Source organism: Metopolophium dirhodum, chromosome 6 (assembly GCF_019925205.1).
Source record: "Metopolophium dirhodum isolate CAU chromosome 6, ASM1992520v1, whole genome shotgun sequence".
Classification (NCBI taxonomy): Eukaryota; Metazoa; Arthropoda; class Insecta; order Hemiptera; family Aphididae; genus Metopolophium; species Metopolophium dirhodum.
Genome location: NC_083565.1, coordinates 25,462,939 through 25,535,027, shown reverse-complemented (window position 1 = coordinate 25,535,027; position 72,089 = coordinate 25,462,939). Strand labels below are relative to the sequence as shown.

General features: G+C 29.9%; 2 protein-coding genes, 2 long non-coding RNA genes and 1 pseudogene across 5 annotated transcripts in view; 3 read left to right on the top strand and 2 right to left on the bottom strand.

Annotated features, from left to right (window-relative positions):
* Positions 1 to 106, bottom strand: part of LOC132946350 (trimethylguanosine synthase-like) — a 504-nt gene extending 398 nt beyond the window's left edge. The window contains exon 1 of the mRNA XM_061016320.1: positions 1 to 106. This exon is cut by the window's left edge and continues 188 nt beyond it. Within this exon, the coding sequence (XP_060872303.1) occupies positions 1 to 64 (64 nt within the window). The 5' untranslated portion in view covers positions 65 to 106.
* A 23,108-nt stretch (positions 107 to 23,214) lies between these two features.
* Positions 23,215 to 23,754, top strand: LOC132947571 (uncharacterized). The gene is made up of 2 exons (XM_061017868.1): positions 23,215 to 23,499; positions 23,569 to 23,754. Exons 1-2 carry the CDS (start codon positions 23,215 to 23,217, stop codon positions 23,752 to 23,754), a joined length of 471 nt encoding a protein of 156 aa, XP_060873851.1.
* Positions 23,755 to 24,647: 893 nt separating this feature from the next.
* On the top strand, positions 24,648 to 27,733 carry LOC132947570 (histone acetyltransferase KAT7-like; annotated as a pseudogene).
* A 13,244-nt stretch (positions 27,734 to 40,977) lies between these two features.
* Positions 40,978 to 44,722, bottom strand: LOC132947465 (uncharacterized). 2 transcript variants are annotated; one of them, XR_009664926.1, is made up of 7 exons: positions 44,378 to 44,722; positions 43,240 to 43,406; positions 42,971 to 43,163; positions 42,851 to 42,912; positions 42,567 to 42,711; positions 42,351 to 42,506; positions 40,978 to 41,272 (listed from the first exon to the last, which is right to left on the bottom strand). It is a non-coding gene; the product is annotated as an uncharacterized LOC132947465 (long non-coding RNA). The 2 variants fall into 2 exon arrangements; XR_009664925.1 differs by having other exon boundaries at positions 42,971 to 43,406.
* Positions 44,723 to 45,072: 350 nt separating this feature from the next.
* Positions 45,073 to 48,302, top strand: LOC132947123 (uncharacterized). The gene is made up of 9 exons (XR_009664833.1): positions 45,073 to 45,657; positions 45,725 to 45,917; positions 45,978 to 46,116; positions 46,219 to 46,339; positions 46,407 to 46,576; positions 46,640 to 46,801; positions 47,426 to 47,602; positions 47,786 to 48,091; positions 48,164 to 48,302. It is a non-coding gene; the product is annotated as an uncharacterized LOC132947123 (long non-coding RNA).
* Positions 48,303 to 72,089: the final 23,787 nt, after the last annotated feature.

Genomic DNA, 72,089 nt, shown 5'->3' with positions numbered 1-72,089 from the left:
AGTCTCCCACAACGAATTCGATCTTATCCAGTACGCCATAAATAGCGGCATTTTCCTTGGCCATAACTATTTTGTCGGCGTCAATATCTACTGCAATGACTATTACAAACAGAAAATATTACAATTATTAGAATCCGCAGATAATAGGTACCTACTTAATATATTATTATAATATATAAGTAGGTACATTATAGACAATTATTACATTTCGGTGATTACCAATTAAGTAGAAATAATATGTTCACATTTTATTTCCACGAAAACGGTTTTATTTATTTTTAATGCAAAAAATATTACAGTACCTTTGTCGAACAGTCGTGCAAGCTGAATTATGTTTCCGCCGGCGCCACAAAACGGGTCCACAGCCACTTTCACCCGGCCACACTTTTCCGCCATGTACAAGCTAAGAGTCTCGGGACAGACCGAGTAAAAGCTCTCTATAAAACCAAACATACGATTATAATATATATCATTTTTATTTTTAACATGGTATGATACGTATATAATATATAAAGGTTTTTTTTTACATACCCTCGTCCAACAGAATGCCTTGGTCAAATTTAGAAAACAAGGCATATCTTTTCTTCCAATATTTATAAGTAATTGGTCTGCGGGCAATATAAAAATACATTATTTAATTTCTGATTATACCTATAAGTAAATGCACGTACGTGGTATCGACCCGCGCTGATGACGCCTTTTTCACGGTGCCAACGTGAGTACCATATTCCGTGGTGACGGAACTGCCCGGTACCGTAGCGACGTCCGCAACCGTGGTGTTTATGGCGCGGATCGGACCTCCAGCGGCAGACTTAAGCGGCGTCTGCTCTTCAGGTCGGCTGGAGGGTCCGATCCACTCCACTACCACAAACATAACGGTGCCGATAGACTCAGCGATGAGCCAAATGACAAAGGCCAGCGTCGCAGTCGCTAGTCTTGCGCTATCCATCGCGATGGACACGCGACGCGACGCTGTTTCCCCGTCTGCCAAAACGGCGGCCCATGGCACACGTCTTCTCCATGCCCGTTGCACTGCAGGACTCATAACGATTTTGGCGATGAACGCAGTCATCGCGAGTCCAGCGTACAACAGGCAGAGCAGCAACGCCAAGATACTCAAAGACAAAGTGCCAACCACGGTGACGACCAGCATTGACAACAGTCTTATTACACCTGCTGTGAGATTTTCGTCCTGCAATAAAATAAAAATTAAAGTCAATAATTATTCATAGTTAATTCAAGACACACGCACGAGAGGCTTGCAACAGCGTTTTTCTATATAATATCAAATCATACTTACGTTTTCTTCGATGCACCAAGCGGCTAACATTGTCTGTGCCCGCATGTACCGTACCTTAAAGTTTTCTAGTCCATATGGCATGACTATTGAAAACTTTAAGCAAATAAACAAACAAGAAAAAACAGAAAAAAACTAAGTTATATGAACTAAATAAAAAAAAAAACAAATCTAATTTACCTTAAATTACAAAAAATTACAAGAAATTAGAAAAAAAAAAAAACAGAATACTTTTGCACAAGAGAGAGAAAGCGCGTTGGGAGTTTTCAAAGAGCAAGCTCGGCGTTATAATATGAGATGTATAAGCGGCTTGGCGTCTAAGAAATAAATGTCATATTTTATCGTGTGTTTACGCCTTTTATAGGAAAAATTTTAGCCGCACACACCATTGGTAACAAACGTGACTGTTTATATACAGCCAGCATGGGAATTTTTTACGAGAAAAAAATCATTATTTTATATTAGCCAACAAATTTACTATAACCTGCCCATAAAAATACGCGAGTACATTATATGAAACCTATACCCTACTGTGCAGGTCCAGGACCGTATTTACAATTTTGGCACCCACGTTTTTGCTCATGATTAATTTGTCCCGTTTCAATATTTATTATCCAAAAAAAATCAGAAACAACTGTCTTATTATTACTAAATATAATTAAAAACTATATAATATGCCAAACAACTATGGACGACTATATTATCATACCATATTATTATTCTCATAATAAATTGTTGTGACAATGCTCTTTTGCAGAGTTGAATAATATTTAGATAGGTACCTGTTTTGTTATAAAATAATAAAGATAGAATTTCTATAGCATACCATAATCTAACATTTGTTATTAGGTATACATACAAGATTTATTGAATGCTTCAATGAAATTCAGATAACGATGGAATAGTAAAAGTGGTTTTAAATATTTTAAAAGCTGTGGGGTTGTAAATAATATAATATTATTGTCGTCGTTAATTCAAACAGATAAATTTTTGGAAATGTGTACTCCTATATTATAATAAGCCACGTCTCATTTTAGATAGACAGTAGAAGAATAATAATTAATAACAGCTCGCGCTTAAAACCACGTCATGCTGATTTAGGCAAGTGTATGTTTCTATAATTATGTGCTTCTGCGAATTTGGGGTTTTTTTATATTTTAATTAAAATACCAATATATGTATACTTATCATTACGTCTTGTTAAAAATAATAATAATAATAAAATCGTATCCACACAACGTTTGAAAACGCGTTACTATGTTTCAATGTTTGGAAAATAACAAACAAATCGTATTCAAATTATTGCGAATTATTTTTCGATCGTATTTTAAAAATACAGAATTAATCCTTATCAATGTAGCCTGTTGCACTTTTGCGATTCATGTGATACTACATAATAATATTACCGCGTTCCGTAGGCCGTGCTTATCAACTTATTGTGAGACCCACCCGGGCAGACTTACGTAATAGTTAAGCACGGTCCGGACGTTAAAGTTCTAATACTCGCGTATAAATGACATTGCGACCGACGGCTATAGGCTGTCACTCACTCATCTGTGCCGTAGTATGACCCACCCGGGCAGACTTACGCGACATAGGTTTTGAGACATCCCACACGAACTCGAGCGAACGGTTATAAGCCGGTCAATGGTACAATCGTTGGAGAATTCCGGCATTGTATCGATCGGCTTTTGCGTCGCATTCCATGGGGCAATAGTTGGAGTATTCTGGCATTACACCGTTTGCCAACCTTCGCTTGAGTATTCTCACTCCTGCCCGTCGACAATGCGTCGGTCGCTGTGGCCGTTCGATGTTTTCGTGGTTAAAAATTAACTTCTATACCTCATCCATCTCCCTGTAAAAATCGACTCGGAACTCCCAAATACTACATGCAGCCACTTGGGGACGTACGCACCACGCGTATTGTTTGTATGGCCGAGAGACTCGTGGAGAAGCAAATTGCACCCTTAAGAGGTTCGTTGAACTTGAAATATTCCGATACGTCTCATTGTGCCGTGTCATTTACCCTTATCGCAATAGCGACTGAAAATTATAAAATACCAAACACCTTTTCTTGTTTGCATTTACAGGAGATATTATGATAAAGTACCTACTCTGCGCATATGCGTGGCACGGACTGAACTTTGAAAATGACTAGATAAAGCTTCTGGTCCGACGGAACGTGTAGCTGCTGTGACAATGCCCTTCACGCTCGGACACCCACCGAATTCGACAATAATTCATCGTTGGATTTACACCCACATGCAACCGGCGGCTATAAATGTCCACAGTTATTCGCGTACCCTCAACACCGGCACCGCGGATGTTACCAACGCTCCACCAACTATCGAAAGCAGGCCCGAACCTAGGTCAGCTTCCTTCGATAACCACTACCTTCTATAATCTACGATACTCCGATTTTTGTAACCGTGTCGAAAAAGACGCCTTCCAAGGATTTTCGTGAGGTGGCTGTTGATAAAATAGACTACCGTATACCCATTACCGAGGAGAAAAAACCTGTTTATCGATGAATTGATGCAGCGTTAATTACACGTGAGAACAAAGCGTTTATAATTAAGTAAGCAGATTTTCAATAAAAGACAAGTGAGTTTGCAGCTCGTAAATTTCTACAAACCGATTAATAATCTAAAAATTCACTAATCAAAATGTGGTAAAAAAAAAATAGTGTTACACACATACATTTTGAAAACACGACATCAGCAATATCAATCTGTACATATTATAGGTACTTAATTTTGTATTTGAGTATAATATTTCAGTGTCATAGCGGTCTATTTAGGTATTAATTTATTTCAGAAGGCGGGCATAATGCACCGCTCCTCGACTGCGGGTGGGAGGTCATGTTATCGGTGTGAGTAAACAGTTGCAGGGTGTTATCCTGGACCAGAGGCTTACGGCGTTTGCCAAACACATGTAGAGACAGTCGCCAAAAAAGTCTCCAGTTCAGTTGTCTCACTGGCTAGGCGCATGCCCAACATGGTTAGGTTACCTGTTCATACCTGTGGAAGCCGTCGAGATCTAACTGTTGTAGCAAGAGCGGCCGGCTCGCAATAATGATACAATTCAGAACGGGAGGTCAAGGACGGCGGGCTAAGGCCGGTTCACGAAGCGGTGTTTCGCATACGAGTCTAAGGGCTGGACCTAGGTTCTGGATACCTCGACGTTTTCTCGAAAGGATTTGGACAGTTCATCGTTATTGTTTGGTAATGATTTTAATTTGTAATATTATATAGGCTAAATAACCATTGTATTGTGTTGTAAGCTCCGCTTGACCATCGACCTTTCACATATTATATATTATACTGGGCATTCGTCCGAAGAAAGTACGTTGTGTGGTCAAGTTGTACTCTTTTCTGTACATTATTACTATCGTTAATATAGCTGTATATTATTATTGTTCTATAACAAACGACAGGGACCGGGGTCGAAGCAATGCGAAAGTAGTTCCGTCCCCGGTTCCGGTCCAAACAGGGGGGAAAAAGTATGTACCTATTAAATATTAATCCGTATTATCCGTATTTTGTATTATCCGTACAATATTAATTGTAATAAAAATATGTAAGCAGATTCTGGTTGTGACCGTTTTTGGAACTTTGATCCGGCTGAAACTACAACGCGTGGTTCAGAACAAATTGTTTAATCGATATCCAACAGAAATTCCGAATTCGTGATTATTATAATAATTGGATTCGCAAGCCATCCGATGATGCGCCTCGCACAGTATTTACAATTAAATTGCCATTATAAAAAATCAAATTGCGATAATTCACAACATCTATGCTTACTCTCTGCTTATTGACCATCTGCAATCTGCACGGCTGTCATTACGACGTATTTTGTGACAATGTGATTTATATTATGTAGGTATCTTATTTATTTGCAGGTTGTATTTATTGTCAATTATTTTCGAATCGTATGCAACATTTGTGTGTTTTGTAAGTCGTTTATTCGTTTATAATTTATTAATATATTGTTTAAATGTTCATATATATAAATGTATAATTTATCGATTATTATACGACCATATTCTGTTTCAAAGTTGGCGTAGATCATGGCAAAAAACACCTTAGTCAGTAAGTATATACCTATTGTATAAAATACTTCAAACTGAAAAAATGACCAATTTATAGTTTACATGACACGTTATCAACAAAATCATTTAAAATAATGTTTTTTCAGCACTATATTATATTACGATCAGACATCATGGTCCAAACAACTTACTCAAACTTCCTGGTTGTCAAAAATCTTTGAAATTAAGTGAAAATCAGTCCAGTAAGTAATTGTTGAGTATATAACAACAAACGTAAATCAATTAAATTATGTCGAACAAGTATTTTCGTTGTTCACTCATTGCCCTATTTATTTAGCTAAAATGCCAAACTGTAAAAATTCAAAAATGTAATTTAGACAGTATAATATCCTTGGACCTTGATAAAATAATTGTAATGAGTACATAATTGTTGGTAGTAATCCGTGGTATATAAACTATAAATGTATAATAATTATTGATGAAAGTACGAAACCAAATAATTATAATTTTATTAATTTAACTAAAAAAATAAAAATGTGTAACAAAAATTTGTAAATTAATATTAATTACTTAATTATTGATTAATTACTAAATTAACTTGATTAGTGAAAACTGAAATTTTCAAGTTCACAAATCAAAACTGACAACATAAAAGAGTAGATCCCACCGATCTATCCGCAACTGTGACACCAACCTATAAACAAAAATTGTCCCGATAAATTGCCGATTATAAATTAATTGATTTGCCAATTCAAATTCAAATATTATTATTAATAGGTAATTAATATGATTTAGTTATCTGAACTTCAAACAATACAAGTATAATACATTTGGATTTGTTTAACTACAATAAGTATCCTACGATTTTCATAGTTTCCAAAAGTAATTTTGAGTGACTTTGGTGCAGAAAATAGGTTACAAAAACTTTAAAATATACTTCTTGTCACGCCTGCACCGAAAGTATGGTTTTCGATGACAGTCGGAGTGTTGGAAAATGACCTTTTTCCGTCAAGCGGGTGATAAAGTGGAAATCCTAAAAAGTGCTGGGCCATAAAGTGGAAATCCCCAAAAGTGCCGGGCGCGCATATCACGCGTATCTCCTGCACAACCAGACACTAAAAGCTATACCACGGTCCTTGCAAGACATGAACTTTTGGTTACATACACGATTAAAGATAGTACTATCTTACTACTTACTTTATATTCATATTATAACTTGTTTGCATGACGCGTAAACATTTTTATTTCGTTGAATATTCTGGTTGTTTCATAGTTCCCTGTAGTGGAGCCCAAGATATATTTATCAGGTGTAGAAAGAAATAATTTTACCCTATTATTATTATTTTTTATTCGTTTCTATGATGATAAATAAAGCGATAGAAATTATAATCCCATTTTTAGCGGTTTTTCGTAATTTGTCGGTGGTTTTGCCTGTGGCATTTAATAACTATTGAGTAAATCGAAAAATGACCCTTCTAAAGTACCATCTTGATCCAATTTGCTAAAAGGATAAGATACTATATGTTGAAATCAAAGCCTCCTTCTTGTAGATATTTTGTATACAGGATATAAAAAAAAAAAAAAAAATAAAAAAAATAAACATTATTGTAAAACCACTAGCTTCTTCGCTCCGCTCAGAATCTAAAATGTGCCTCGATCAATCCCTCGTACATGTTGTGAAAAAAAAGAATATTTTGTCAGAATGCAAATCGAGGTAATCGTTAATAATAGGGAAATATTTTTTATATAAAAATGCGTGTCATTTAATAATTAATATGTAAGATGATGGACGTATTTTTTTTTGCCTTTTTGAAACGAAGTTTTTTTTGGCACGATGCGGGGCTAGCCGAGAAAAAACGTTCCTTACAAAATACTATAATTTATAATATATTAAACAGTTATCTTAGCCAAAACATCCAATTTTTATTCCATCATACTAATCGATCTAGTAATACGATAAAACTTTTTAAAAGAAATTTAAATTCGTTATTATGTCTTCTTGATATTGGTCAGTCCAGTTTTCCCAATTTCACTACCCCAACCTCTCAAAATTTAGCTTGAGTATTTTGAAATTTCAGAATTTTTAAATGTTGATAATCAACGGTTGATTATTCGGGATTTTTTCGGAATTTAAAGCAGAAATCTTAAAATTTGGACTGACCGATCTCAAATAGACATTTTTAACGAACTCAGATCAGTTTTCTGAAATATTATCGCATTAGATCGATTGGTAGGATGGAACAAAAAAAAAAAACGGGAGTGGTAAGTTGTATTCAGTGTTGGGAAAAAAATCATCTGGATATGATAACAGATAATTCATTCAAAATTTATCTAGATAAGATAAAATATAACATCATTTTTTTTTATCTAGATAAAGATAAAAATACATATACATTTATCTAGATAAAATAATAGATAATTTTTTTTAATATTATATTATAAATAATGTAATTTATTAGTTAATACTAATTAGATAATATTTATTAATTAATAAATCCTCAATGTCATTTAACAACTAAAATAATATAGGTACAATTTAAATTTTTAATACAACTTGAATAAAAATAAAATAACAAAGTAAAACTGACAATATTTCAGTTAACATTTCTTTTTTTAACTATAATAATATTGGAATTTGGAATCACTACTAGGTTCTCGTAAATTATTGGCTTTTTCAGTATTTAAAAATATTCTTATTATTAAATTATTTATCTAGATAAATTACCACAGATAACCATTACATTTATCTAGATGAGATAATTAGATGATTTAATTATTTTTATCTAGATAAGATAATTAAAGAAATAATTGTATCATTAAAAACACTGGTTATTGTAGTTACGGGTAGACACCGGTCCGCGATATATTGATTATAATTTATAATTTATAAATATCTTGCCTATATTGATAATATATCACTACACTACGTATATTATGCATTTATAATTATTATAATTAATAAAATATATAAGTATTGAATTGTACATAATATATTTTTGTCACGCCTACACCGAAAATTTGGTTTTCGACCGCGGTTGAAGCGTCAGTAAGCTAACCTAACCAGACACTGAAATCTATACCACGGTCCTTACAAAACATACATTTTTGGTTACATCTTATATAGGTACATATTATAACCTCCTTGCATGACGCGTAAACATTTTTATTTCATGAAACAATACGTACATTTGATAGAAATCAAAACTGTTTTAAGGTCATTCGCACTACAACGAAACTAATACGACGAACGAAGTTGCGACGAGCTATAATGTAACGATTATGGATATTATTGAACACTGCAGTGATGCACCTATTTTGCCTATACAATACGCCAGCTAACACTTTATGTTTGAGCAAAATGCAGGTAGATACCTATAATACTTGTTTAGTATTTACAACGATTTTCAGTGAAGAATATACATCGAGGTTACCTAAAGTTAGTTATTCAATATTTTACAATAATTATAATATATTTTATTTTTGATTATAATATAAAAATAAACTTCGATTAAATAAGCCGAAAATATGTATTTACGTTTATTTCTAAATTAATTATGTACGTCATTGTAATACTATAAATCGATCAAAAAGTACCTACTTACAATAATTGTCAATTAAATAATTATTTACAACTTTGAACTTCTATACGAGCGAATAAGAGTGCAATTCGAATAACAAATTAGGTGCTTTAATTCTTGAACCCGAGGCAATTTATTCAAACATTTTCGTTTAGGTAAGGAGTAAGGACTAAGGATTGAAATTCGACATTGCCGATGCGCCTAGGCAATGAGTACCTTTTATGTTTATCTTTCTATTTAGCTAGCTATGTTATTTTGTTTATGAATTCATAATCCCACTTGCCTAGATTAATGATAGTTATGTAATTTATTATTGGTGTGACTACAACTGTGTTTTTAATTTCATTAATATTATTATTTTATATCATTATATCAATACTGTAATCGATATTGTATCGTACTACATTTAAACAAATATCTTATAATTATTGGGAGTTGAGATCCGGATGCCCTAAAAAATCAAAAAATTGCATTTATGATTTATAACATAAAATACACAAAAAATGCACTAAAAATCTTGTTAATGACCTAAATACTCAATAGACGCCCATAAAACTACCTATTACATTTAAATATTTAATACAATTGTTTATTGATTCAAATTTAAAAATTTAAATTTATTAACATACATAAATTTGAATTTAAAAAAAAATGTTGTTCTAAGTATTATTCATAATACGTAGGTAAAATTAAATTATTTGATTGGTTTAAAATACAAAAATATAATGATGACTATAATAAATTATTATAATTTATAAATTACAAATTAAATCATAATTTGTGTTGACCACTCGCAAGATATATTAATTTTACGATTAACGTCTAATTAATTAACTAACTGGCACATCAACTTTTTGACCGGGGTTTTAACTGATGGTTTAAATCAACTTAAGGTCAACTAACTGCCAGTTACTATAACAATTTAAAAACCGCCCCCAATACACGCAAAATTGAACTCCGCAGATTACCCGAGTAAGTACCTATATATTTATTTATTTATATTTTAACCGATCGTGACCGTCCATTTTGTTATTGTAATAATTATTGAATAATTATCATCATTGATATACTTATCGATACTACAAACTGCAATAAGAAAAGTGAAAATACTATAGGTATTTCGTAGTTGTCATAAAGTTTAAAATTTTAAATGCATATCAATAATTATTCATTCGTCCAAACCTTGGATTTGTGCTAGTCCTGATGGTTTGATTTTGAGAAATGGAGAAATTATCTCAGTATTAGAAATTAAATGTCCTAGTTCCTGTAAAAAAAAAACCAAAATTTGATCCAAGTACTGGATTACACAATCTGTCTTATTTACAAATTTCAAATGAAGAAATTGTTTTGAAAACTAGCCATGTATATTATACACAAATTCAAATTTCAATGTACTGTACAGGTTTAAGTGATTGTCACTTTTATATTTTCAATTTTATAGAACCTTTATTGTTGGTTATAAAAAGAGACCCAATTTTTTTGTCTAACTTAATTCCTAAGATAGATATATTTTATTTTTCATACTATTTACCAAACTTATGTAAAATTCAATAAATAATCATGTTGCAACAGGTTTATTTGATAAATATATATTATATGAGTTATATAAGTCTCATATGATACTTACATCTATTTAACATTTTACATTGTTAATAAAAAAAATATAAAAAATTGTTTTTTACATAAATTTGTATTATTGTTTTATTATTGGATTGCTTGAATTTAATAACACACAACAGATAAATAAAATGTTATCTATCTATACCAATAGATCAGATGTTATTTTATTAAGTACATTAAACGTTTTTAACCTATAGGTAGGCATTATTCTAATTTTCTCATTTACTTACTCGACTCTGTTAACTGCTTTAATCCAACTTTCTTTAGTTTTTTTCTTATGTGGCCGATTTGGAAAATTATAAAATTTGATATTTGTACTATTTTTGTACGTATTATTGCAATTCACCACGCAACAATTGTTATTAGATTTTTTATTCATATTTGTTTACTATAAGGAAAATCAAAATACCTATGTGCAAAATAGTTTAGTTTAGTTAGCCTTTAGGTACAATACGTCGTACGTAAAGTATTAATTAATTCGATTTTCGATTTATCAGATACCAACATATATTATAATTTAATGAATTATATAGGTATCTATCAAAATATTTATAAATCACAATGGAAACATGTAAAATGTAATATTATTGTAGTATAACAAATAATACGATACATTAAACATTAAACGTATTTACGTACATCACAATACGTTATGCGCAATGCGCTTGATTTTTTTCCCGGTAAAAGTAAGCTCATTGACTACGGGGAGCGCTAGGTGTACGACTGCACGGTCCCTGATCGGTCCCGGTGGATAGATAAAGACCATCGACGTATCGAAATCATAAATTGTGGGTACGATTAACAAATAATAAATGGCCTGAAACAAAATTATGAAGAAACAAAATTTCTTGATCTAATATTTTGAACTAGGTACCAATTAAATTTAATCTAAAAATCTATATAGGTAATGTATAAAAATATGCAATAAAAATGAACAAAATGGCCAAAATTATAAAACAATTTTAACTTTATGTATTATTTTTAAATCAACTGAGAAAAACTATGTTACTTCAGCCGTCGATTGAACCAATTAAGTTCAAATAAGTTGATTAGAAAATTAACTAATTAGTTGAGTTAAAAAAAAATTACCTTTTTACTAGTTAATTAATTTATCCCCCACCTTTGCAGCAGTATAATAATATACAAATCAAAATCTGAGTCCTCAATAATAATATACCTATTGATATTATATCTAACAGGAAGTCCAGACAAATAAAATAAATTTTGCTCTGGTCAATATTTTTAAACTTTTATTTATATAATTTACAGATGCTTGCTTGATCGTTTTTAAGGAATTTCTCTTAGCTGATAAGAAGAAACACTTTTGCTACACGTCTACACATAACATCTATATGCATTAGATAAAAGGTAGTTGTGTACTAATATTTTATGCAAGACAAATATGATAATATTATATTTTATATCAATGTACTATACGTACATTAACGTACGTAAAAAAATTGTATAACTGTATATAATATTATTTGTGCTATTAACAACTTTTACTGTGTAATAAATAGTACCCAATATAATTATAATGTCCTCAAGACCACCCAGAATCATCGTATTGATGAATCACCTACTATCACCCATCTATCACCTATCATTTATCATATATCATATATCATCTATCATCTATCATCTATCATCTATCATCTAGCATCTATCATCTATCATATATCATTGCAATATTATAATTATTCACCTAAATGCTTGTATACCTTGATAATATTACATACTTAATATAATTTACAATTTATTGTTACCCATCTAACACTATATTAATAAAAGTATTTGTTGTTAAAATAAAATTGAGTTCTACATTATTTGTACTTAATAATTATTTGGGTACAACGGAAATATATTTTAACCGTACAAAATTAGATAAACTGAAAGACAAAAATAATACGTAAATACGTCGTGTTAAAAATAGTTTTTAATTAATAGGTAGGTACTTCAACAAAATAAAATGAAATACATAATATTTCATAGTTAGGTCACAGACCGTTTTTACTGTTATAGACCAGCCCATCCTTTGCCAAATAAGTACATTAATATTGCTGATGGTGGTGCTGCGCGCTTTTATTATAAATATTATATATTATAATATACTAGCTGATCCCGTGAACTTCGTTGCCCGTTTAATGTATCAACTCAATATGAATCAAACTTGTTCAATTCGTTATTTAATATTCGGTGTATAGTGTCCGTAGTCTGTTATTATCGTTTATGAAGTTAACCCCACCGACTCGTCCGATTGACTCAAAACCAGTGTTAATATTTTGCAAATTAATTGCAAATAATTGCGATTTGGATTTAGATAAAATTTACATTGTTCTAACTTAATTTAATGTAATTAAAACAATAATTTAATGTAGTTAAAATAAAGAAATTATTCAATAAACGTACGGAAATTATTTACTTCATATTATGCACGTATACAATCAGTTTATTAATTGAATTTCCTTTTAAGTTTATGTATAACATAATTGAAACAGATAATTGTTTACTGCTGTATAACGGAACTCAATGTACCATTAAATTGTCCGTTATATAGACAAGTGTTGAGAGTCCGGTTTATAGTGTTTTAGAATTTAGAGTAATACAATTACATAATACCTACATTACAATGAAAATGTATTAGGTAAATTGTATTATAAAAATATTTAATTATTCAAAAAAATAGAATAGATATAAGGTGGGTACTAAATAATGAGGCACACATGATTTACATCCATATTTTTTCAAATTTTAACAATCTACAGGTACACCAAAAATATCAATACCATATTAGTTAATATTTTAAACTACGGTTAATTCTTAACGAAGTTATTAAATATTAATTTATTATTGTAATTATTATATTAATGTTGTTTCAGATTATTCAAAGACATATCACACTGGACAGAAATATAAAGGGAACGGATCAAATTTGTTCATTAGACCCTTTGCAGTTCATCAAACTTGCTAGAGACATTCGTTCCATCGAAAGAAATTTAACTATTCAATAACTATATCCATAATTGTATCACCTCAAATTGTTCATTTACAATTTTTATTGGTACCTAAATAATATGGTATTTTAGTTTAATTGCTTTATTTTTTAGAAAATTAGTCAAGGTATGTAAATTTATACTGCAGGTACAGTATAGGTACCAGCTATTAAGTAGGTAAATATAGAAAAAAAATTCATTTTTCAAACAACATACTAAATAATAATAATATAAAAGTATATGTATACTATAATTATTCTTGGATCCAGACATTCATATTCAGTAGCTTACCAAATATTTCTGTGCATAAAATAACAAATAAAAGGGTCTCGCTACGGCTATTATATTTTATGGGATAACATTTAGGTAATTTCTAATCTCATCTGTGTTAGTTTTGAATGATATTATTAGTGTGAGTGAAATAAAACAAAATATACCATTTTAGGTGAAGTACCCTAACCAGATATTAGATATAAAATCCTAAAAAAAAAGTAATCGCTCAATTTTAGCACCTATTTCTCAACACATGTGTTATTTGTATTATGGGTATACAGTATATAAATAATATATATAGGTAATACGTAAAACTGTAGTGATGGTTCATTCAATATGGTGGAAAAACATTATGACTGTGTAAATGTTAAAAAATACATAACGTCGAATCATAAAATATATATGAACAATTTAAATACGGAAAATAAATAATAATAAAAAAAAAGAACGTTTTCAAAAAAATAAAAATAAAATACAATTACATTTATTAAACACTATTATAAGGACACTAGGAAAATGCAATAACTATAAAATATAATATTATACACAACACTTTTTCAGTATCCACTAGGTACCCACCACTATATTTTAGCCATGGCAAGGCGTGAGACAATTTTAAATGTTAAATATATTGCAGGTACTTTACGTAGGTACTTCAATGCTGTGTGGCATACAATATTATTGTATCATTGATTATATTATTATGACACATTCTTACATTCTTACAACAAACAATTTTAAATTGAAATAGATTGGCAATTGGCAGATTTTCATCACACTTTTCAAAATTCAGACTTTTTATAAGAAAAATTATTCGATGTATTTATGTTGAATACCTACAATACAATAGGTGGTAAAAGTAAACGAAAAATCAGTTTTATAAAACAACGTCATTTTTATTAACTATAAATAAATTATATTTGTACTGTACCTAACCGATAGGTATCTTTTCTTAACAAGGAAATGAAAAATCAATAACAAAATGAGACGTAGTTCTTCACGTTTCCTGTAAAGTAGTGATTTTTGGCTTATTCCCTTTTACCCCCATGCCAAGGTTTAAATTAATATTGATTATTATAAATTTAATCCATAATTCTATGTAAACAAGTAAATACATAAATTACTTTATTCACAATTATATCATCAAATATATTAGTTATATCATAGACTGACTGACCGTTTTCGCTCAGAATCGTTTTTCTTATACAATGATATTATATCATTAAATTCAAATTTAACACCATCCATTATAGTGACCCACTTGTAACCTACTGTACAGCAGAGCGACATTCACTTACGCACCTTTTATTTATTTTGAATGCAAAAAATATTACAATACCTTTGTCAAACCGTCTTGCGAGCTGAATTAATTAAGTTGCCGCCGGCGCCGCAAAAAGGGTCTATGGCGACTTTTACGTTGCCCCATTTCTTTGCCATATATTTACTAAACAGCTCCGGACAGACCTAGTAAAAAAATTGTATAAAACAAAACCAAACATACGATTATAATATATCTTTCTTATTTTTAACATGATATGATACATATATTTATATGAATGTTTTTTTTGTCCATTAGAACATCTTCATAAAATTTTGAAAATAAGGTATATCTCCTTTTCCAAAGTTTGAATGTGCTTGGTCTATCGGCATTATAAAAAAAACATTATTTAATTTTTCCTTTTTAATCATTATACCTATAGGTAAATGAATGGACTTTCAACACGGTCCGGCATCGGAGCGACATCCGACCTGGCGCCGGATATCGCCGCGGGCGTCTTCTCTACATGGTCAGGCAGTGGAGCTACGGACCTTCGGCGACAGACTTCTGCGGTGTCTACTTTTTCAGTCGGCTAGAGGTTCCTAGTAACTCTATTTATTATTTAAAAACGTCTTACAAGTTATTAATTTTTAGATTCAAAAATATTGGTTAAAATATATTGTTTACATAGTGTATTCATTCCTTTGTAAAAAAAATCCATTCATGATGAAAATGGTAGAAAAGGTTTTACTAAATGAAGTGCGAGATTCACAAAATGAATTTGTTATTGTGACACTAACTTCTGTGGATATTGAATGTATACAAATTAGGTAGGTATTTACTTAATAATAATATTTGTAATGTATTAAGTCAAAAATAACTAATAAGTATTGTTTTAAATTCTAGATAGATATTGATTTTAACAGAATATACAATAAAAATGACTATTTAAATTGAAGAAGTGTCTCTAAAACGCATTAAAATATTGGATGAACGAATAAATAATAATGTCAACATTCCAGATTTAACCAATAGTAAGTACTCCATAAATTACAGTTAAAAATATATTATTTTGTTTATTTTACTGGTAGACAAAATTTAAATATTCAGACACTCCTTATAACAAAAATTATAATATATAATGATGAAGGTATTGAAGCGTTTGTTCAATTATTATGATTTGTTTAATTTTTGGTACCTACACAAATTCACAATATTATAAATATGTTTAAAGCCATAGAAATAGAGCCACTATAATAGATAGTAGGTACTTTATCTTTTAGTAACTAATAGATACTATCTAATCAAGGATAACATTTTAAAATAAATACCTACCTATTGGCAAAGCTGGGCAAAAGTTATTCAATTTTTTTCAACTAGTTAAAGTTAAGTTACTTTAATATAAAAAGTAACTAAGTTAGAATATAAGTTAGTTTCTGAAATTTACCAATTTCAACTGTCAACTGATAGTTTGATTAAATATTTCAAATTGATAGGTTATAACCTTAATTTCCTTGAATGTCAGTCATTTGAATATAGAAAGTTTAACAAAATAAGAAATTGAAAAATTCAATAAATGAAAAAAAACTATTCAGTATAATATATTTTTTTATAATATATATATATACAAAAATTGAATTCAACTAGTTAAGTTTTACAAAGTTAATATGAATTAAAACTAACTATTTAGTACCCACCTTTGCCTATTGAGCAGGACACTATATAGACATATTATAGTACCAGTATTATTCACCTTAATCAAAATTTTATAAATAAGATTAAATACCATTCACATAATTTCTAACCATTTTTTAAATTACTGTATTTTCAGATTCAAATTATCTGATAATTTTCTACTTAGAAAATGAACACAAGACGAGAATAATACTATGCAAAATATGGAATCAATGATTCCTAAAATTCAATCATAAAAACAAATGAATCACTATTGGATATGGAAGCACTTTTAAAATAAATGGCATAGAAAGAGGATCCCAGCTATAGATAATATTTTAAGAATAGATTGGCTGCCAGAACTTAAAACCCCTCGCTGGAGTGAGAGCACTGTATAAAAGCAGTCTTTCTCTCATCCATATTCCAGACTGCGACACCCTATTTTGTTAAAATAGGAATGGCCTGTCCATTCTTATATTATCTATAGTCCTATCCAGCCATATATATTGATTGTTGGTAGTTGGTACATTATTTTATCCGAAACAAATTTTGATATATTTTAATGCAGTCAAATATTGTATGACTTACAATTTAAAAAATATTTCATGGATAATTCGAAATGTTCCATGTTTTTAATGTTTAATATCTGCTCGAATCCGAGAGTACGTGGGGATTATTTTACAAACATTTTTTTTAATATTCATACAAAGTAGGACAAGTCATATACCTTCATTAAACAAATTTATTCAAAACTTAGGGGCTAGGGCATCGTCAATTTGTTTTTATTTAACTATTTGATTTCATTATACTTACTTTCTATAAGAGTCTAATATTTATATTTTTCAAGAACTATTCATGTTTATATATTATTTACATATTTTATTTTACTTTGTTTTATAATGTAGTTATAAATATTTTATAATTATTAATAATTTTTAGTTAGTAACCAACCTAATTGTTTTTTTAACATATTATTTAACATGTATAATAGCAATAGGTCGTTTAATTTGAATATAATTAATTTTGTTATTAAAAATGCCCCTCCACCCACAGATATATATCTATAACACAGCTATGTATCTAATATTATATTATATTATATAACAATTATTATTTACCTACAAATTTTTATTTTTTTAATGTATGTATATTTAACTTAACTCTATTAATATATTTTAAAAAAATTGTATACTTATTATGGTAATAATATTTTTATAGTTAAATCTGATTATGTAAATTATCAATAAACGAAATCATTAAAACATGATGTACTTAGTTATTATTTTGTTTTTTTTTTTTTTTTTTTTTATTAATGATAAGGCTTCAACAACTAAGGTTATTAGTTTTTTTTTGGATTGCGGAATATTTGTGTGTGTATAAATATAATTTGTACATACTTGGCGAGTAAATAGAATATCTACATATAAATTATATTTTTACACACATTAAATTTTAATTAGTGGTTTTAAAATGGTGTTTGTTATTTTTTTTTTATCCTGTATACAAAATTTTTACCGGAAGGAGTGCTTCAATTTCAACATATAGTATCTTATCATTTAGACAATTGGATCAAGATGGTAGGTACTTTAAAGAGGTCATTTTCGACTTTCTCAATAGTTATTAAGCGAGAAAAACCATCGACAAATTTCAAAAAATCACTATAAATGGTATTTTAATTTCTTAGGTTTAAATATTAATACAATTTACAGGCCATAATGAATAATTAAAATATATAAAATATCCAAAATGACAAACCGTCACCGCTCAGAATCGTTTTTGTATACAAAGATATTATATCATTGAATTCAAATTTAATACGATCCATCATACAGTGACACACTATTGTAACCTACTGTACAGCACAGCGACATCCACTTACCCGCTTTTTTTATATTTTCATATACACAATATGGCGTCCATAAGAAATAAAATATTCACATAACCAAATGTTTTTTTTTTTTAAATTTCGTTGGCTGAAAATGAAATATAACGTTTAAACATGTAACCATGGAGATAACGCCATCCGTTTGGTTTCGATGGAAAAAAACACAAAATATATAATTATTAATTTAGTTAAAATTTGTTTGACATTCCAAATCGATTCTTGTAATTTTACGTCAATTAAATACAATTATTGTACATTTTGCAATATCACGCCTACGCCACCTTACGGAATGGTCTGCAAGCATAAACGCAAAATCGATTATGGTAACGATGATTAGAAAAATCGTGAAAGCTGTCAATCTCAAAGGTAAGTGAGTATTGTAATTGTCAACGTAACTAATTTTACAACTCATTAGTGCCGATTTGAACATTTTGCGCCCCGTGTCAACATATATTGCAACCCCACCACCTTAAAAAAAAATTATTTCTTTAAAATATGTACCTAAGGTGTAACTACTTCTTTGTGGTATAAATGCAGTTTAGCTGTCAAGCGATGTTTAAAAAAATATTTGGGGAATCTATATGTACCTATTTCAATGAGTAGTTAAGCTTATAAGAAAAATGGTGCAATCGAAATTTTCGGTCGGACTTATTAGTTTAAAATTTATAGCTTTTTGAAATCCGTGAGTTTCCGTATTCCCATGGTTATTTTTCAAATTAAATTCTTTTAAATTAAATTAAATTACCCAACAATAAAATAAAAAGCTAGTATGATATTATGTAATTTTCAAATCTACCAATACCTATGTTGAGGATGTAAAAACTTAAATTTTGAAAAAATAATCGCTTAGAAACTAAACTGCATTTGTCCAATATTTCATAATTTTGTCCATTTAGTTAACTCTTAGGTAAATCGTTAGGAAAGCCAATGTTGAATAAACAAATTAAAGTTTTTTTAAAAAAAAATAGATAGGTAGGTATAAGTAAAATAAAAGTTAACACGAAGATTTCTTTATGGGTAATAATAATAGTTTAATATTATTTTTACTTACAGTAAAATGTGTTTACTGTACATAATTATATTTAATTCTTGAAATAATTTAGTAGTTATGATAATACAATATACTATACCTAGGTTACCTATAAACAATAAAAAGAAAAAAGAAAATGAAAATAATATATTTTTATTTAATTATTTATTATTATGCATTTTGTCTGATGACTAATAAAAACAGTCTAGATACATTTATAAGTCTATAAATATAACCTTCTCCTAGATTGGAGATTTGAAAATAAAGTGATAATTTCTTCAAAATATGCCTTACGTAAGTATTCGTTATTTCTGATTAAATTGTCATTATTGTTAACGCAAAACACCTCTCTATTGGCGCATAGTTGAAGATGTTGAAATTAAATATTTTTTGTAATTATTAATATTAGTTTCTGACTGATGAAAACACTATACATTTTTGAGCTGTAATAATAGCTTTTAACAGAAGGTTATAATAATATTTTAAATATTTAATATACATTTTTGTATTTTTTAATAAAATTAATAGGTAGGTACACAATATATAAAAAATAATATGTCAATTCTCAATATATTCAAGTCCGGATTTAGTTAAATTCCGAGTTTAATTCCTATTAAATAGACCAGAGTATAACTTATCTGCAAGTCGTCCAGATAATCAACCGATATAATCCCAAAAAATTAATATACCTACCTATAATTTATACTAGGTCCGATACTCGATATTAGTGCTAAGCTTTCAGTTTTTTAAATACAACAAAACAATTCGTAGGTAATCATTAGGGAAAGAAGTCGGATGAGCTAAAATTTACAAATATTGAAACATGCAATCAAATCCATAAATCGTTTCACCTTTTAAGTTACAATGCCTACCGTAGAAGGTATAACACATACCTACCTAATAACAAAAAATTATTAATACTATCAAAAATTCATAATTCCAACAAATAAAATCACTATCTAATACATATAGCAAAAAAATAATAATGATAGGATTTTTAAACCTCAATATTAATAATATGTATTATTAATATTAATGTTTATTTTTTAAATACCTACTATTAATTACAATTTCGATATACATATTATACTATGATGTGAAGATTACATAGGAGTGTTGTCAATGGGTGGCATATTCACTCAAATCACCGAGGTACAAAAAAAAAACTTAAACATAATTTATGCTTAATGTATCCTAAATTATTGTACAACACAAATGATAAAACATTATAATATTGTACCTATATTAACGTAATAACATACTATAGTATAATATAACGCAAATGCATAAAAATTCAGTCAAAGTAAATCGCGAATAATTGCTTGAAGTTAAAATATTACGATATTTCTTATAGGTAAGCGTGAATCTGCGTAAAAAAAATATAATAATAAAAATACTAAAAGGTACGTAACTGATTGTTGCTGGCTGAAAATAAATAAACATTCGAACAAGATAACCACGGATACTACCTAGCCGGTCGGTAGGTAGGTATATTGACGCTGAATAATAAACAAATTTAATTATTTAGTTCAGCTAAAAAAACCAGTGTGCACCATATTTAAAAATTTTTCTTTTTGGAACTTCGCGTCGATTTATATAATAAACTACAACCGAAAGCGATCACGTTATGATGGAGATGATGACCTAAAATCAAAAAACTGTCGAATATCCATGAAGTCGTAGGTAAGAATAATAACGAAATTATTAAATCCGGCAATATTACAATATGTACAAATAATAGACCTATAACTCTCTATCTCTTTCCATATCCAAAATATTTGAAAAAGGTTTAAAACAACGTTTGATTGATTTTTTGAATATATATAACTGTTTTCTACAAACCAATTTGGAAAAATAAACCAACAAAATATGCACGGTTAATAGCTTAGAATTTTATTCATTCTAGTAGATATTGACATTGACAATAATGAGTAGGTAATTTGATTTGTATTCATTAAAAAATATTAAAATATTAATGAGGTACCTATTATTAATATTGCTCTAGATGTGTTTATTTAATATTATTTTTCTAATAGATTGTAAGTAGTTAAAATTTAAGAAATGTAAACTTGTGAAACTCAAGGGACAGTCGTCTAAATATTTCTTATTTACATAAAATATTGTCTTATTAATCCTAATATTTCAGGAGATATTATTTGTTTTGTTGACGGTACATTATTCTAGTTTCAATTGAACATAAAAGAAATTGATTAGTATTGTATTACTTAGTGAATCAATGTACCTATTAATAATATAAATGCTTGGTTACAGAAAAATTTTCTAGAACTGAATATTAAAAAATCTAAATATATGTTTTTTAGTATAAATTAGTAAAAAATTTGATTAAAAAATATCACCGTACATAATTTTAGATGCTTGAATAATTTATAAATTTATAACTGTTTATAATTTGAAAAAGTTATTAAATTAAAATATTTGTGTATTATTTTTGAACAAAACCTTAAATGGAAAGATCATATAATAGAAAAAAAAAAATTAGAAAACTATTTTATAAATCTAAAGTATAATCCGAGTACAAATGTAAAATAATAATTTACAGTTTATCAATAAAAGACATACATTTATTCAACAGGGTCCAATTAATATTATGGTGCTAAATTATGTGAATATTTTTAAGTAAATTTAAGAAAATTTAAATCGTTTGAACATTTTTAATTTTATATAAATTCTTTTTTACTTTATGATTATTCTGTGTACCTAGTTAAGTTAGAATATTCAACAATTAGTTTAATATTTTTTATTTTAATATGATGTTCTATATTTATAGAATTTAATAATTGAATCGAAAAATGAATGATTTTAATGATTTTATATGTATATTTGTATTTTTATATTTACGAATATTTAATATTTATAATTCATTAATATATTGTTTTTATTGTTTTCGATACCTATACGGCAATATTAGTGCTGAATATAATATTATTATTTTTAATTCATCACAACCGGGTATTGTAACAACCAGGATTTGTATTTCGTGGAGCAGAGGGAGGGGGGGGGGGGGGGGGGGGTACCATAAATAATAGTTAATTATATAACTATTAATATTTAAATCAACGGAAACTTATTACATTTTTAACTTAACTTTAACTTGTATACTCATTAATGCTCCGCATTAGTATAGTTATTGACTATAGCTACTTACATTTTAACAATAAAAAAGATAGATTTGAATTGAGTACCTACAGCTATCATAATGAATAATAACTAATGGATTATAGTAACAATTTGGACTGCCACCGGTGTTTTAAACTTGGCTAACTTTCTTACTAACTTTCGTTCTTAAAAACATAGAAGTCCCTCGTCCGTTATCTCCCTCGTCCGGACCCACTTTGATGTTGTGAGGGAGTTTCCCCCCCCCCCCCCCCCCCCGACGGAACCCACCTTGCCGTGGTGGGGGGGCTCACGGGCCAATCACTGGTCCGTGCCAAGAGGTTCCACCCTAGAGCCAGTCATGACCTTGATTGGTTGGGGCTGGCAGGTCCGGTCCACCTGCATACACTTGCAAACGGATCCCTGCCAGCAGGTAAAATGGACGGAAGGAAAACCGCAAACCACAATATGAATAGCAAATGTAAAAATATCGTTACAGCTCCAGGGGGGTCGGACCTCCAGGAGTCGTTGGTAGCAGGTGGATCTGGTGTAAATATCAGGTCCAACGGAGCGGGCTTGCTACTTTCGTTACCAGTCAACCGCGACAAATCGGATAAAGGGGTGTCCAGCATGGCCCCGGATTCTGACAAACATGCTACTGCTGAGACAGACGTGCCTCCGGGTACGCAACCAAGGGATATGTTATATTTTATACATCATAGAGTATGAGAAAAATTATGCCTGAAAGTCGAGGACACTATATTAATAAAAATCAATCTGGACTTATTTAAGGCCCATGATACCGGCGAGAACGTAGCTGTGGCTACCAATCTGACCTTAACTGACCACAAGCGAAAGCGATCATCTTATGAAGATGATGACTATAATAGAAAATTGTCTGGAACCTCAAGAGCCACCCTCGATATCCACCATGTCATTGGTAAGTACCCAATACACGTCAACGACCCGATAACATAGATAAATATATTTTGTAATATAAGAAAAAATATTATACTTTTATTCTTTTGATTAATATCAAAATAAATTAATAGATATACTTGTAGATATAATCGGTTTGCCCAAAGATGATCTTATATCAATAATCGGTGAAATAAAAAACGTATACCAAGATAAGAAAATATAGATTACGACCATTGACCATCGACATTAATTTAAAAAAAAATTAAGAAATGTATTTATGTTGTTTTAATTAATTAAACGTTCAAAAAATAAAATATTTTGCTAATTTTTTTATGCATACTTTTTATCATTATTGCACATTTCAACATTTCAGTGCATATAATTATACATATTTAAGATTTTTTAGCGCTTATTTGGTTGGTTTTTAATGTTTTATAAATCCGCACTCTAGTTAAAACTTTTTTGTTTTAATTAAAAATATTATTCGCGAGTACTTGAAACTTTTTAAGTATACCTATTATTAAATTGTAGACACACAATAACATTTTAAAATGTAAATATTCACTAAAAATTAATTTTAATTACTGTATCACTATAATGTCTAATAATTAAATAAATTACATTCAGCACAATAAAATCATAAAATATACTTAGTAATTGATATATCATACATAGGCCATCAATTTTGTTAATTCTACTAAAATCAAAACAGCCCTTCTTCCCCTGTGTAATAACTGCATTGTCAATATCATATCTAGACATCATGCCGAACGATAATGTGTCAAATAGTAATGACAAGACAACTATTGCTCAAACTGAAGCACATTTAGTATCTAGTGTAATACGTCACCGTCGTCCCAATAGCACATCATCGATTGAAACACCGATCTTAAAACATGCTCCCGGAAGGAAAGCACGATTGCCTAAAGTAGACTCAAATAAAATTAAAACAACCTCCCTCTCACTCTCTAGAACCGGTGTAAAAAGAAAGAGTCTATCGTCTGAGGAGAGCGACAAAAAGTTTAAAAAAGTAACAAAGGACAATTATTATTTCATTCGGTGTTTATTAATATATTATTATTTTTACAGGGAAAGTTTGGAAAACCATGTATCAAAGGATCGATGTACGCACGGGATGTCACGGAAGACAGTAATGTCACCTCGGCTCTTTACGTAAAAAAGGTAATAAATGTCAATTATTATAATTTCAGTATTTATTAATATATCGTAATTTTTACAGGGAAAGTATGGAAAACCACCCATTAAAGGAACGATGTATATAATACCTGATTTCAAGGAAGACAGTATGGTGCCCTGTTCACTACCTAGAGCTGCAGGAATAAAAAAGAAAAGGGTACAGACTGATGCTAGCGACAGAAAATTTAAAAAAGTAATAAAGATAAATTATTATTTCTTTCAGTAGGTATTTATTAATATATTGTAATTTTAATAGGCAAAGCATGAAAAACTTTCCATTGTGGGTTCAACGTATCAACGTGATGTCTCGAAAGACGGTAATGTCTCTCTTACTTCTCGCCCCCCCCTCCCCAACACATCGTTCAATTAGAGGTAGTGTACGGTGGGCCGGTGGGACACTGCTATCTGCAAGGAGAAACAAAATTATTTAAGCAAAGTGCTGCACTTATAATGCACTAAGTGTGAACAGGATATGATCTGGTGTGTTTAATTTTGATCCATTGCATGTTGTATGTTTATATTTATGTTCTTTTGAGTATATTAATCAAACGTAGTACCTATGTATAGATACCAAGTACCCATAGTTCTCAGAGAGCAGATTACGAATGGAAAATTAAAATAATAAATAAATACCAATTTCGAAGCTATTCTGACTAGAGAATGATATTTACGTCACACTTTTATGATTTAAATAATTTAAAAGCCATATATTTAGCGATGACATAGGTATATCATAAAGGTGTCTTAGGTATATATAGGTGTCTATCTATGCTGTACTTAACTTTTTTGGCTTACTAACCAGTCTTAGTAATAAATATTAAATACAATTTTCAGTTCTGGAAAATATGATCCGCCCTGTGGCATCTGGAGTTGTAAACGATGATATCAATATATGTAAGCGGAAAAGAACACTGGAAAAGAATGTAAAATTTAAATTATTTATTTTATTTTAATATAACATGACGTCTTATATTTCTATAATTATCATTGTAGAGTACAATTCAAACTCCAGTACGATGTCCGAGTGTAATACAATTGGGAAAATTTGAAGTGGAGACTTGTTATTCATGTCCATTTCCACAGGAAGAGAATTCTCCGAGATTAATATTTTGTGAATTTTGTTTAAAATACACTAAATGTCAATCGATTTTGGAAAGACATATGCGACACTGTAATTGGAGAACACCACCAGGCACAGAAATTTACCTAAGTGGAGATTTAAGCGTTTTTGAAGTAAATTAATTTTATTAAACAATTCATGAGAGGTAAACTATACAATTGTTTTTTTTCAAACAGGTTGACGGAAAAGTAGATAAAACGTATTGCGAAACACTATGTCGATTGGGAAAATTATTTTTGGACCTAAAAACTCTGGACTTTGGCGTTGAACCGTTCTTATTTTACATTGTGACGAAAAACGACGGTTTTGTAAGTATACCTATATAAATACGTTTTAATAAGTCCATCCAGCTTTAAATTTGTATACAAGCCAATAATCTAAATTTATTAGTAGAAGTTTCCACTTCTGTCTATACCGTTGCAAGACGGTAATTTAATTTTTAGTTTTTTTATAGTTGTCTACCATAATTATATTGTAATAATGTTCAATTAAACATGTTAAGGGCTGTCATTTGGTTGGTTATTTTTCAAAACTCAAACAAAATGAAGAAAATTTTAATGTAGCTTGTATCGTAATCATGCCACAGTACCGAAGACAAGGGTATGGACGAATTCTCATCGAATTCAGTAAGTGAAAACTATATGGATCTAGGCGTTTTAGCATATATCACGTCTAGTATATCCTTTCAGGTTATCTTCTATCTAGAATTGAAAATCAACCAGGTACGCCAGAAAAACCGCTTTCCGGTTTGGGTAAAATTTCATACGATGCGTATTGGAAAGGTGTCATTCTACAATATTTACATCAACACAGAGGAATTGACAACATCTGCATCAATGATATTAGCAGTGAAACTGGTAATTTAAAAACATTTAATTTGAAAATTTTTAATAAGAATTTTGTGAGACAATCATAACATTAATAACAATTTTGCTTTAGGTTTAATGAGACAAGATATTATAGCCACTTTCCAATCTCTGCACATGGTTGTGGAAATCTATAAACAAATGACAATTTGTATTGACTGGAATGTTGTAGATTCTTACATAAAGAAGAAAATTGATTTAAAACAAGTTCACATTGCTCCAGATAGGTTGAGGTGGACACCATCAAATTTACCCGATAGCCAAGTTAGTTTTTCCTGATAAAAAAAAAAAAAAACAGTTTTAAATTATTATAATATTTTTTTTTAGATTAACCGACATTTTGAAGAACCTGTTTTCATCAAGTGCATTCCAGGTGGCTAACACTAGTGTACGTGTGCGCGGCTGGCATGTACCTGGTTTACACGTCAGCCACTGATGATCGTGTCGTGCGCTTCGTGCCTTGTGTTCGACATGGCCGTATTCGAGTACTTTTACGTGGACAAGTGCACCGCCGAATTTACTATGTTCACCAGCTGATGGCCAAGTTAGTTTTTCCTGATAATAAAAAAATAACGATTTTAAATAATTATAAAATTTTTTTTTAGTATGTTGACATTTCGAAGAACCCCTTACGTGTATTCCACGGACAGTGGGTTAGGTTAGCCCTAACTCTAGTGCACGTGTGCGCGGCTGGCATGTACCTAGATACACCCGGCTTACGCGGTCAACACTATATCACGCTCACCGTCACGATGTTCCTGGCCTTCAAGATTTACACTGTGCTGGCCGACGACGGTGGCATGTACCGCAACTATCTGATATCGTCGCTGTTCTGCCTCACGTCCATAGTCATCTGCTCCCTGTCGCTTCCCGAGATCAAGGGCAAGACGTTTGCTGCCATACAGGACCAGCTCAAGAAGGCGGACAATTTGGTCTGAACAAAGGTATGCGTTCGAGTTTAACTGCTGCTGGTGGAGGCAGATTTAGGTGCATGACGATGACCAGTCGGTTTGTACGAGTACGAGTCGAGCACCCGCATGATAATTTTTCGACTTTGGACTTGCGTCGAGTGTGCAGAAGCGCTGTGATTATCGATTTTGGTACAAACAAATAGTATTCCAGTTTTCAAAAAAATCAACATAGATTGTATACAATTATTTTTCTTTAATACTATATTATAATTGTTTATATTGCTGATATTATACACGTAAATATAAAAGCTATATGGACACGTTAATAATAATTGTAAATAATATGATGCATACCAATCAATTTTTCTTTATTTTAAATATTGAATGTACATTCCATTTAATATACATCCAAGTAAATAGCCTGTTTGTTCTATTATAATTTAAAGTAAAAACTTTTTACATATTATGTCATTTTTTCTTTACTAACTCATATAATTGTAATATTTTAAGTAATCTATTGTCTTTTTATTTATTTATTACAATTTGCTATCTATATATTTTTTCCTCGAATAAGAGTATACTGTAATATTATGTTTTACTCAAATAAAAAAAATACTATTCTGATAAAAGTAAGATTATTATATTTAAAAAAAAAAAAGGTACTCTGATGTCTGTTGATTAGTATGAATACTGAGAAAAAAAGGTTGATGACCAAATCATTAATTATTACTTATTATTAAGGTTAAATAAACGGTTACATATATTACTGTCTTATACTCTTATATACTGGTGACTTTTGAATTTATATTTCTTATTTTCACAGTTAACTATCCTAAATACCTGATAATTACAATTATTTTTCGAGTATTAGCTTAACTTGTATTATTTTAGTATATTACATTATATTTTCTAAATATATCTAGGTATCGGCTACATTTATTTAACGACATATAGTTATTTATTATATTCCGACTTTTAAATACACAAACTATAAACAAATAATAAATGGTAAACGGTAATTTTGTACAGTACTACAGTCTATTGTTTGAAATCTATAACGCGGACACTTTGTACGGTCAGGTAAAAAATACATTACAGAACGCTTTGTAACTTGTACTATTTTATGCATTTTTTTTATTTTTCTATTATTTATACACAATATATACCAGCGCATGGACCAGCAGGCACAATAAGAGTATGAGCTATATAAAAATAAAACATGAACAATTTTAATGAAGACCCATCAATTGATGACACTTTCGTATTTTATTTTCTATTATATACCTACATAAAGTATATATTAAAGTATAAATTATACCTAAGTAGTAAACATATATAATGCTTAACTTAAAGAAATTACGAACCCCCCCCCCCCCCTCTTAAAAGTCATATAACGCCGGCCCCTCTTAAAAATTCTTCGATTTACAACTTTGAGGATGGTTTCTGCGGTAGAAAATTCGATCTTACATCTGTCATTGTAATTTTTTTACATTTTATTAAATTTTTTCGATACAAATCTTTATTTTGTATTGTTTTTAAATTAAGTATGCCCAGAAGTAGGTAGTAAACTTGTCTAAAAATAATTGTGTATAAATGTTGAAAAATAAGTATTATTTTTGTTTTTACATTTCAGAAATAAAATTATTATAACACGGAGTCCTGGGTAGGCTATTTAGCTACACCACTGTCGTGGGTCATTTTTCGGATCCCTCTTGTAGTAATAAAAATACCTATATATTGTAATTATAACATTAAACTATAATAATATTATAGTAAAATATTAAAATATGACGCTATACCAGGCTGTGCTATATTAAATTTACTTTTTTCAAAATACTCAATTATTGAAGAATAAGTAATAACTGTAAATAAGATGAAAGTGTATAATACAGACAGCAGGTTGTCAGTGGTCTTTGGTGTTGTCGCTTACGTATATTCCTATATATTATAATTTAATAATATTGCAAATACTTGCCTTTTACCACAAGTACATTCCATGATTGCAGATTGCGCATATGATAATATATTATAGCCACTATTCAGAGTGAAGATATATTAAAGTGGAATATTTAATGTTTATATCAATTTTTAATGTAGGGTAAATGGTAAAAAAAAACTATTGCTTAATTTAATTTGATTACAGTATTATTGACGTACTCGTTACTTTACGAGTTTATATATTTATTTATTGAATATGAATTAATTAGTTTTGATTGCATCTGAAATTAACAAAAAACAAATAAATGATTAGAATTTGTATTATTTGCGACCTCTTACTCGTATTTGTGCAGTGTTGGAAAAGTTCCTTTTAAAAATGATGTTTTTGTGGACAACTTTTAAACCAGAAATAATCTGCTAATTTTTATATTTATTACCTTTGCTAATAAGTAGTTAATTAATCCCAGATTCTATAATATATTCTAGAAAATATTATTATCAAAAATAACATGCGTTTCATAGGTACTTTCATTTTTTTTTTTTTTATAATTTGAGAAACAGATATGTTTGTCAAGTTCCTTAAAAATAGGAACTCTTTCCCATTCCTCGTTCTAGTATTTTAAAAATAACGCGTTTCAAGCTTCGTTCCTTCCCAACACTGCTTGTTAGGTACTTACAATCAGTGGCACGCCCAGGAATCTCAGGGTGGGGGGGGGGGACAACATTTTTTTTTCTTCAAATAAACTAAAAAAAGCAGGTAAGTGAAAGTTACTCTGCTGTATAGTAGGCTACAAGTGGGTGACTGTAAATTTGTATTTAATGATATATATCATGTGTGCAAAAAACAGTTCTGAGCAGAGACAGTTTGGCAGCCTAGGATATTTTATATTATATTTATATTGTTAATATTAATATATATCATGTAATCATGTGTTACATTTGAGCCAAATCAAACACCTTATGATATTATCATTAGCATGCATTAAAATAGGGTAATATAGTATACATAACACATACATAATACAATACCTACTATTAGATATGTAGACTAGTCTAAATAAATAATATTATAGATACTTATATGTTTATCCAATCACGCGTACCTACATTAAAATATTGTATGAGATTACCTAAGAAAGTCATAGCGTATATACATTTTCATATATATATACACACTAACACACATTTGTATATATAAAAACCTACATATTCTTATTTACTTAAACTGCAGTTATCATACATACAGTGGCGTATACTGGCGTACTGATGGGGTACCATAACGGGCAGAGCCATGGTCTCGTGTCTTTAGAGTGCCCTTCAAGAAATGTCACAAATCCAAAAAACAGATCACCATTATTACAAAATCAAAATATAAGACGATCTTTAAAAAAAAATAAGATATACACATATTTTTACATTGGTTATAAAAAAAACCGAAAGTATACCTTATACAATATATAGACACCATTTCCATAAGTCATGAAATTAACTTTAGATTCTGAGCTGAGCGAATAAGCTAGTGGTATTTATTTATTTTTTTTTTATCCTGTAACGAAATTTCTACCAGAAGGAGTGCTTCGATATCAACATAATATAGTATCTTATGTTTTATCAAACTGAACCAAGATGGTACTTTAGAGAGGGCATTTTTCGATTTTCTCAATAATTATTTAATGTTACGGGAAACACTACCGACAAATTACGAAAAACCTCTAAAAATGGAAATTTAATTTCTAACGCTTGGTTTATCAATTATCACCATAGAAATGAATAAAAAATTATAATATTATAATATAAATTTAACTTACAGGCTACAATAAATAATAGCAATATAAAATATCCAGACTGACAAACCGTCTCCGCTCAGAATCGTTTTTCTTATACAATGATACTATATCATTGAATTCAAGTTTTATACAATCCATTATACATTGATCCACTTGTAACCTACTGTACAGCAGAGTGACATCCACTTACCCGCTTTTACTATATTAAACTATATTATAATAGCCAGAAAATAAAAACCAATTAAATAACATGACAAATACGTTTATTCGTATAAATCTGTACATATAGGATTATGAATTTATGACTAAAGACCGGATTTATATTCTCTTAAAATACCTAAAATATGATGCTAATATTCTCTAAAAAACCTTCAAATATTCTCATTATATTTTCTTAAAAATTTAAAAAGTATGCTAAAATATGCAAAATATGCAAAAATATGCAAAAATAATCAATAAACATCATTATTTGCTTAATATGCATTTTAAAATTTTTTTTTCAACATTATTTTAATAGTGAGGTATTAATTAGGTATTAAAAGTTGCGTATTCTAATGGAATACTATTGCACTTTAGTAAGAGTTAAAAATGATAAAAAAAAAAATTGTAAATGTCCAAAAAATTTTTTTCTGGGTACGTAATATTAAAATTCAAAATAAATACAGTATTTTTCTCACAATTTACGAAATATTCCAAAATATGCTAAATGGGTAAAATATTCTCTAACCCATAAAATATTCTCAAATATGCAAAAAAAACTCTTCTTTTTTTTATATACGCATTCGGAATTGAACGAATCGTCCACATTTTTTACTCCTATATAAGACTGCATAAACCCAGTAACGATATGTAAAAACATATAAATCCAGTCTTTGGACGTATTATAGCCATCTTGTTTTTATAGGTACCTATATTTTTTTTACTTAAACTCGCTATAATTTCTTCATTAAATCATTAATTAATTAATTTTAAAGTCTTTTTAATATGATTATACTTAGGTAGGTAACTAAATGTAAGTATGTATTGTAATTGTATTATAAATGTATATAATTACTTATTCTGCATTTGTAATTTTTATTTATTTTAATAGGTACCTACTTATGCTATTATCAATTATCAAATAAGATTCATTTTTAATCTATACCTAATTTATTTTAAATATTTATTCTTGTTAGTGCATAATTATATGCTCTGAGTTAATAAGACACATTATAATATAATACTTATAGAAGTTTTGTTATAACTTAAGAGATTTATTTTGTATGTCCTTAGTATTTTGTTTTTTAAACATGTAAATTTTTATCAAATTATTTTTAAATTGAAATACAGCAGACTATCTGTATTTAGTTTTGATAATTTGTGAGTTAAAAATTATTGTTTTGTTTTTCATAAAATGTTATGCTTTATATAATTATTTTATATACATATTACTAATGCATAATATTATATTATAATCTCAAATATCTAATAATATGGTGTTTATTTTTATTAGCATAGGTACCTAAATAAAATACTAATATTTAAGAAATATAAACAGTGTGTTTATTAATTTTATTATAATAATTCCTTTCCAAAAATCTAAGAACTAAAAGACTTTAGTAACTTATCTAAAAAAAAAACATAAACTACTTAACCAATTTAAACTTAACCATAATGTCCAAAAAATTATTTTATGAAACGTAAACCATAAAATGACTACTGAGATGCAATTTGAACCGGCAGGATCAAAAACTGCAAACATGTTGCCGGCAGAATTATTCAACTCAAACCTTGTAATCGTTTTCATAGACTTTTAACACAGTGGCTATTTACTGATTTCACAGAGTTTGAGTAATGTAATTAAATATAGTAACCATAATGTAAATTAATATTTAGAAATTTTAATTATTATTATCTAGATTTATCTTTATTATGTAATATACCTTAGAGTATATAAAATACAATATCTATTAGTATTTGTATAAGTTACAAATTAGACTACTGGGACAACACACGAGTGTTTCAGTGGGGCCCAGTACCTATTCATATTTCTGAGAAATAAATAAATAATACAATTTTATCGTTTATCTAATTAGTATAAAGTTGATATTATCATTTGTAAGTTAATACAATACTAACTCCAAACTTTCAACTTAAGCAGTCACTTATAATTATGGAAGTTTAGAATAAATATGAAATATTAGGTATAAATTGTATTTAAGTTGTATTTATGTATAATGTGATATTACTATTTTATGGACAAAACTTTTTATAAATGGTAGACATAATTACAATTAAACTATAAAAAGGTATGGACGATACAGTACAAACGGTGTTAAGAAGTTGTTACACCCGCATGTGTTCTCTCTGTTTTACAAACACATGATATAGCAAATTGAAAGCTCAGCAGATTACGTTTACTCTGTTAGTTTAAAAATTAAAGTTGATTGATATCTTATAAAATTTAAAGGTAATATTATTATCTAGTAAACTTCATATGTTTTTTTTAGAATATAATTTTAAAACAAGTATGAGTATTTTAAGATGCACAAACAATTTACAATTTTTAAATACTCATAACTTGCTTTAAAATTAAAATATAAAATACCTTACAAGATTCACTGGATAATAATCTTACCTTTAATTTGTATAAACTATAAGACATAAATTCACACTAATTTTTAAACTAACACAGTTAAACATTATCTGCTAAGCCTAAGCGTACAATTTGCTATGTTATGTGTTTGTAAGACAGAGAGAAAGTAGTAGAATTTATTCCACTACAGAATAGGGGTCCAAATTGACTGCACGAATTAATCTACCAATTGATTCATTGGACATAATATGATTTGTATCGATGTAAGAATGTGAAATGGAAGATGTGAATGGGTTTGGCAAAGATGAACTTTAAAATAACAGGTATCATTATCATTGATAAATTATATTAGGTAAGCTCTATAAAATGCATATTATATACATAATAATTACATTAATAGTTGACACATTATTAAAAGTACTTAGATACAAAATCTAAGCCTAATCATTCAATATATTTACTTTCATACCATATTCCAATTATAATTCTTTACACTTGTTCACTTTTAACATTTGGAAGTACTGTGGAACTGTGGCTCCCATTTATTGAGCATTTTAAATAACAGCTTTTCTTGTTTCTGAGCCATTTCATAATATGGATCGGAAGCCTAAAAATATATTAAATTATATTAATATTATTAAACTATACACTGGTCTATAAACTACTGTATAGTAATTGGGGATCCTAAAAATGACATACAAATAATACAATCATGCACTTAACGTGCTTATAACTTTCCAGTTTCATAATTTATTATTATTCATTAGGATCGGTAGGTTCTAATTTTAATGATTATGTTGTGATCCCGCGTACATAATACAGGTATAGGCATGTTAACCCCCAGTTATGAGAGCAAATATAGTGAGGTTTAATCATTCAATAATAATGCGTATACTTACGCGTGCACTTGTCCGTGGTTTGATGACATCATAAATAAATCTAATAAATCTTGTTTTCTAAGATTATCACGCTATCAATTGTTTGATTCCACGACTGGCGCGTGTCCGTTTATTCTTGCGATCATCACACATATTGTATTTTATTTACATAATATAATATAATAATATTCCTTTGCGAATTATTACCCTTTTTGTTTGTACGTTTTGTTCTTGTTTAAAAACCGCGAAAAACCACAATATTTTCAAGATTCTCTGTATGCGCGGCGGCGACACCGCGACCGGCGCCGTCGATCGGCGACGGTTTCCGATGACTGTCAATCACAGAACGCAAAGCGATAGTCTAGGCCCTAGTAAATATTAAATAAGAATACGCTTATCGAGTTATATTATATTAAAGGGATAATCGTTATCTGCATTGCCATGATTACAAACGACTTCCACACCACCAAATAAACCAAATAATATTTAATGTTAATTCCAATTTTTTTTATAAAGAGAGATTTTCTTTGCGTACCACCTATGAGCTTTCCGCGTACCACAGGTTGAGAAATGAGAAGCGTTGGTCTAGGAGGTCAGGCTCAGTCGGCGGCTCAGTCTTCGTTCGCGAAAACGGTTTTTTTCTTAACGCGAACCATACTAATAAAAATAATAATAAAAATTTATTTTTAATAAAAATGTTTTATATAATATATTCCTTGATGTACACAATTTATTACACTCTTCGACAACTTGACGTATTGGCTCTTATATGGTCCAGCTGTGTAGTTTATATAATATGTCTATGGTAGTTCATGATAGATATGGTTTACGTTGGCATTCCTGTATTGTTGTCCGTTTTTTATTGTTTTTCGACATTTCTACAATAGTACAATTACTACATTGTCATTAATTGTGATTTGTCTTTGGTAATTTGGTATTCCAAAATCCAAGATTTTAGTGTTTCTGTTTCACCTCGTATTCTCGCAGACTGTCGCAGTGAGCGGCAAGTGGCGACACGTTTTCCGCTCTTTTGTCTTTACGAAGCAAGATCTATTTAAGCAGGACGAATAACGCGTAAGACATGGAATGCGAGAAGGAATACAAGAAATTTTTCCACTACTCCATTCGGCTGATGATGGCAGACGTTATGGACGACGTCATAGCGGAACTGTACAAGCTGAAGTCGGCCAACCGGCAATTCATGTTCACGCGCTCACTGCTTCGGAAACACAAAATGCTGGCCTCGACGTTGGATATGGGCTTTGAGTACGATCATCCCAACGTGTCGAAGAGCCTCCGACAAAGTGGCAACGCGTTATTCAAGGCCGAGTTGTACGAGGAGGCCGCCGACATGTACACCAAGAGTTTGATGGGCAGCAAACCGAGCACCGAGTGTTACGCTCTCGCGATGGCCAACCGATCGGCCGCATACTTCCACATGGGCAAGTACGAGCAAAGCCTGAAGGGCGCGCGTATTGTCATGACGGCCAATTACCCGTCCAAACTCGCGTACAAGCTGTACGAGCGGGCCGGCCACGCAGAACGCAAATTGGGTTACATCGAACGGGCGAAGGAGAGCTACGCCGTGTGCCTGGCACGACTGGACGAGGCGGACATGTCTGCGGAAAACAAGCGAAAGTTGAGGGCGGCGGTCGAAATTTCCGCTACCGAGTGCGAGCAAGTGCTGACTGAGCAGAAAAGAACGATGAAAACACCTAGCGTCGAGCAGCTGGTTGGCGGAAGAAACGAAAATATCCCTGCACTATCGGCCTTTGTGGAACTGAAAATGTCCGAGGATATGGGACGCGGTGTTTATGCCACCCGCGACATTAACCCCGGTAAGTGACATTATGGGCAGGTTAAGCCATATGCCCATATTATGGGTACGGTAAAAAAAGTCGAGGGTGCGGAAATTTCGAGAATAAATATTTTTTATTATTATAAATTGGGCACCTTCCCTCCTACCCACATATAAAATTATTTGTTTTTCGGTTATTTTAAAGATTAATTCACAATAAACTGTGGTTATAACTAATAAATATTAAATAGTATCAGGGACTGGAACCGAAAGAACCGGTTCTTCGAGAAAATCTAAGAACCAGAAACGGAACCGGAACCCCAATTTAATATACAATAAGTTTTCCGGTTCTCTTAGGTTCTTATCGGTTCTAAGAAAAAATCCTGTATTTCAAATAACTGAACATTTTATTTAAATTGGATTTTGTTTTAATCAAATAATTATTTTTCATAGAAATATTTTTGTTTTGTATTTGTACATAGTAAGATGTGGTATTTTTAAAATTTTAACTCGAAATAATCGTATTATAGGTACGATATATTATACGTCGTATTATACGGGTTGCATTTTTCATTGGTAATGTACCGAGAATGGTCGACAACAATGATGTGTTTTTCTACTATCTTTACCAAATATCTACGACTATAACGAGAAATAAATTTTATATAGTTATTTATAACTCTGTCTCACAGTCACACACTCATTGATATTTGTAGAAAAAAAAACTAAAAAAAATGGAAACTGAAAATGTCCGTAAATAGCTCAAAATAAGTAAAAATATTTGGAAAATGTTATGGTGTATAGAAAATGCTGATATAAAACATACAGTCAAAATTTCATGTACCCACGGTCATTTGTTTTAGAGTTACACCTAAAACCAAAATCGATTTTCTCAAAAACAGATTTTGCGTAAAAATTCCCGTTTTTTCTTAATTTTTCTTTTGTTTTTTATGTCGCTTATGAAAACTACTGGAAAATTTATACTTTTGACCCCCAAAGTACCAACTAGATTCACTTTACCATCAGAAAAGGTACTGTTGAAGAAAATCCAAGCACTTTTACTGTCCTAAAAGGTGATGACAGACACAAAAAAAAAAAAAATAAAAAAAAAACACACATCATTGTAAAATCAATACATTCATCGCTTCGCTCAGAATCTAAAATAAAATATACCTACTATTAGTATTTTGAAAACAGTTAATACAAATGAATAGTTTGTAGTAAAAATTATTTACGTTTTAAAATTTATGTAAAATTATGCGTAATAATATTAATTAAAAAATTAAAAAATCCAGTAAAAGTTTCGGAGTCCTAACCAAAAAAGTCAAATAATATACGTCGTAAACACGCAATATGTGAAAGTAGTTACTTACCAATAATGAAAGTTCAACGCTTTGCACGCAGCTTACGGCTGACCCCGCAGCAGAACATCTTTCTGCCGGCATCTAGGAGTTGCCTACCCATTACGCCGTGTCCAAAGTAAGTGCTGCGATTTCTGTTCTGACCATGCTGTTCCAATTGCGTCCTATGCGGCGAAATACAAGCTGTTTTGTTTTTCGACGCATTGGACGCATTTACTTTGGACACGGCGTTACGACAGGAATGACCTGCATTTAGGAGCTGGTTCAGCCATGGCTTGAACCGTCTCATCTTCAGGGACAATCATGTCGACATTTTTGACGTCCCGCAAAGGTAACTCGGAGTCCTCGATCAATGCCGACGTCTGACGGACGGTGACTGGATATTCTCGTCATCTTTTAAAAGTCGATATTTGTCTTTTGAATTAAATCCTTATTTTCACACTACGCAACAGCAGGTATATGTACTATAGTTATTATTATTGGGCCACTATGCGTAGACGTTTAAAAAATATGTGTAGGTAGGTACACAATAGTTCATACACAATAATGTTCAAAAAATATAATATTATATGAATAAATATTAATTATAATACTAGATTAACGTAAAATACAAACATTTATTGTAAAAATTGTTATATAATAATGACATAATAACAAGAAAAAGTATAGTTTATATACGGGGTGTGACAGAAAGAACTTACTTTATAAATATTATAAATTAACACTGTAAAATCAGAAAAAATATGTAAATAATTTTAAAAGTATTATATTTATCATGTAATTGTATCAACTCATTGTTGATGACAAACAAAAATTATATTACGATTTAAATTGTCTTTTACAGTTATAATGTACCTATAAAATTATTATTATATTACATTGTACCTAATTTAAAATGTACTATTATAGTATAATATAATATGATGTAATATTGTAATATTGTATCAACTCATTTTTGAGGTGAAACAAAAATGATTTTATGATTTAAATTCTCGTTTACAATTATAATGTAGTTACACAGTAAATTATATTATTATATTGCATTGTATTTTATATATTATAAAAACAAAAAATGTCTTAATACTTATATTAATACTTGAATATTATGTTGGTATATTATTATAACGAACTTGAGGGAAACTGAAAGGGGTAAGTGAAGACAACCGTGGGTGTTCAAGGACGCAAGAGTCAACGAAAATCCACACCACTAACCAGAAGTTTTAAAGCTATAATACGTAATAGACATATATATTATTAATATTATTAGGTATATACGCATGACCATTGCCTTAGTGGCTTTGTGTTTGCATTATACCTACCAAATTCATGACGTGCAGTCCAGCAAGAAAACACAGTCGGAGGAGGTTGGAGTACCTACCGTTATTCTTTGCCACTGGATGAACAATGAACATGATATCAGAAAATACAACACTACCACTAACACAGCTACCGTTGCTTGACTTCCCAAATCTGGGGTCCAGATTTAAATGGACAAGAGGTACTTGTAACGATTGTCGTCATCGACCATCGTGCATTACTCCCTACGTTGAGCACGGCTAATATGCTGAGTGTTAGTAATGGCAAATGTGTATATATGTATGCAATATATATAGTGCTGACGCGATGTCTAGCTGTCGATAGTTTTATAGTCGAGAGTCAATAGTTGATGGTCGAGAGTCAACAGTTGATAGTGGAAGTCGATGGGTGACAACGACCTGCTGAAGAGGACCCGCGGACGACCAGCTCAGCCCACATTGGATATCGGCCCCCACGACACACCATGGTCCGATCGGTAACCCTCAATTATAATTTATAAGTATACCTAATACATATTATTTGATGTTCGGTATATATATTATAGGATTCGATTTTGTAGTAATAATAATGCATTAATATTTAATAAAATATACATATATCTACATTGAGTACTTTGCTTCACATACGGTAACCCTGATCCCTATAGGACCTATAGTATAACCTATAGTATAGGTAATATCACACACCTAGGTCGAGTCTCCGAGACCTCGTTAATTTAAACAGAACGACACCCGATCAGTGAGTTGAGCAAAAGGTGAAGAGCAGAAGTAACATTGGCTATCCTAAAAAAAAAATATTATAATACCTAATTTAAAATCGTCATTTTTTTTTATCAGGGAAAACTAATTTTAATCCATACAATTTATAGGTACCGTAATCATACAATTTGACTTCTAATAAAGATTATTTAGATATTAAAAAAAATAGATGAATGGACTAAATTTTTTTCCGGGACTCATCTTACCTACCTAATACTTTTCCGAATGTCATGAACGGCTGCAGGTATTGCATACGCAACAATTTTCGTAATATACCTATTTAATTATAGTAATTTATAGACAAGATAGCTGATAGACGTTCAACTCAGTAGATGAAGCGCAAAGACTTCAAAATCAATATAATATATTAATATTATAAGATTAGCCAAGTGACCATCCTCAGTGAGCATTTCATGCGATATGTTAAAATATTATTAAACACACAGAACCTGTTTAAAAAGTCAATATTAGTCTTTTGAATTAAATCCTTATTTTTACAATTTGTAACAGCAGGTAGGTACATAATAGGTCATACACAGTAATGTTCAAACAATATAATGTATGAATAAACATTAAGTATAATACTAGATGAACGTAAAATACAAAAATATATTGAAACAATTATTATATAATAATGACATAATAACAAGAAAAAGAATAGTTTATAAAAACAATAGTTATAAAAATATTTAACAATATATAAAAAATTCAAAATAATAATATAAAGTTTTGAAAGATTCCATCAAAAATAATTGTTATATATGTGTTATAAATAGTGTGAACATTAAAAAATATATTATCATAGATATGATAAAATTACAAAAAAAAAAATTTTTGTTACAAAAGAAGAATAAAATAAAACAGGATAAAATACATAAGTATAAGATAATAATAATGAAAAAAAAACATTGAATTTGTAATCAAATAAAAAAAAAAAAATATAAGAGAAATTAAATAATAGTTGTAATGAGAAAATATAACAAGTTCTGGAAAGTCCAAGTGTCTGGTTGTAAGCGCTTTCTTGTAGTGTCCATCAGTTTCCTTCTTCTATATTTTGTTGTCATTACACCTTCACATTAATATTTCAATATTAGTTCACTAATTAATTTTAATTGAAATTCAGTTAGAAATATTTAGAAGTTAAGAAATATATTTTCCCGACACCATTTTATAAGCTGAATATGTATTCAGTAGACGTATCAACTATATGATCTAATTTTTTTTCCCACTTCATGGCACGGTGTACACTTTCATCGGTGCTTAAAGGCATATCACTTTTATCAATAGCACCAATATTAGCATTGTAGCTTATTACACTCTCTGGTTATAAATATTCCTCCCCAGTAGCTTTATCAATTTTTTTAGTGGCTATCATTTTATCCTTATACATAGTTGTCAACATGTATACATCTCTGCAGCCTTTCCAGTGTACAGCTAATATTATTATAATAGTTTATTAGTGCACATTGATTCCCTTTCTCCTAATTTTGATTTCAAATGTAGGTATATCAAGCATTAACATTCTATTTTTCCTTACCATTCCACAAGAATTTAATTTTTTAAAGTACATTGCTAGGGATGGTAGTGTGAAAATTATAGGTAGATATATAATGAATAACCATAGAAAAAAAAAATGTTATTAAGTTTTTTTTACAATAATACCAGATTTCTCTAATTGGTCTTCTAATAATCACTTGCAACTGTGTATAAAAAGAAATTTAAAACAAAATCAGTTTCACAATCACATCAAATATATAGTTCTGTTCCAAATCTATGTCATATGGATTTTATATACTGTTTAAGAGACTAACGTCCTTTCTATAAAAGAAAACTTTCATTGACAGGTAGCTAAGTTAGAAAAAGGAATAAGATCTATAAATTCTTTTTAACTTCAGATATCACCATTTGTATTTTATAAAGTTGTTCACCATAGATTTGTTGACTATTATTACAAAAATGAATTAATCGTAGAAGTAATAAAAAACTATCTCTATCCTCATTAATTTACCCAAATATATTTTGATGTAAGTGTTCATTAGTAGACCAATAATCTTGTATTTATTTTTTTTTTATTCCTAGCCATCAACATATTTACTGCTAAAAATATAAAAGTTTTATCAATCAATGTATCGTTCCATTTAGCTAACCTGAAGTGGTCCTCTGAAGAAGTTGGTTATTGTTATACGTATGATTGGTTTCAAATACATTCATTCACATGAGATTTGGTGTTATGTGAAGACTTCCCAAATATACAACACTGGAGAATTTTCATTAAAATCAAATTCTTTTTTCTGTATTCTTACCTAAAATATTAGATTTCGTGAAAATAAAATAAAAGGCATATTTAAAAAAAATATAATTACTTGATTTTGAGTAAATGGATGGATTTTTGGTTCAAAACCTTTAACTGTCTTTTTCCATTACAGTGGACCATATAGTTTCAAAGGATCAGATAAAGGCACCCGTTTCAAGGTAAATTTCTGTTTGTTGACTAGCGGGCAAATCTAACTGAAAATGTAATATAATTTATATACTTACAATACTAGACAAAATCAAATAGTAAGACCTTTAATTAGTATAATATATGTAGAAAACTATAAAATTTTTACTTCAATTATTAGCTTAGTAACAATTTATAAAGACTCACTATTTTCTTCTGAATCAATTAGAAAATGCTGTGATGGTGAAAAATGAACGGAGAGATAGTAACTGTAAACAATTTACATTATAGGTAGGTACATTACATAAAAATTCTTATGAAACTTACTGATGTCGTCCCCATCACCATAATGGACTGACATAGACTACAATTCATAAAATTGATATAATTAGTTTTATTGCAAGGAATTCTGTCAGTCTTGGTGGCCACGGTCCACTGTTGGACATTGTCATTTGCCGCATGCCTGCATTGGTACTCTTGCTGTTGTTGTTGGTAGTGGTGGTGGCTGACCATGCGGTGGCTGTTGAAAAGTAGGGGGAAGGAGAGGTAGGAAAATAATAACACAATAAAAGTGGTCGTGGTTAAGGCACACTCACTAAGACAATCCCGGACTATGTGCCTAATTTCTTGACATCGATAACACCCGGAAATCGTGTTTAGGCGATACACCTTTTAGTATTGGTCCAGAATTTGTACTTTGTATAAATCTACTCACGATGTTTGGCCTGCTAATTTTTTTTTGGAATATCTTATCTTATCTATTCTGAAATTAAACAACAAAACCATATATTAAAATTTGTCATTTTTGCAGACACTATTCTACTGTGTTGGATCGGCTATATCGTTATAAAAATGTTACGGGGCGGTTTTCGATTATTGGTAATGGGTTAACAAAGACCTAAACAAATTAATCATGTGCCAAAAACAAAATCAGAACAAGTAGCCTCTATAGTAATCATAATATAGAATATAAGGTATAGTGAATTCAACCAAAACTTGAGTTTTCCCACAGATAATATTCTACAAATGTAAAATGTGGTCGTATTATGTGGTTCAGTTAAGAGGATACTGGAATATTATGTTGTATTCGTCTTACACACGTACGACATACCTAGTTATTTTTCAAGAGTGTGCTGTTAGTTTTGCAGTGAATTTACTTATTATTAAACTATATTAAGATTATATGTGTTCTCTCCATCGATTATTTAATATTTATGATATTTTAATTTTAGGCGAGTATGTAAAATACAAGATAATGATTATGCACAGCCGCAAAGATTATTTTCTTACCACCTAAAAGTTTGATAATAATTAATAGCCAATAGGTAAATTCACTCTAATATCAAAATTAACAGCACACTATCTAAACTAGTGAACTAAAATTTGCTATGTCGAACGTGAGTAAGACGGAGAGAACACACATAACGTAACGGAATAACTAATAAGATTTACATTGCTTCAAATGCACACGTGCCGAGTAAGACTTACCGGTACCATCAACACGTCTTTTAGGTAGGTACCACATTTTACGAAGTGGTGTTTAAATATTGATTGAGATAGAATTAAATATAATTTTATAGATTATTAAAAAGTGTTTAAACAGAAATCATTTTACTCGCGCAAGTTAAGCATAATATAAAGAAAAAAAAACTTAAAAACATGGGAGACAAGGCCAGTATAAAAATTAAAAGTACCTTAACCTAAAATATATAATAAGCAATTAATAACGTTTACTTGCTCGCTGAGCGTCCAAAGTCAAATGAAATAATATGTCGTCTGTCGTCACCGGTCACACATCATGTGCGCTAAAAGCCTAAAAACGTATTTTCCATCACTCCAATAAATTACTGAGGTACAACACCGGACGTATCGCCAATAAATTGGCAATTAAGCGGCCCATACACGATACAATTAATCGTACAACAGATTGTACAACTTTGTTTGATACGATTTCACAAACGATTATCGTAACGTGTATGGTATTGTTGTACAACGTGTAGTACGACGAGATGAAGTTTGAACTTGCATAAAATCTATCGTACGACAAGTCTGAAATGCGACAAATCGTAACATGTATGGACCAGCGTATAATAAGTTTGATCGAAGGCTCGTTTCACGTCTGTCTGTCGCTGCTGTATCCAATATCGATCTTTGTCACACGAAACTTTCACCACAGAATAGATATAATATGTATATATATATATTTATGCTTTCACGTAATTAGATAAAATTAGATAACACTGTTCGACCAAATAACACTATTTCTTACCGTACCGTCTACCGCGGCAGTAGGTTAGGTTACAACAGAACTGTTGTTACAGCTGCAGTACACTCTAGGGTCATATTATGTCTATGCTCATAGATAATATAATCTTATATTATCTATGTCTATGCTCTATTTATCGAGTCCGGCGACCGGCACGGCGGCACTGTCCGCCAACCGTGGTCCGTGGAAGTAACGTTTTCGTTTACACGGGGTCCTACGAGAGCGACGCGACGAACCCTATTCTGAATTTCTGACCATGCTGTTCCTACAGACGCGATGCGGCAAAATATGAGTTGTTATGATTTTCGCCGCGTTGAGTTCGCTCACGTAGGACCGTATATAAGTATGTAGGACTCAGTGTTATACGTATTAATGTATTATACGGCCAGTCGGGTAAACAAAGGTCTAACATCATGTCGGCGCGCCTTTTCGCATGTTATTGTCGTATTTTGTAGCGAGTTTTGCGAAACGTTTTTCCAAGTGCCAACTCACGTACCACGAAGTACGAGCTTTTTTTATACGAACGACGACTCTATTTCGCAGCTCGAACTTTACGCCAACTCAACGTTTTTTGCTGTCGCTGCTTAAAACTTTTACCATACTCAGACATATCGCCGACCCGGTTCGTGCTGTATTGCAGTGATCGAAGATTTTCAAGATGAAAAATTCGATACGTATCGATACCAAATAGTTAAGTACATACCGACAGGAATAGTTAAGTACCGACTGGTATCGAAGTCTGAGTCCGGTACGTATCGCTTGCATATTGCACGTGTAACTTCTCGAACGCTCTTTAACTCCAATTTATTCCTTAGTTATCTTGATCGCATCTCGTCCTAAAACTTTGACCATGGCTCATACCGCCAACTCAGTTCCCAATGTCCGTCGCTAACCGGCATTCATCGTTCACTCATTCACAGTAATTGTCATGGTTGTGATACCTATTTAATTTGTCTTGATATAACCACAGGATAGATGAGTAGAAAAAATAGATTCTGTGGTGGTATGGTACGTATAAAAACAAAATAATTAAAGGATTATATTATTATCTTCATTCTTATTTCTTAGTCTGTGGCATTTAAGTCATTGAGATTGAGTTTGGATATCTGAAATGGTCAGGCGTACATTATAATACCAATCATGGTCGGACACAGCGTTTAAAATACCTCACTTACTGAAAGGTTCATTGCTCGGGTTAGACAAATAGGTTGGTTAGTGGTCTATTGACTAATACAATATTATAACTTGGAAAATTATTTACACACCAAATTCCATTACAAATTTATAATAATTTTCATCCCAAAAACAGAAAGAGAATTGTAGAAAACCAAGAAATCAACTTTACACTTCTATACAGATAACGACAATGAAGAACAAGATGTTTAAGAGACAATTTTAAAAAGCAATCTAAAACATACAATCAAAAGCCAGTAAGAATTTATGACTTAACAATGAGTTGTGTGATAAATATATTAATTTTATATTTTAATTTATAAGTAATAGATAGACATTATCGATCTACTCTTGAAGAAATTGCAACATACGCTGGAGAGTTATCAAAACAAGAAAAATTGAAAAAACCATTTAACTACCTATAGTGTACATTATTCAACTTCAGATTCTTAAAATAAGTGGAATCGTTATCGTTTGAGGAGGAGTAGTAACTAGTAAGTAATGATTGTTTAGTAAACATTTTAAACTTAAATTATCATATTATACTTCTTTTATAGGTAACAAAAGTGATAAATGATACCAGAAAAATGAACCATATTATCATAAAAACAAGAAAAAGTGATACCTAACCGTGATCATCGATCCAGTAGAACCCCATCTATTAGAAATAAAGATGAACCTTCAACTCCTAATGTCAGACTTCGAGATATACCAATTAGGTGAGTTTTTTTTTAACAGTCAGAGTGAGTGAAAGGGACCTGTGAATTTTTAAAATTGTACTAGTATGAAATAGTTAGTTTTATGTAACTGAATCAATTACCTACATTAATATTAATAATATTATATATGAATGCTATTAATGCATGTGCATACTAATAACTATCTTATAATATGGTCACATTTTAATAAACTTATAATATTATATTTTCTTGTCTACGTATGGTTTTTTTAAACAAGTTATGAGCATTTTAACATTATACAATTTTGTCAATTTTAAAATAACTACTTATAACTTGTTTACAAAATTAAAGTATCAAATAAGTAAGGAATTACTGGATTCCTACTAAAGTTTAATTATTATTAATATTAAAGCAAATTATTATATAATCAAACAAGGTCCGAGTATAGTTTTTTTCCTATATTTATATTAAAACAAGTTATAATATAAATAAATAAATTATTCATGAATTTTACTTTATAAACGTATATTTAATTTTAAAATGCATTTTTTTTCAATATTTAAATATCTACCCACTTATCTTTGTCATTTATAAAAATTATTTTCAAAAATATGGCCAAGTGACTGGTTTTTTGTACACAATTATAACAATCTTATTTTTCAGAACTACTTGAGATGAAGATAATCAAAATATGTCTTAATATAAATCTACTTGGGACATGCCCACCCATATTAAGTATTGATGATGATCCTACTAAAACACCAAGATTTACGCCAGCGTATAAGTAAAACAAGTAGGATAGTAATCGTGTTTTAGGAGCTACACCTAATCCTGGAAAAGGTATAATTCAAATAATTAGATATTCTTATTAAAATTATCATTTTAATATTTTAATTTGACACTATTATTAATTATTATCATTATGCATTAGTTATTTGTTGTAATATTGTTTAGCGATTATTGTGAATAAGTATGACAATTACCTATATTATATTAAGACTAGTAAATTTTATTTTATTACAGAAAATGTTCTATTGTGGGCTAGTGAAACTGATAGTGATGAATGGAAAGAAGCCCAAAACCGATTAGACTGGCGGTGGTATAATTTAGATGATGGAGTTGATGAAACTAAAAATCCATTTTGTGATGTCAGTGAATCATATGCCAACAAATAAAACAGTTGATGGAATTAAATTTGTTGTTGATACTGGTTATTGTAAAATGAAAGTTTATAAACTGGTGTGAATGCATTGCAAATTTATCCTATCAGTCAAGCAAATGCTAATCAATGAAGTGGTATTGCTAGTCATATAGAAGGCAATTTTTCCGGTATAAAAACTTTTTTGTAATAATTGAATAAGTTTTTTGGTTGTACATAAATATTTTTATTTAAATTTTAAGATTCTACACCAAAAAACAATACATAGACAATTTACCAATGAGTACAGTTCCTGAAATCCTAAGAACCAATCTAGAGCTAACACCGTGAAATCATTAAGAATTCAAGACTTACTCCAGTTTCATTTTATGGACCCTCCAGCCTCCTCCACAAGTAATATAGTTTTACAACAGTAACAGCGCTACCAGATAGATTGGCAAGGCTGCGGCAGAGATTTTCAGTAGGTGTACCCCAAACTAGTTGCAACTCGCAGTGTTTCAACTTTTGGCCATGCCACGTGCCTCATCTAGTTGTTTATCATAAATGTATAAAATAAGTGACCTCGGCTGACAATGACAGTATTAACAAATTAATGTGATATGGGAACTATGTAATATCTGAATATACTAATTAAGGTGGATATTAACTAGTTTATACTCTATTTCAAATAAGAAAAAACACCCTTTTACGTAGCAAAACTGGTTTTGCCCGTGGTTGCCATGGTGTTTCTTATTTGGAATAGAATAAACTTCAATATTGGTTTTTTGTTAATAACATCCAAGTACCGAGAACCCCTGGTTTACCGTTATCGCTCCACCGCCGCTATGCCTATCTAACCAGCAACAACTATAATAAATAATTATGATTTTTACTAATTCGACATTATGTTTTGGATGGTAATGGATGGTGTTAAATTTGAATTCAATGATATAATATCATTGTATAAGAAAAACGATTCTGAGCGAAAACGGTCAGTCACCCTATGATATTACCAAGTATATTTGATGATATTCTTGTGAATAAAGTAATTTATATATAACCTATTAACGTGGAGCCTTGTTTTAAATTTTCAATCCTTAGCCATAAAAGTTAAACATTTTATAAATTTTTAACCACAAAATAATTAATAAATTATAAATTTGATAAATGTTGTCAAAATTTGAACTTTAAATGCTTATAAAAAAAAATTGTGCAAATGTATTTTTAATATTTTTCAACTGCTATTAAAACGATATATCAGGAGTCTAATATTAAATTTTCACGCTTTTTTACCCAACAAATAAAAATTTATTGATATTTATAGAAAAAAAAACTAAAAAAATTGAAAACTGACAATGTCCGTAAACAGCTCAAATAGAGTCAAAATATTTTCAAAATTGTATGGTGTATAGAAAATGCTAATATAAACATTCAGTGAAATTTTCAAGTATCTACAGTCATTCGTTTTTTAATTACAATAAAATAAAAAAATCGTTACATGAGAAATCGAGTAAATATCAAATGTTGTAAAAATATAAATTTCAGACGCTCATAAAAATTTAATTTAAGTTTCTTCTAGACATTTTTTTTTTGATAAAGGTAGACAAACTTATGAGTAATCTTATATTACATTTTAAAATCTTAGATTTAAAAAGAAAAATTTTTATGAATTCTCATCAAAATAATTTGCTATTTTTCGTGATTTTTCCGTATTTTGTCAAAATTTGAACTTTAAATGCTTATAATTAAAAACTGTGACTAAGGATTTTTAATTTTTTTCATCTGCCTTTGAAACAATAAACTAGGAGCCTTCTATTAAATTTTCAAGCTTTTTTACTCAATAGATAAAATTTTATTGATATTTATAGAAAAAAAAACTAAAAAAATTGAAAACTGACAATGGCTGTAAACAGCTCAAAAAGAGTCAAAATATTTGGAAAATTTTATGGTGTATAGAAAATGCTAATATAAACAACCAGTGAAAATTTCATGCATCTACGGTCATTTGTTTTAGAGTTACACCAATAACCAAAATCGATTTTGCGTAAAAATTCCCGTTTTTCCTTAATTTTTCTTTTGTTTTTCACATCGCTTTTGAAAACTACTGGGAAATTAAAATTTTGACCTCCCCAATGCACCAACGATATTCACTTTCCCATCGAACAAGATACTCAAGTCGAAAATCGAAGCATTATTTCGACTACTTATCGTGTACACAGACACAAAAATAAAAAAAAATAAAAAAAAAATAAAAAAAAAAACACACATCATTGTAAAATCAATACATTCATCGTTTCACTCAGAATCTAAAATGTAACTTCAAGATTTACATTTCATAGAACGAATACTACGAACGCGCGCCGACACTAAGTATCTACATTGATTATTGCGATTTCGTATAGACACTACACAGTAGGTAGGTACACACCGTGTCATTCCCTCATAGTCACACAACACGGTAATTGATTTTATTTTTATAAGCTAAAAGAAAAATGGAGCAAAAAAAAGAAAATTACCAGCAACTAGTTGTAGTACTCTATTGAATATTTTTAAAAAGAAGCCTGGACCTGATGTAAGTACCTACTACAATTTTAAATTATTCAAAATACTAAACATTATTAGGCTCGGAATTAAATGTTTTAAAATCGTACAAAATATGTATGACGTATTTTATACACTTATTATAATTTATAATTAGCATTACAACTCGCGCTAAAATTATGCAAAATTAATTAAACACCAGTAAAAAAATGTATTAAAAATTTAACTGCAGTCACTGCAGTTTATTCAATAAACTATTATGTCATATTAATTATTATATAAAAATTGAATGAGTTTATTAAAAAAAATAGAATTTAATAATTTATAATAATAATTAATAATACCTAATATTTAATAATAATTTTACCTACACATTTTCTTGTTTATAATTTAGGGATAACATAGAGAAATCTGATGATGTATCACGGGCAAAGCCCCCCCCCCCTCACAAGTTTGCCATACAAATTAATTTCGTTGTCCCCCCCCCCTCCCATGAAACATTCACAATTATGCCACTGCCCTGAACTTATGTAATACCATGAGAAAAATACGAGGAAAACGATTCTGAGTGACTATACGGTCTATCCGCCTAATAACTATAATATAAATATTTTAAAATATAGAAGTTATTTATAACGCTATACAAGTAATATATGTATAATGTGTAGGTTGCCTAACGTTTCGTATTTACAAAAATGAAAACGGGCACTGATAATGTGTTATTCCAATATATTATTATTATATAAACTATAAACAATAGTTATTTGTGTTTATTGAATTCCTTAAAATATTACAGGTTTTTGTTTTAAGATTTGATTATCACTACCTACAAACTGCCACTATTTGTGCAAAATGTATATTTATTCATTATAGGTATACACCGTGTAGCAGGGCTCATTTTCGTGTCCACGAGTGACAATATATATTAAAAAACTGAAATTACGCCTCACCGATTCTCGTTAAAGTATAATAGGTAATTGTATTTAATAATAATAATATAGGTAATATCCGTGATCGACGCTTTTTGGGAAAAAAAGTGCCGGTGTGACGATGTTTAAATTTTGATTACATTTATTGTTTTTACAATACTCGATTAAAAACTTTTTAAACTCATTTAAACTGTATAAAAGTAAACAGACATTTTGGAATATGTCATACTGTTAATGTAGGAATAGACTCATGTTTAGGAAATTAAATTTTGATATCACTAAATTTAAAACAAAACCCATGTTAATTAATTATTTATATACTTTAAATCTAAACATTGTTGGTTTTCAAATAACATTCACTTTTATTATAAATTTATAATGTTATGTTGATATAAAAATGCATTAGTATTATATTTCTTTCTAACTTGTCAAACTTTAGTTTGTAACTATATTATTATTTTTATCATATTAATATTATGTATAAACTCTATGTCGTATATAAAATTGATATTATATTATACTGTGTTGGCAAGTACCTAAATAAAAATATTTATATATTATATGTAATACTGTGCTGGCTGCATGGCTATAAATATTATTATTATAGGAAGCTGGTTTATTTTTGATGACAAAATACACTTTGTAAATGTTTAATCGAATAAAATTACTTTATTTATATTTAATTGAATAAGTTTGAAATTGTTTAACTTTGGTTTTTATATTACAGTATTTAAAGTAAAATAATGTAAAATCAATTAATTTAATTTTTTTCCTCGACTTAAAATAGCTGGCGAGTGGCGACTACTGACTAGGTAGTACTTAGCGTGCTAAGTTTAACGCGCTGTCAACCAACATTAAGATGTGGCTGCAGGTCGGAGTTATACTAAATAGGTACAGTTGTAGTTAGATTCTGTTTTACTTGCGTTAATATTACTTAACCTAGTTGAAATTAGTTATAGAACGATAGGTTCACTTAGGATAGATTCGATAAGCCAAATGTATTAAAAATCTGCTTTTAGTTGAATAATTTACCTGCAGGAGGCACACAGGCTCGTTTATTATGTTTAAAATGTGTACAAGACTAATAATTTCTTTCAAAATCCAAATCCTAAGACCACCTATGGTTACCGTAGTAAATATTAGAGCTCATAGGAGTTACTTATACCTGAGAAACAGTGCATTTTACTATTCTTCTTGTCGAGTCCGGTTTTAAAATGCCAATAATAAAAGTACTAAAATAATATACAAAACCACAAATATAATGAAAAAAAACGAAAAAAATGCATGTTACATAATAAACACAACATGATAACGTAAAAAAGTAAATACAAATTAGGTAACGAATCCGGTAAATCTAATAAATACAAATTACATACATATGTTATGTTTACGTCCTAGGGATAAGGGATTTGTTGTAATTTTGCTATAACCACTTTATCTTTAAGTAAGTACCGCTTTAGTTATTATTTAATAAAAGTATAAACTAGCATATAAACCAAACATTTTCCAAAAAATCGTCCTGAATGTTTATAAAATATTGCATCACATTATCTTCTACACAAAATAGTATATTTAGGTACGGTCAAAATTGATGTCATAAAAATTCATCAATCTCAATACATTTGATGACAAATTATTGAAAAACGTTTTTATTCTTATTATTGTATCATTTACAATTTGAATTAGGTGTTAAATATAACTCTTTTCTATCGAACTATCGAAATGTAATGATTAAGCATATAAAAAATTAAAAAGGGTGGGTAAGTGGGTATTGCTCTGCTTTACAGTAGGTTACAAGTAATTGATTGTGTATTTTTGTTGTATTTGAATTAAATGATATAATTAATATTCATAAGAAAAACCATTCTGAGCGAAGACGGTCAGTCAGCCTATAATATTACCAAGCATATTTTTTGATATTATTGTAAATTATATTATTGTTTTACATTTTAAATCTTTAGCTATAAAAGTTGAATAATTTGTACATTTTTAACTACAAAATTATTAAATTTTAAATTTATAAAGTTTGTCAAAATTCGAACTTTCAAAGCTTTTTTTTTTTTTTTTAAATTATGACGTTTATTGAGAATTCACAATCTGTACATTATATACAATAAGTAAATATGATAAAAGTAATATAAAGACTTTGAGTGACATGAAGGAAGACTCGCAGTCGAGTCACCTTAGACAATGAGTTAAAATAAATTTGATAAATGTTGTAAAAATTTGAACTTTCAAAGCTTATAAAAAAAAAAACTTTGTATTTTTAATATTTTTCAACTACTAGTGTAACAGTATACCAAGAGTTTTGTATTAAATTTTCACGCATTTTGGTCAAACAAATAACATTTATTGATTTTAAAATTGTCCGTAAACAGCTGAAAATGAGTCTGACATTTATCGTACGATTTTAATACGATTAATAATATGATCACACGTACCTTGTTAATTGAACATTGTTATCGTATTTTATCTACTCGTTATATTATAGGGCATAGGAATCTACACAAAATCAGTAACGTCATTTCAGTTTTTGAGAGGGTGGTCAAAAATTTTGACCGGCCCATAATAAAACGAAAAAAAAAACCGCGCGCTAACAATTACATTACAATTGCATTTTTATCTCAATACTATAGTCTATAATAGCCTTCTTAAATAATTATATACTTCCCAGTTAATATCAAAGTTATCTGAGATAACTGTGGTTACTGGTTACTATTATTATTATCATATTATTGTGTATAAACTCTACCCATATATGTCGTATATACAATTGCTATTATACTGTGTTGGCTAGTACCTAAATAAACAAATTATATAATATGCTGGCTATAAAAATTATTATTATTATTATAATAGGAAACCGGTGAATATATTGTTTATTTTTGTCAACAATACACACTCTGTAAATGTTTAATCGAATACAATTTGTTGATTTATATTGTAATATTTCGATAGTGAATTGTTTTAAAAATTGTATCCAATAAGTTTTTAACATTGGTTTTTATATTATAGTGTTTAAAGTAAAGTAATGTTTTCAATTAATTTAATTTTTTTTCCTAGACTTAAAATAGATGCCGGAAACAGTACTTAGCGCGCCAAGATTCACGCGTGAAATGATATTCTGTCAACACCGATATTAAGACGTGGCTTGCAGGTCGATGATGCTCAAGGTATGGTTGTAGTTAAATTCTGTTTTACATGCATTAATATTATTCAACGTACTTAAAATTAGATGGATTCGATAAGCCAGAATTATTAAAATCTGGCTATTGGTTAAATAATTTACCGGCCGAAGGCACACGGGCTCGTTTATTATGTTTACAATTTATACGAAATTAAAAATGTCTTTAAAAATTCAAAGACCTATACTTAGGCGTTACTTATACTTGAGAAACAGTGAATTTTGATATTCTACTTCTAGTCGAATCCGGTCTTAAAATGTCAATAATAAAAGTACTAATATAATTTACCTACAAGACCACAAATATATTTTTAAAAAAAAGGAAAAAAAAATCATATTACATAATAAACACAACATACTAACGTAAACAAATATATGAAAAAATAGATAACGAATTCGGTAAATCCAATAAAGAAAAATTACATACCTGTTTATGGTAAACTCCTAGGTATATTATGTTGTATTTTTGCTATAATCACAGTATCTTCAAGTAAGTACCGGTAAATAGTTATTATCAGAGACCGAATTTATAAGCGCTTAAAATCTTGAAAATAATATAGTTCTATGCTCTATAATTTCCTCAAATAATCTTTTATACGTAAAAATATTCTTTTTCATAAAAATGTCTTAAACACTGAAAAACAAATAAAAGTAACAGTTTATAAAAATGAACAGTTATATTTAATCTATAATAATATGGTGATATACTGCCATACTGGTGTACCTATATTTAACTGTTGTAACACAAACTTATGAATTCAAAAAAATAATAATATTAAAAATAATAAAGATTGCGCATACAGTTCAACAAATAACTTAAAAAAATAACTTAAATAATTCAGCCTTATGAACTCAAAAAATAATAATAATAACAAGTTTTAAATAATAAAAATAAAAAATTTTTTATTATCTATTAGATTTTTATAAAAATTTAAATTTTAACCCAACATGGTAATATATTCATAAAACATGTTTTTTACTCAAAATATTCTTTAACCTAAAAATATTCTATTTTATGCGCTAAAAAACTTTATATATCAGTTCATAGGTAATCGTTGAGAAAGCTTATCCAATTGGAGCTACATACTATAAGTAAAGATATGTAAAATATAAAAATCTGGTCTTTAGTTATTATGTACCTACCTGGGCAGATTCTAAAAGATTTTAAATATTTTAAACATTATATCAGGTCTATACAATGTTAGGTACATTAAGTATTTGATTAAGATTTTAACTCGTATTAAAGTTAAATTATTTTTTTAATTAGGTACAACAAAAAAAAATTTAGTTCAAAACTTTTGTTGCCTAAATATTTCTGTTTTACCTATGTTTTTCGTTACCTATAGACGCTATAGTTGTTAGGTGCCTATTATTAATACAAGTATAAGCAAAGTCTAGACCAAACATTTTACAAAAAATCGTCCTCAAATTCATCAATCTAAGTATACATTTTATGACAAATTATTGTAAAACGTTTTTATTCCTTTGATTAAATTATTTACAATTTGAGTAACTTTTTCCTTTCGATCTAATTCACTGTGATGATTAAGCAAATAAAAAAAAGAAAATAAATGTATCTTTTACGCATTGCAAATGAATAAAAATTGATGACAAATACTAAGTCAAAATTAAAATCCTAAGATCACCTATTATATGGTTATCGCAGTAAATATTAGACACGAGTTTAACATTTTTTACACATCACAAAAAAGTGCACAACGCCGCTAAAGAAGTTTTCACTTCAAAAAATAAATTAAATTTATTTATCGATTTCGGTAAATCTAATAAATATTATAACTAATGTATTTTTTTTGTATAGACAAATAAAAATCTTTTAACTATTATTTGTCTTGCATGTCAGTACGTGTGTTCAAATAATACGTTGGCTCTATTGTCGATTATCGTAATGGTAATAAAGAACTAAATATTGAGAAAAATTGTTTATGAATAATACATGATAAAATAAAAAATACTCAAACTAGCACAGTGCCATCGTCCAAATAGTATACCTATTATCTACTTTTCATTTTTTCGTGTTTAAAATAACATACATACATTCTTACGCATATTTCGACAGCCTCATCACCACCACTTATGTAAATCTTAAAACATTTTTCTTGTTTTTTTTTTTTAAATTGTACAGTATATTAGGTAATTTCTACTGTAAAATAAATATTTAAAGATATCGAATTTCAGAGGAAGTCCTAAGCTGTGTCGTCTTCTGTGTCCTTCAGTCAAACCTAGTCGGACATTAAACTATAGGTATACTGTGCGGGGATCGCTCTACGTAACAGGTAAGACGAAGCTGAATATTATTACAACCAGACATCAGTATGGCCACTTTGGCCACAATCGCGGGTCAAACGGAAACTGGGATTCTGACCGCTTCGAACCATCAACCTCCGTAGTTCAAAGTTTATGACCCGTCTGACAAAGGATCTGACAGACTTTCCGCCGAGCGGTATCCGACCGCTGTCCATTGGGTGCGAGGCAATCGTGTACACCATTGTAAGCCGGGTACAAGACTATATGGCGAACCAGGTCATACGTTACGTGATGCACCACCAGGTTAACCATGCGGGCGCCAATAGGTATACCTCGGTATCACGGTTTTGCCGCCACAACGTGCGAGTCGATCAGTACCGTCGCCGCTAGGTGATAATTCGGTTACCGACCGGTATCTGATCGCTATCCACTATAAGTGCGAGGCAACCGTGTACACCATTTGTATATACCGGGGTACATGACTATGGCGAACCAGGTTATGCGTTGCGTGGTGAACTACCACGTTGACATTGTGAACGCCCCAATAGGTACACCGCGCGTTAAACAGAGGTTCATCAGGGTAATACTACGCTATACGGTGCACCGTTGTGATACGTATATACCTTGGTAGCACGATTATACCGCCCTGGTGCGATTCGCTCGGTACCGTCGCCGTCTGGTGATAATTCGGTGTGTATAGTCCGTCTGAAACGTCGTCATATGGGAGCCAATAGACTACTGACACGCGTTGATGCGCTTGTATGTCAAGAGTAACAGTTTCCGCCGCAGTGGTCAAAGTGGCCGGCCCGTTGCTGTTATACTAATTATAGTCCGCTTCGTCTTAGGTCCGCCGAAAAGATATTAAGATTCTCATTTCAAACCAACGACTCAACAACATATCTGGCGAACTAACAAATGAAACTAGCTGTTTGTTCAAATTTGTGAGTACCTATACCTTACTATCTTATATAATATTATGTTTTGTAAATGTTTGTGAAAAGTCTCGAGTCGTATGTGTCACGGTACGTCCGTAGGCTGTAGGCATACGTACTTTACAAACATATAATCATTTAAATAACATCAATGTCATATTCTAGGTAAATAAGCACAAAGTGGCTGTAGCCGATTCAAAATTGTATCAATTCACCCTTGTAAACGTTGTTTTTTTTTAAATAATAATATTATAATTTTTTTTTTCAGTTATCAAACGTTAAAACCAACTTAAGACAAACTACCAACAGCCAGGCTGGATAAAACAACAATAGGTTAGGTGAATACAACAATAATCTTGGTGTGTTGATAAAGACTATAACAAGACTGTACTTCACTATATCAACACACCAATACTGTTTTTATATCCATGCTGGTTGTTGGTTATTGGTCACAAGTGTGAATATACGATTTGTATGTGAGTGATCCAAGTTCATACCTAGCTATTATGTAAACTACAAGACTTATATTTAGAGTTAGATATTATATGTTTTTTATAAATTTTAATAATATAATATCTAAATTCTAATATCTATAATTGTATAGGTAGGTAGACAGGTAGTTACGGTTAATTAATTAATTATTTTTTGTTTAATATCGCTGTTTACAATCATTTAAAATTCAATTTGTATAATATACAATGTTCCTTGATTTAATGATTATGTTACAGCACTTTGAACATTGAAAAAGAACGTTTAACATCAACGGAAAATATTAATAAACTGATAAATTATTTAAAAGTATTAAATGGAAGAAATAATATGCCCTAAAAATCAAAATGTTTATATGCACAGTACATTTTTAAAACTAGCTTTGTGAAAGCATGAAACGTACTTGTTTCGCACTCTGCTATTTTTGTGACTGTGCAAAAAAAAAATGGAAATGCTACAAGTCCTCTGCCCTAATTATTACCAATACTCCCGTCCTTGTGCTTTCTGTACTCTACCGTCATCGCCGTATAAGTTGGTCCCCAGGTACCGCGTTACACCACGCCGCGCCGTTGCCACAGGTTAGCTGCTGTCTTCGCATGTATCTGGTTTCACAGTGTACCCACAATTACGCAGCAGTTATCGCCATCATTCGCCGTTATTCAGCGACCCGTCGTATTATTCTGCGCAGTCTACTATCAATCATCATCAATATAGAGCGCGGATTTGAATGCCCTAAAAAATACCTAAAAATGTAATTATGACCTAAAAATTTTAATTAATGAAGTAAAAAAATGCATTTTACCGCAAAAATTACCTTAGAAATGACCTTAAAAATACCATATTAATTGTTTGATGCATTAAAATCCAATAATGCTAAAATGCTCTAAAAATAAAAAAACGTCTAAATATGCAAAAAAATGCAAAATAAAATTTTAAGGTTGAAGCACTCGCGATCGTGAAACAAATTATGTAGGTACTTGGAAAACAATGTCTAAGATCAAAAAAAAAAAAAATGTATTTTGCATTGAAGTCCAAGCCCTAATCTTTAATATAATATCGTATACCTAGGCACTTGTCAAAAATAATATTCTTACTGCAATAGTATTTTGTTTCTGTTGTTATTATTTATTTTCATATTATTGCAATGCTATCACATATTTAGTGTTCTTATACCTGTTTATTTCATTAGTTTTATTATTATTATCTACTAGCCTCTGATATATAGTATATTATTGTATTAATTGTTGTTTTAAAATATTTTACCTTTTTAGATTCTGAGCGGAGCGAGGAATGAATGATTTTACAATAATGTTTATTTTTTTTTATTCTGTAAACTTGCTCAAAAGTATCAAGTATAGAATCTTTTCTGAAAGGTAATGTTCTTGAGCTGGTACTTTCGAGAGGTCATTTTTCGATTTTCGAAACACTACTCGAAATAAAAGCGGTTAAAGGGAAAAAAACGTACGCGATTTTATAATATTAAATAATTACGGACGATGTTTCTACCAGAAATATTGCTTCAAATGAAAAATAACAAGAAATATTTTTTGTTGTATTTTAGATTTTGTTCCTCCTTACGGTTTAAAGTTCGGAAAATTTTAGCCATTTTTGAGCTATTTATAGACATTTTAATTTTGGGAGTTTTTTTGTTGTAATTCGGTTAAAAACATTCGTAAAATCTTTAAATTTGAGTTGTTTACTTACATTATCCATATCTAGACATGGTAAAATTTTCAAAACATTTGAGTGACTTATGAGCTTTTTCTTTTCTTTTATATTTTTTTTTCATTTTTATGATATTTCTTAACTATAAATTATAATTATAATTATATAAATTACCTATTTATATAAATCGTTCTTAAGCTGTTCTTAAAACGCTTTGTTTATCACCATAGAAACGAATAAAATTAAATAATAAAGATTCCCTCGTCTGCTCAGAATCGTTTTTTTATCGAATGCAATCATATTGCATTCAAGTCGAATACAGTAAAATTACACTATCCTGTCCGAGGCCCGAAAGGACGATGGACAAACATCCACCACCGAAATGCGCTGACCTACTTTATTTTTATTGTCGATATGATCTATGCACCAGGAATTTTCTAGCTAAATTATTTGTTTGTATTTAGTGCCACCCATTCATTACCTAGCACTAAGCAGTAGAAAACGCGAGCACATTGTTATTAATTTATTATAAAAAGAATACAACGTGTGCAGCCAATATAGTTACTCAAACAGTAATTTTATTATTGTAACAAACGCGTGGCTCAAAGAAGCGTATCAAAAACATTTTTATCATTTTTAACTTGGTTCAAAGTGGCGGAGTCAGTAAATGTATATTAATTGTTAAACTAATAATATACAAACAAAAAAAAAATAAACATAGCACTACAAGACAGTAAGATACGTGTCAATAATATACAACGGTGGTTATGTGAGTACGTGACGGCATAGTCGGTGCAGATTTATTAATATTATGGTCTGCAGTTGTGGTCCACTGGTCATATCTCACCGCTACAAAATATTATCGCTGACCGTTTCACACAAACAAATGTAGCAATAAAGAGCTGTAGCAGTGACGACGCGGCCACAGGATAATGACGCGATATTCGGCGAGCGGCTAGTGAAAGTTTTATGTATAACGACAGCAGTGCAGCCGTGCAGGTGACGACGATGAAGACGATAAAAAAAATAACAACACGGGATCGAAGAAGTGAAATGCTGTGAAATCGACGGTGACCGTATAGTTACCACGCAAATACAGATACTCTCTCTAGTATGGTTATCGCTCCTGCATGCCGTCGGTGGGCCGTGGACGAAGCGAGTGGTTGAATAACCGTTTACCTGCAGTTACCACCGAACACCGTACGTAATCTATCGATTATCTGTTATATACGTCGCGTTATTTTGTCTCAACGATGCCTTCGACCATAGGGCGGCAGATGACGTCGGGGCTGCAGCCCAGCTGTTATTGGCCACCACGGGAGTAAAGGTATAATGCTGTTCCAAAACAGAACAGTCGTTGCGGCTCGACGCTGCGGCCAGCCGTCGCGAGTCGCAGCTTAGAAACCGTACCATTAACGACAACGAAGAACCGCACGTCCCTCTTGCAGTCTTGTTAAGTATTCGAATACTTGTATTTAAATACTTTTTTTGTATTTCAAATACTTATCAAATACTTTTTATTTGTATTTTTATTCTAGAATACTAAATACTTTTTTCATTCTCGTGGTCTACTCCAAAGTCCAAAATCCAATTACTAATAATTTGGGATGAACTATTGGTAGCGTTGTCGTATGCTATCTACGCACTGAATGTTATCTACACATTGCTATTTACGTATAAATTATGTCGTATGTTATCTACGCACAATTAAAGTTGAAAAGTATTTTTCATATCAATAAAAAATGTTTCGAACGTATTTGTTGTGTTTATGGAGCGCCACCATTCTTCTTTAAGCTGCCTTTCCAGCAAATTAGTGGCACCATGCGATTTTATACCATATTTCACCTTTATATGTCACCAATAACATTCCATAGTTTGAGTTTCAGCTCCTGTTTGTGGATCAATGAACTATTTTAAATGTTATTTCTAAAATATTATTTTAAAATGGTTCTAACTTCTGATCATTTAAAAAATAAGGTTTTGCTAAAATACAAGCAGATAACAGAATGACTGAACACAGAAACCCCTGTGGGCTCCTCACTCCCATAGTCACATATTATAATATCATGGCATACAAGACAATGACCACCACTGGTTGGATTGGCATTTATCTTGAATCTTTAAATACCTAGTCTTTCTTCTTATTTAATGAGTGGTACAACTGTGGTAGTAGCTTATAATTTGAATATAAGATATTGGTATTAATATTATTGAACTTTTTTTTTTCATATTTATTTTAATTTGTACCTAAAATCTGTATTAAAATCTTATTTACAATAAGCACAATAGATGGAGGGATACATAAGAGGGTTTGGTTTGCTTGATTAAAGAAACTATTCAATAATAGTACTTCATGACCCTTTTTGAGACTTTTTTGAATTTTACATGTTTTTGAATCAAAATTGGTCATATTTTATGAAATTATAATATATAATAATATATTTAGTAAAATATTTTTGTCAATCGACTTATTACGATATTTTCGTATTAGGTAATTGGTTCTAATTTTTGTTATCTGCTGATTTTGTTGGTTTTTTTTTTGTAGCGTTGAATGCGTAGTATAGTCAATTCATTTGGATTTTGATCAAAATGACTAAATTATTTCAAATCTTAAGTAACTACCCATAATTATTTTTTATATATTATTTAAGACATTTAAATCCGGGCCCTAATTATAATGTATACGGATCAGAAGTTAGTGCAAATGGCAATTGAATATTTTACCTTTCTACTAAAATACCTTTAAAATTAGTATTCGAAAAAAATATTGAGTAGTTAATTTTATTGGTAGGTATTATGTAGGTATATTTTGAAATTAAATGTACTGGTTAAAACACTCATACAATATGTTCTCTTCGTTGTCTAGGAAATACTTACTGTAATGTTTATACCGTGTTTATAATATTATGTTCGTTGATTTTGAAAATTGTCGTCGGTATAGCAATAATTTTTTTCGTACAACATTGTAATTATTTTCGTGCCACTTTATAACTATAATAATTCAATAATTAGTGTATATATTATTTTTCTAATACGTGATTTTAAAACAGTCTTAGTTCAAAAAAATTTGTCTGGAAATAGGTAATAACTAGTGCAATGATCAGCAGTAATAAATGTGAAACGACGATTACAACGGATATTACGAATGTGCTTTTAAATGATTTTTTAAGAAGTCCTACGAGGTAGGTAATCTCTCATATTAATTGAAAAAATGAAAATTAATATGTTAGATTTTCATTGGAGCGATGGGTGTCAGGGTGTATTGGTTTTACAATAATAATTGTTTTTTTGAATATATTTTTTAGTTTTTATATAAAAAAAAATTGACTTTATAAAAAATATAATAATTTTTTTAGGTGCCTAAGTATAAAGTATAAGCATCTTAAGTTAATTTTTTTTCGAAATTAGGTATTAAAAAAAAAAAAATGTTTAATAAGTAGGGATTACTAATATGTTGGAACTTGAACATCTTCACTGCCGCGCGGCATTCAGATTATCAAATCTGGGATACTGCGTCCATGTATTGTTAACTATCTGATCAGGATTTAACCGCAAGATATTAAAGTCAACTTTCTCTCCGTTGGCCGCTGTGGGGACGTCATTTTGACTCTCCATTGCAAAATAACTTGAAGAGAAATACAAAATAATATACAATTTTACTAAAAATCGCAAATCGTAATATTATTGAATAATTATGACAAATATATTTGAATGCAACCAAACCTATAATAACAAATTTAACAGGCGATCGAATTTTATGGCAACGGAATATAAAAAAAATAAAAAAAAAAATTTTAAAAACACACTTTTCCATAAAAACATTTAAAAAAAAATTTTAAAAATTGCACTAAAAAGACAAAAATAATTCTCTGTACTTAAAAATAATGAAAAATTTATTGATGAAAAATTTAAAAGTGTGTGGTGCTCATACACTTGACATATATTCCCAGTCACTATCTTATAAACATGATTGAACAAAGAAGTGTATGTGAGACTTTCCTTGGCTTTTAAATTTTTCATCAGTAAATTTTTCATTATTTTGCTCTTATACTTGACATATACTGCCAGTCACTATCTTATAAACAGGATTGAACAAAGAAGTGTATGTGAGACTTAGCTCGGCTTTTAATGTTTTGTATGATGCACCACACACTTTTAAATTTTTCATCAATAAATTTTTCATTATTTTTAAGTACAGAGAATTATTTTTGTCTTTTTAGTGCAATTTTTAAAATTTTTTTTTAAATGTTTTTATGGAAAAGTGTGTTTTTAAAATTTTTTTTTTTATTTTTTATTTTCTACTTTTTAGTTGAAAGTAATTTAAAAGCATGTATATCACCAAGCTCTCGATTTGTTTCAAGATTATTTTGAGAATTCCCAAGTACTTGTAAGCGTCGACCAAACTCTTCATAATATGCTTACTGTTTTGTAAAAGTTGGTTACCGATTTGTCGCATAACAGGTGCGACTCTTCTCTCTTCATTGTTTTTTGACCAAGCATAACTTAGCGGGTATTTGACTAAGAGACCCCGGACCGAGGGGGATCTCAGCTTTTTAGGCCCCAGATGAATTTCCACCATTAGAGAACCAAAGCCCCCACCCCCCCACATTTTGAGTTAAGTATAAATCGGCGGGAATTCAAGTTAAAGACCTCGGGCTAAGGGGGAACGCCTCTTTAAGTTGAAGACTACAGTTTTCCGCTTTAGGGAACGGGGGCACCCCCTCCCCCCATTTTGGAAATTTTTTTTTTGCTTGATTTAGGTCCGGGAGGCCACTACGATGTCCCCCGTCAAGGGGAAACTCTGGGTTTTGAGTTTTTGATAGGATTTAATGGGATTTTCTTAAATGTTGCTTTTTATTGATAAGGAGTTTGATAAGAAATTTAATTTACTTATTTTTCATTTTGGCAGCGGACAGATTGATCTAATCAACCACATCGGTAGAACATGAAGTTACGAACAGTCTGTTGCTCTTATTTTCACTGCTGACTGTAGTGTTTAAAGAATATCGGTATCCGGTGTTTTCGGTACCTATATCAGAATACCGGTATAATGTTATTTGGTAATAATTACCGTTGTTACCATAGATATTATAATAATGGATAGGACACGCCTATACTTGCTTCGTAAGAGGTTGCGGTTTTTTTTGGGGAAGAGAGAAAGTTCAATATCTGCGAGAGATATTACGGCGACGTCGTGGGGACAATCCTTTTTTTTTTTTTTGGTCCATGTCCCAAAATGACAACGGATTATTGTATTGTCATCCAAGACCAAGGTCTATACCAATTTTCAGAATTTTTCATCTTCAAAAAGTGCCTCAAATCGAGCGCGCAAGATTTGATCACAGACAGACGTGAAACCAAACTTAAGAAAAGTGTTAATAATATACAGCCAACACAATTATATTATTATTTATAATGAAATATTTTATGAATATCCAACGACCAACTTCATAACAATAATTTTCAAATGTTATCGATTTTGACGACTTTTTCTATCTTTAACAGCTTATAAAAAAATATTGTAGCGTTTTTGATTTTTGATAGCACTTACTAATAATTTTTAATAATTAAACGAAATAAAACCTAATGTTCTCAAATTAATAACTATTTAATTGTATTTATGTTACTATCCAAATAATAAAAACTCTACGAAACAACGAAACAGATGAAGTTCTTCCGTATGCGTTGTGGAATTTTGGTAATTCTATTCAAAAATACAGAGGGAGCATAGTTGACCCGCGCAAACCAGTTTTTGCTATTTTGTGCATTTGTAAGACCGCGGAGACAACGCATGCGGGTGTAACGTCTTATTTACGTACAATAATTTGCCATGTTATGCGTTAGTAAGGGTTGTACGGTCACCTAGAAAAAGTTAAAACCACGGACAGTTTGTACTATTTTAGGTAGTAACCACAGTCAATAATCATACGGAGATTTGATTCATTGCTATTTACATGTATAAAAATGTAAAACTATTGCAATGCAGTTTACTATAGTATTAAGGGGGTGGGGGGGGGGGGGGGGGCAGAGCAAAATATTAATATGATTACGTATTGTAAATGTGTTGAACTATTGAACATCAACCGCATCCAAACACTGTCAATCCATCCGAAGAAACAATGCACGATTTACCGTATACGCTAGCACCGTATAGTGACTAGTCGGATGTACTGTTGAAGCCTCTGTCAGGTGGCGACGCTCTGTCATTGTTGAGAACGGTGCACACTGCACGCAGAGAACAAGACGAACTCAGAATTACGTATCCGACGCACAGATCATCGAGGACAGCGATGACATGCGTCACTGTGCGTGTAAACGTAAAAGAAAATTTGGTTCCGGCTAACGGTCGGGACGTATCTCGTTCGATCGAGTCAGATCCGGTCAGCAATTATATTATTATAGTCGATATATTGTAGCTGCCGGTCACATAATATTATGATACACTCGAAAAATCTTCGGCTTCCGTAATATTATTAATGAAATATTATTAAATGAATAATTAATAATATTATATGTTATATTATAATAAGCGTGTAAATATCTTGACACCTATAACTATAATAATACTACACATTCGTGTTTGAATCTATATGTTTGTGCTTGTATACTAGTTTAGCCGTACTGGCCCGTACTGGTCCACCGGGACACCGGGAATTTTCCCGGTGCGCCCTTGATCAATATTGATAAATAACTAATAAGCGCCCCTCTCCCCTTTTTTTATATCATTATAATAATATATAATAATATTATAAGTAATATTATAATATTTACTGACTCTGCATCTGACACAAGCGACGCGTGAAAGGTCATTTTTGAACTAAAATTGTTAAAAACACGATTAAGGTCCACAATTGTACAAGACAATCATTATTCTTAATGCACTGTGAACGAGACATAGTAAAGCAAGTAGATGGAGATCAAATCATAACTGCTCTGTGTTTGAAACTTTGATCAGCAAATAAATGCAACGTCTACTCACATATAGTCAAATATTTAGATATAAGTTGTTTGTGTACTTTTTTTAAAGTATTTAAAAAAAATAAACTTTTACGGTTTATTTTTTTTGTATGAAATATAAATCAAATTAAATTTTAAAAGTAAGTGCACAATTTATTTTCTTAGCCATTTTTACTATGAAAAATATTTTTTCGATTGGTATTTTGTTAAAAATCGCAGAATAAATCATGATCTGTGTTTAACATCTTCGGAGGTAGTTTTTAAATAAAACGAACATGGGTAGACACCAATTTTTTAATTTGAAGTTGATGTATAAAAATATAGTTGGTGCCCTATAATTAAATTTTTTCCACGCCCCTTAGAGGTAGCCAGTACGGGCCTGATTGTAGGTATAGTATAATCTTAATCTTATTCTTAATATATTATTATAAAACAAAGTCCCTTTTTCTGTCTGTATGCTTAGATCTTTATAACTACGCAACGGATTTTGATGTGGTTTTTTTTAATTGATAGAGTGATTTGAGAGGAAAGTTTATATGCATATATAATAAGGACGAATTAATAATCGGTTTTGATGATTTATCTTAACCGTAACCAGAGCGACAGCAATAAAACAAGAGAGCGGTTTTCGTGTCTGAGATTAAAACCCATAATTATTTGAACGGTAACCAAAACCGAAACTGTTTTTTTTGCTTAGTTATCTATGTAATTTAATACATTTATAAGACTGTTTTTTTTTAAATAACTCCATTAGTTAATGGATTTTATATATAACAAAAGATGTTGTTAGAATTGTTTTTTATTTGATGAAATAATTAAAATAATAATAAAAACAAATTTAATTGTATTATGATTTGTTAAGAAATGTTGTAGATTGTAGATATAAAGTTACGCCTAATAAGTAATAGCATATTATGTGGCACGTATAATATTGATGCTACCCACTATTTTTGCTTCAATAGGTACAAGATTTAACACATACAGTGACTTACTCAAATATGACTTTTCGACGAAAACTATGGTGTTTTTTTGGAGTAGGTATTCCTAACTCTACAACAAATAACGTAGATACTGGAAATTTTCACCAAATGTTTATTTTGTAATTTTCAATACATCATATTCTGCTAATTATCAGTACTTGACTAATTTTATATAATGGTTTTAATATTTATTCATAATAATTAAATACATATTTTTCTTGTTATAATCGAGTCCAAATTATCAGTAAATGGTTAAAAATAGTTAGTTGGTTTAGCTTGAATGTTTCCTATAATCCGGTCAAATAATATAGATCAATAATTATAAAATTATAGAATCAAGCCAATATTTGATGATATTTTTGTGATTAAAGTAATTTACTTCTTAACTATTATGCATTAGTACCTACCACCAATGTTTGGCAAGTTCCTTATAAAAAGAAATTAGTTCCTTGTTCCTTCTTCTTTAAAAAAAAGAATTCGTTCCTTTGTCGTACCTTATTTAGTTCCAAATAAAATAAAAATTCTTATTTAATCATTAATGTTTTTTTAGATTCTGAGCGAAGCGATGAATGTATTGATTCTACAATGATGTGTGTTTTTTTTTTTTAATTTTTTTAATTTTTTAATTTTTTTTTTTATTTTTGTGTCTGTCATCACCTTTTAGGACAGTAAAAGTGCTTGGATTTTCTTCAATAGTAACTTTTTTGATAGGAAAGTGAATCTAGTTGGTACTTTGGGGAGGTCAAAAGTAAAAATTTCCCAGTAGTTTTCACAAGCGACGTGAAAAACAAAAGAAAAATTAAGGAAAAAACGGGAATTTTTACGCAAAATCTGTTTTCGAGAAACTCGATTTTGGTTTTTGGTGTAACTCTAAAACAAATGACCGTAGGGACATGAAATTTTGACTGAATGTTTATATTAGCATTTTCTATACACCATAAAATTTACAAAATATTTTGATTCTTTTTGAGCTGTTTACGGCCATTGTCAGTTTTCAATTTTTTTAGTTTTTTTTTCTATAAATATCAATAAATTTTTATTTGTTGGGTAAAAAAGCGTGAAAATTTAATATAAGGCTCCTGATATATCGTTCTAATAGCAGTTGAAAAATATTAAAAATACATAGGCACAATTTTTTTTTATAAGCATTTAAAGTTCAAATTTTGACAACATTTATCAAATTTATAATTTATTAATTATTTTGTAGTTAAAAATTTATAAATTTTTAACTTTTATGGCTAAGGATTGAAAATTTAAAACAAGGCTCCACGTAAATAGGTTATATATAAATTACTTTATTCACAATAATATCATCAAATATACTTGGTAAAATCATAGGCTGACTGACCGTTTTCGCTCAGAATCGTTTTTCTTATACAATGATATTATATCATTGAATTCAAATTTAACACCATCCATTACAGTGACCCACTTGTAACCTACCGTACAGCAGAGCGACATCCACTTATCCACCTTTTTTCATATGCATACTTCTTTAATTTTTAATTATAGGTAAATATTTTATAACTCTATTGACTATTTTGAGATTGTCTTCAAAATTAAATTGTGGCCGAAGTACCTATTCTCATAGGCGGAACTAGACATTTTAATTAGACTGGGCCACTCATGAGAGTAATTTCTTGCATATTAAACAAATCATTTTGTCACCTGAATAAATTACGAAATAATCCAACGACCACTTTTCATTGGAAACACGACATTCTGAATCTATTTTCCTTTTCAATCCTCTTCCTGACATGTCGAATTGGTGAATTAATAGGTAAATAATAATATTTATAATAAAGGCACTGCAAACTTAGACATGTAACTGTACAAACGTTATCAAATGATTTCGTCGTACCGCTCGTCTATGTGACTAATCTCTCCGTTATGGACGTTAAAACTAAAAATATAAAAGGAAATTGCAATGTCTGTCGTCATAAATTATGATACGTGCCCGCGATAACGACTTTTTTAAATTACACATACATATATTTAGATATCTATATTTTATTTACCGTCTTATGGGTGCTGCGGGCCGTAGTTTGGAGACCCCTGTAGTAGTGTGTCAACTGGTGTGAGTGTGTGACTATGAGGGTTCCAAGTTCCAACAGTGAATTTAGTTATTCGTCAATGTAATAATTTAAACGTTTGTTTTCTTTATACTAAAACTAGTCATTTTCTTACGATGAGATAAAAAAAACGTTTATGAGTAAGGTATATGGTAGGTATTAAAAAAAAATAGTTACTTAACTTTTAACTTAACTTAGTTATTATTTTCATGAAAATTTGTAACTTAACTTAGTTACTCAAATTCAGTAACTTTTTAAGACTAACTTTAACTTAGCTTAGTTATTTTTTATTTTAGGATAACTGAACTTTAACTAGTTAAAAAATTGGTTAACTTGCCCAGCTTTGTATTATACCTACCTACTGGCTGGCTGGCAAAACATTAAACAAAGTTGCCTCAGAGATATTCGAATAAATATTAAAAACGGAAATGGACGAATTATTATATTATATTTGATCAGTTTTAGTTACAGAAATATCGTTATGTCATTGCAATAATTTTCTACTTACCAGTTACTATCAAGGTTATCTAAAGTATACCGTGGTTACTGGTTACGATCATAGACATAAATAACCCATTTTTTGAGGGATAACAATGACCAAATAATTAATAGTTAATATGTAGAGGGATAACTAAATATAATACATATTGGCTACAATATGAAGGCCCAAAACTAACCCATACCCGGCCCGACAACGGCCCACTAATGATAATGGGGTCTAATAAGCTTAAGTCTTAAATGTATACGAGTATTTTAATTGCGAAGTGCAAAGTAATAATTTTAATAACTCATTTTTATAAAATTATCAACGCGGATATTAACGTTAATAATTACAGACGTAGTTTAATATATTATAATCTATACTAATGAGCAGCTATTGTTGTAGTAGCCAATTTGTTAAATTTAGTTTGAAATTCATAACATATAGGCAATTTGTATAATCACGTATTTTATAAAGTATGCTAATATAAATATTTGAATCAATAAATATAGAGAAAAGAAGATTGAGTGCTGGATTTAAACTTTATGTTTACTGAATGATGTACTACATTTGTTTAAAACGGTTGTAACGATGTTTACATTTTGATTACATTTATTGTTTCTTACAATACTCGATTAAAAACTTTAAGTCATTTAAACTGTATAAAAGTAAAAAGACATTTTGGAAAATTTAATAGGTACCTACTGTTAATGTAGGAATAGACTCATATTTAGGAAATTAAATATTGATATCACTAAATTTAAAACAAAACCCTTGTTAATTAATTACTTTTATACTTTAAATCTAAACATTTTTGGTTTTAAAATAACATTCACTTTAGTTATAATGTTATGTTGATATAAAAATGCATTAGTATTCTATTTCTTTTTTATTTGTTTATCAGTATAAACCTTAGTTTGTAACTAAATTATTATTATCATATTAATATTATGTATAAACTCTATGTCGTATATAAAATTGATATTATATTATACTGTGTTGGCTAGTACCTAAATAAAGATATTTATATATTATGTGTAATACTGTGCTGGCTGCCTGGCTATAAATAATATTATTATAGGAAGCTGGTGAATACCTTGTTTATATTTTGTTTATTTTTGACGACAATATACACTTTGTAAATGTTTAATCGAATAAAATTACTTTAATCATATAGTAATATTTTGACTATGAATTGTGTTAATGATTGAATTGAATAAGTTTTAAATTGTTTAACTTTGGTTTTTGTATTATAGTGTTTAAAGTAAAATAATGTAAAATCAATTAATTTAATTTTTTTCCTCGACTTACAATAGCTGCCGACTACTGACTAGTACTTAGCGTGCTAAGTTTCACGCGCTGTCAACCAACATCAAGATGAGGCTGCAGGTCGGAGTTATACTAAATAGGTACAGTTGTAGTTAGATTCTGTTTTACTTGTGTTAATATTATTACTTAATCTAGTTGAAATTAGTTATAGAACGATAGGTTCACTTAGGATAGATTCGATAAGCCAAATTTATTAAAAATCTGCTTTTTGTTCAATAATTTACTTGCAGGAGGCACACAGGCTCATTTATTATGTTTAAAATGTGTACAAGATTAATAATTTCTTTCAAAATCCAAATCCTAAGACCACCTATGGTTACCGTAGTAAATATTAGAGCTCATTTACATACTTATACCTGAGAAAC

Coding starts and splice junctions, on each gene's coding strand:
- LOC132947571 (XM_061017868.1), top strand. CDS start 23,215: ATGGACGGAAGGAAAACCGCAAACCACAATATGAATAGCAAATGTAAA. Junction 23,500..23,568: donor TATATTTTATACATCATAGA/GTATGAGAAAAA, acceptor GACTTATTTAAG/GCCCATGATACCGGCGAGAA.